At 48.8% G+C, this 70,981-nt stretch overlaps 1 protein-coding gene across 2 annotated transcripts; it reads left to right on the top strand.

Moving 5' to 3' along the window:
- The first annotated feature begins 16,264 nt into the window (after positions 1-16,264).
- Positions 16,265-66,041, top strand: Ctnnbip1 (catenin beta interacting protein 1). Of its 2 annotated transcripts, XM_057783466.1 has the most exons (5): positions 16,265-16,475; positions 38,707-38,791; positions 44,353-44,473; positions 45,058-45,148; positions 63,733-66,041. In XM_057783466.1, exons 3-5 carry the CDS (start codon positions 44,378-44,380, stop codon positions 63,789-63,791), a joined length of 246 nt encoding a protein of 81 aa, XP_057639449.1. In that variant the 5' UTR covers positions 16,265-16,475; positions 38,707-38,791; positions 44,353-44,377; the 3' UTR covers positions 63,792-66,041. The 2 variants fall into 2 exon arrangements, with proteins under 2 accessions (XP_057639449.1, XP_057639450.1); XM_057783467.1 differs by lacking the exon at positions 38,707-38,791.
- The last annotated feature ends 4,940 nt before the right edge of the window (positions 66,042-70,981 follow it).

Raw genomic sequence — 70,981 nt, 5'->3', positions numbered from 1 at the left:
GCTCAGTGTTTAAAAGTGTATAGCTCTTGCTGAGGACCCAAGTTCAGTTCCTCAGGTGGATCACAAACACAACTAACTCCAGCTCCAGGGGAATCTGAGGCTTCTGGCCTCTGAGTGCCAGCATATACATACCTGTGCACATAATTAACGATAATAAAATATGGGGGCTAGAGAGATCCCTCCCCGGGTAAGAAGGCTGACTGCTCTTTCAGAGGTCCTGAGTTCAGTTCCCAGCAACCACATGGTGGCCCACAACCATCTAATAGGATCTAATGCTGTCTTCTGGCATAGAGGTGTACATGCACAGCATTCATACATAAAGTTAAAGTAAATAAATGAAAAATAATAATAAGCCGGGCAGTGGTGGCACACGCCTTTAATCCCAGCACTCGGGAGGCAGAGGCAGGCGGATCTCTGTGAGTTCGAGGCCAGCCTGGTCTACAAGAGCTAGTTCCAGGACAGGCCCCAAAAGCTACGGAGAAACCCTGTCTCGAAAAATCCAAAAAAAAAAAAAAAAAGAAAAAAGAAAAATAATAATAAAGTCACTCTTTTTTTTTCTTTTTTCTTTTTTTATTATTATTTTTTATTCTTTTTTAATTAAAATTTACACCTGCTCCCCGTTTCCCATTTCCCTCCCCTCCTCCCAAATATTGCCCCCTCCCCCCAGTCCCCTCCCCCTATCCCCACTCCTCTTCTCCTCCCCCCACACCATTCCCCCTCCCTCTCGATACTGAAGAGCAGTCCAAATTCTCTGCCCTGCGGGAAGACGAAGGTCTTCTATCTATGTCCAGGAAGGTGAGCGTCTAAACAGGCTAAGCACCCACAAAGCCAGTTCATGTATTAGGATCGAAACCTAGTGCCAGGTGTCCAGGGAGATGTCCCCAGCTGGTACCTTGGGCAACTAAGGAGAGGGAACCTGAAATGACCCTATCCTATACTGATGAATATCTTGCATATCACCTTAGAACCTTCATCTGGCGATGGATCGAGGTAGAGACAGAGTCTCAATTTGGAGCAACGGTCTGAGCTCTTAAGGTCCAAATGAGGAGCAGAAGGAGGGAGAACATGAACAAGGAAACCAGGACCACAAGGGATGCACCCACCCACTGTGACAGTGGAACTGATTTATTGTGAGCCCACCAAGGCCAGCTGGTCTGGGACTGAATAAGCATGGGTTGAAACTGGACTCTCTGAGCATGGCGGACAATGAAGGCTGATGAGAAGCCAAAAAATAAAGTCACTCTTTAAAGGAGTTTGTGCTTTATTTGAAGTAAAGGCTGCCTGTGGCATTGGCAACATGTGAATCCGTGATTAGAAGGTCACATGGGAACTGAGTATAGAGTGGAATGAATATCAAAAAACAGACTTGGGGCTGCACACCTTTAACCCCAGCACCCAGGAGGAAGAGGCAGGTAGATCTCTCTGTGAGTTCGAGGCCAGCCTGGTCTACAAGAGCTAGTTCCAGGATAGGCTCTAAAGTTACAAAAAGACCCTGTCTCGTAAAACAAAACAAAAAAAAAACAAGAAAATCAAGCAAACAAAAAACAGGCTCAGCAAAAGATACCTGCAAAGGAGACAGTCTTGTTGGCCTCAGAGGCCAGTTAGTTACAGTAATAACGAGAGGTGTCAGAGTGCTACTGAGCTAGAAGTGGACACTACGGTAATACAGTAACAGGAACATCACTGACAGCAAGGAGCCTGGCAGCCTGGGAAGGTTAGACCATGACTGGATTGCCTGTGAGTTTCAGACAACTGACAACAGCCCTAGAATATGAAAATAGCGTCAAGACCGTGCCCCCTCTTTGGTTCTTAACTTTAAAAATGTGTGAAAACTTTTGAAAGCTGCTATTCTAAGTACCACCGGATGTACAGACAGCAAGTAGAGCCTTATAGGATTTGATTGTTGAGTTGAAATTCTCAGCAGAGCATGGTGGTGCGCACCTGGGATCTTGGCTCCAGGAGGTGAGAACAGGAAAATCAGGAGTTCAAGGGCATCTCACAAAGTCAGGAATAGCACAGCTGCTGTAGGAGGATCGTGAGTTCAGGGCTATCTCACGAGCTCAAGGCTCTCGAGGAGCTAGGCGTGCTTACTGCGCAAGCATGAGGACCAGAGTTCAAATTCGTAATGCAAATTCAATTGGTCTTAATAATAAAATCCCAGAGTCAGGTATTAGGGGTGGAAGCTGAGAGATCAGAGAAGCAGAGCTGCCAGCCACTAGACAGACCTTTTTCCTCTATCAGTGCTCAGGCCAAAGGGGCGATCCCATCCTCAGACTGCCTCCTCAGACTGCATCTTCCTCAGACTCACTGCCTCCTCAGACCGCATCCTCAGACTGCATCCTTAGACTCACTGCCTTCTCACACTGCATCCTCACACTGCCTCCTCAGACTGCATCTTCAGGTGACAGCTTCAGACTGTACTGAGCTCCTGTCTCCTCCCGCCTTATATTTCTTTTTCTGTCCTGCCATATCACTGCTGTCTCCACCTCCCTAGTACTGGGATTAAAAGCATGTGATCCCAAGTGCTGGGGCCACCTTTGTGTGAGCTCTATTTCTATTAGACAGACTCAGTCTCACGTAGCCCAGGATGGCCTTAAACTAACAGATCTGTCTGCCCTGTCTCCCAAGTCCTGGGATTAAAAGTGTGTGCCACCATCTCTACCTGGCCTCTAGTGACTTAGCTCTGCACTCTGATCTTCAGGCAAGCTTTATTTGTTAAAACAAAAACAAAATCTCACCACACAAATCCACAGCACCCACACAAAAAGAGGGTGTGCCTACATGAGCCTGTAGCCCCAGTGCTCTGCAGAGCAGATGCCCGAGGATCCCTGAGCTTTGCTAACTGCCAGGCCATGAGAAAAACGTGGTGCTCTAGATTCAGTGAGAGACCCTGCCTCAAGGAAACAGAGTGGAGATTGAGCAGCACACCCAGTGTCCTCCTTTGGCCTGTACGTGGGCACACACGGGTGTGCACCCTACACATAAGTGTGCACACTCCATACATACATACATACAGCACATGCATAGACAAATCTCACCAACATTTCATACCCTTTCTTTGCTATCATAAAAGGAAGCCTGCTGAAGCAATTTTTAAAAATATTTTATTTATTTATTATGTACACAATATTCTGTCTGTGTTTATGCCTGAAGGCTAGAAGAGGGCACCAGATCTCAGTACAGATGGTTGTGAGCCACCATGTGGTTGCTGGGAATTGAACTCAGGACCTTTGGAAGAGAAGGCAATGCTCTTAACCGCTGAGCCATCTCTCCAGCCCCCAGCAATTTTGTTTTTAAATTCTACTTTGTCCACGATGTTTCCAAGCATAACCTAATTTGTCTTTTTTTTTTTTTTTTCTGGCTTTTCGAGACAGGGTTTCTCTGTGGTTTTGGAGCCTGTCCTGGAACTAGCTCTTGTAGATCAGGCTGGTCTCGAATTCACAGAGATCCGTCTGCCTCTGCCTCCCGAGTGCTGGGATTAAAGGCGTGCGTCACCACCGCCTGGCTAATTTGTCATTTTTTAAAGGGAAAAAGCAACAGAAAAAAAAATATTCTTTTGTTAGTATCATGATATATTTCTCTGGGCTCTATAGCTTCTGTTAATTAAAATGATTTAAACAAAAGATCCAATAGTGTAGATTCCATAAAAAAAAAAAATGGCCTGTGTTGGCTCTAATGTTCATTGCTTAAATAATTAATGGTCATTACTACCTGTCATGTAGCACGTGGGAGCAGAGTGAGTAAGCTCAGATCCCCGCATATCTGCTCCGTGCCTGTCCCTTCTGCATACGCGTTTGTGTGAGGCTCTTCATTAGCAGACGTGGGGCATAGAGGTGCACCCTCAGCCGTGATTATTTATCAACTTTTAAAAAGTAGCCTCTGGTTAACCAGCTGGGAGGCAGTCACAACAACGTGTGTCCATGTACTTTACCTAGAATTTGCGTATCTCATTTCATACTTTTAATGTTGCATTCTGAGTGAATTTTATTGGTGCTGTTTCATAGTCACCAGCACTTGTTATTTTTTCACAAGGGGATACCAAATTGCCCCAGAGCCATTTCTTGTTGGAAAAAAATTGTACTGGAACTAGCTCTTACAAACAAGGCTCGCCTGGACCTCATTGAGATTCGCCTGCCTCTGTGTGCTGGGATTAAAGGTATGCACCAACACAGCTAAAAATATGGTTCTTAAAAATGATTTTGGCATTATGTGGTGCCAGGAATCGAACTTTTGACCTTTGGAAGGGCAGACAGCGCTCTTAACTACTGAGCTATCTCTCCAGCTCTTCTTTCTGTAGCCAAAAGAGGGCACAAGACCTCATTGCAGATGGTTGTGAGCCATTATGTGGTTGCCTGGAATTGAATTCACGAGGCTGCAAGGGCAGGAAATGCTCTTAACCACTGAGCCATCTCTCCAACCCCTTTTCCACTCTTTTAACTAAACCGGGTTTACTAGATGTGGTATGTGGATCACATCTGTATTACCCTAACATGTGGAGTACAGGGGTCTCCATGGACCTATTGGCTGTTCGTGTACCTCATAGAGGACGTCTAGGTAAATTTTTTCTCTGGCTTTAAATTGGTTAACCTTTTGCTGGTGTTTGCAGTCCTTTGTATGACTTGGATGTGAGTTCTTCTTCAGGCACATGAACGTGCCAGTATTTTCTTCTTCTAGCCGTCTTGCCTTACTCTCCTTGGGGGTGTCTCTAAAGCATGCTGGCTCATGGTGATTGAGCTGTCAGACTTTAATCTTCTAACACAAAGTTTTGCGTGGTCCAGTCACAACAATGTGTGCCCATGTCCTTTTCCTAGAATTTGCACATCTCATTGCATACTTTTAATGTTGCATTCTGAGTGAATTTTATTGGAGGTGTTGCATAGTCAGCAGCACTTGTCTTTTTCACTTGGGGATAACAAATTGCCCCAGAATCATTTCCTGTTGGAAAAAAATGGCCCCGGCCCCGGCCTCATAGATCTTAGCAGGCAATGCTAGTAACAACTGAGCCATCTCTCCTGCCTTTTCCTTCTGTTGCCAGTAGAAGGCACCAGACCTCATTGCAGATGTTTGTGAGTCATTATGTGGTTGCCAGGAATCGAACTTCTGACCTTTGGGAAGGTCAGGCAATGCTCTTAACCACTGAGCTATCTCTCCAGCTCTTCTTTCTGTAGCCAAAAGAGGGCACAAGACCTCATTCCAGATGGTTGTGAGCCAGTACGTGGTTGCCTGGAATTGAATTCACGAAGTTGCAAGGGCAGGCAATGCTCTTAACCACTGAGGCATCTCTCCAGCCCCTTTTCCCACTTCTTTAACTAAACCAGGTTTACTCGATGTGCTGTGTGGATCACATCTGCCTTCCCCTAACATGTGGAGCACAGGGGTCTCCATGGACCTATTGGCCCTTCTTGTACCTCATAAAGGATCTAGATAATTTTTTTCTCTGGCTTTAAATTGGTTAACCTTTTGCTGGTGTTTGTAGTCCTTTGTATGTCTTGGATGGGAGTTTTTCTTTAGGCACATGAACGTGTCATTATTTTCTTCTTCTACCCATCTTACCTTACTTTCCTTGGTCGTTTATCTGAAGCACGAATACTCATAGTGATGATTCTGTTAGGCTTTAATCTCCTAACACAACGTTTTGCCTGATCCAGTCACAACAACGTGTGTCCCCATGTCCTTTTCCTAGAATTTGCACATCTCATTTCATACTTTTAATGTTGAATTCTGAGTGAATTTTATTGGTGCTGTTTCATAGTCACCAGCACTTGTTTTTTCACGAGGGGATACCAAATTGCCCCAGAACCATTTCTTGTTGGAAAATAATTGTCCTGGAACTAGCTCTTATAAACCAGGCTCGCCTGGCCCTCATTGAGATTCGCCTGCCTCTGAGTGCTGGCATTAAAAGTGTGCACCACCACAGCTAAAAATATTGTTCTTAAAAATGATTTTGCCATTAGTGGTTACCAAGACTTGAACTTCTGACCTTTGGAAGGGCAGACAACGCTCTTAACCACTGAGCTATCTCTCCAGCTCTTCTTCCTGTAGCCAAAAGAGGGCACAAGACCTCATTGCAGATAGCTGTGAGCCATTATGTGGTTGCTTGGAATTGAATTCAGGAGGTTGTAAGAGCAGGCAATGCTCTTAACCACTGAGCCATTTCTCCAGCTGCTTTTTCCACTTCATTAATTAAACCAGGTTTACTCTTGTTTATGTTTTTGTTGCTGTGAAATCACCATGAGCAGGGCAACTTAGAGAAGAGAAAGTCTAGTAGGGGCTGGCTTACTTCCAGAATAGGAAATGTTAAAGGCCAGACCCACTCCTCACCTACTTGCATTAGTCATCTACTTCTACTGCTTCCATTTGATTGATCACACTCCTGAACTCAGCTAGTAGGACAGAGCCCAGCTGTTCTCAACCGCACAGACTGGGAAAAGGTCAGCAACAGACAGACATCCAATTTGGGCTTTAATGTTTTAAAACTAGATTTCATTTCCCACAGAGGTTGTCAGAGTGGGAATTAGGGAGACCCGAGAAGGGTGAAGGGATGAGAGATCACTTTGGCTGACCTCTAGTGGAGTCTACACAACACTGCAGAGAAGGCTGTGATTATTCCTCCAGCTCAGATGCTGCAAGGAGGTAAACTGTTTCTGGCCAGAGTAAATACTCTCACTGGAAACTGAGGAACCCCGCAGAGAGCCTGCAATCAGCAGGAGTGTGCTGCATTCTAATAATATGAAGAATAGAAATTCATCTCTAAATGTGATGTTCTTGAAGGAAAATAAAGAGGCAGAGAATACCCTGTCCTTCACAATTGACCTCCCACTTCTAGGTTTGGGGATACCATGGGAATATTATTTTTTTTTTTTTACTTTTTTTTTTTTTTTTTTGAGACAGGGTTTCTCTGTGGTTTTGGAGCCTGTCCTGGAACTAGCTCTTGTAGACCAGGCTGGTCTCGAACTCACAGAGATCCGCCTGCCTCTGCCTCCCGAGTGCTGGGATTAAAGGCGTGTGCCACCACCGCCCGGCCCATGGGAATATTAGGTGGGGAGATATAACCTAAGGAATGAGATACTTAGACTACACTAGAGATCCCCAGAAGACTAATAATCAAGCATATTGTTGCCTGGACAATTCCTAGTGATTAACTAACTCGATACTCTGAACTTTCTTTCCCTGGCTGTGGTTGGGAGCCTTGCCAAATGAACAAAAATCCAAAGAGTTCAGAGATCCTGAACTTGTAGTTGCCAGGAATCGAACTTCTGACCTTTGGAAGGGTAGCGAATGCTCTTAACCACTGAGCATTCTCTCCAGCTCTTCTTTCTGTAGCCAAAAGAGGGCAAAAGACCTCATTAAAGACTGTTGTGAGCCGTTATGTCGTTGTCTGGAATTGAATTCAGGACGTTGGAGGAGCAGGCAATGCTCTTAAACACTGATCCATCTATCCAGCCCCTTTCTCAACTTCTTTAAACCAGTTTACATGATGTGGTATTCCCCTAACATGTGGAGTACCGGGGTCTCCATGGACCTATTGACCATTTGTGTAACCTCATAGAGGAGGTCTAGATAAATTTTTTCTCTGGCTTTAAATTGGTTAACGTTTTGCTGGTGTTTGTAATCCTTTGTATGTCTTGGATGTGAGTTCTTTTTCAGTTTTGCCTGACCCAGTCACAACAACGTGTGCCCATGTCCTTTTCCTAGAATTTGCACATCTCATTTCATACTTTTAATGTTGCATTCTGAGTGAATTTTATTGGTGCTGTTTCATAGTCACCAGCACTTGTTATTTTTTCACAAGGGGATACCAAATTGCCCCAGAGCCATTTCTTGTTGGAAAAAAATTGTCCTGGAACTAGCTCTTACAAACAAGGCTCGCCTGGACCTCATTGAGATTCACCTGCCTCTGTGTGTTGGGATTAAAGGTATGCACCAACACAGCTAAAAATATGGTTCTTAAAAATGATTTTGGCATTATGTGGTTGCCAGGAATCAAACTTTTGACATTTGGAAGGGCAGACAGTGCTCTTAACCACTGAGCTATCTCTCCATCTCTTCTTTCTGTAGCCAAAAGAGAGCACAAGACCTCATTGCAGATGGTTGTGAGCCATTATGTGGTTGCCTGGAATTGAATTCATGAAGTTGCAAAGGCAGGCAATGCTCTTAACCACTGAGCCAACTCTCCAGCCCCTTTTTCCACTTTTTTAACTAAACCAGGTTTAGTAGATGTGGTATGTGGATCACATCTGCATTACCTTAACATGTGGAGTACTGGGGTCTCCATGGACCTATTGGCCATTCATGTACCTCTCATAGAGGAGATCTAGATAAATTTTTTCTCTGGCGTTAAATTGGTTAACGTTTTGCTGGTGTTTGTAGTCTTTTGTATGTCTTGGATGTGAGTTCTTCTTCAGGCACATGAACATGCCAGTATTTTCTTCTTCTAGCCATCTTGCCTTATTCTCCTTGGTGGTGTCTCTGAAGCACGCTGGCTCATGGTGATGGAGCTGTTAGGCTTTAATCTTCTAACACAAAGTTTTGCCTGATCCAGTACTGCCGACGGGAAGTAACTTCCCGTGGAAATTGTAATGAGGAAACAAGGAGGCTGGGTTTTGGAGAAACAAATTACAAGGTTCGTTTAGGTTGAACAATCTCTGCTGGACAGAATAAAATCTGGCTGTCCTAGTGTGTGAGGTGAGAGGGCAAAGTTAGACCTCAGTTCTATAAATCACAGAGGACTCTAGCAAAAGAAGACTGTGGCACAGGAAGGTGCAGTCTCGAGGAGGCTGACAACTTCTACCATCTTGTGAGGGGGACATGCAGAACAAAGCTACAGATCGTAGCAACAGGCTCTGGGCTTGTTTCTCACACTCTCCTAAACGGTCTATCCCTCACTGTGGCCAGGAAGGAGTTGCTTGTCAGCTGCGGTCCCTTCGGCCTCTAGGGATACTCTGACAGTCCCGCAGCAACTCGGTTAGCTGTGTTCTAGGAGGGAGTCATGGCTGTGTTAGCGCTCACAGAGAGATTTGCCTTTAGGGATTATCTTTTTCTTCAGCCCTTAACTGGACAATAACCAGCGGTCAAACGGTAGTAGATAGACTACATACACAGGCTGAGTGTATGGATCCAAGGTGAGATCTCAGTTGCTCTGTTTTTACAGTAATTAATATGTCTGAAGCTGCGCCTGCAGTCCAATACGGTACATTCTCACAAACATGCAGGTCTACTGAAATACCAGGCTCAGGAATGAGGTGTGATTTCTTTACTCTGACCCCTAACAGGTGTATCAGGGCTTTGTGATGTGGTGGGGAACGTACTTATCAGATGCTGTGGAGACCAACAATGCTCTGGGAGCAGGCTGGCAGCTAGCCAGATGGTCACAGCTGCACCTACCGCACTCAGAATACGAAATATGTATATGCACTCATCTACAAAATGCTTTCATCATTACTTTTAATAATTCCTTATTATCTCCAAAGGAAAATTGGTGGAATTTTTGCCAAGGCACAACTGAGGAGAATGGAACATGACTGCCAGTCTTTGTCCCTTGTGCATTTGGCCTCCAAATATCTGTCCTCTGAAAAGTTAAGAGCCACACCAAATATAAGCAGATCACAGGCATAGGGACCAGAACGAAAGGTACTTGTCTCACGTAAAAAACACAAACCCATGTGTGTGCATGTGTGCGTACATATTCCTTGATGCACATATTAAGGTCAGAGGAGAATTGTTGAGCGTCAGTTTTCAACTTCCAGTTTGTTCAGGGTCTTTTATTCAGCTATGTGTACACCAGACCAGCTGGCTGTGACCTTCCAGGGATTCTCATGTCTCTGCCTCCTTACCAGAGCTCTAGAATTAAACATAAACCAACATGCCTGGCCTTGTATGAGTTCAGGGGATCAGATAATTCTTGCATAGTGATTGCTTTGCCCAGTGAGTCACCTGTCCAGACCTTGTGAGTGTGTGCATGTGTATGTGTTTGCGTGTGTACGTGTGTGTGTAGTTGATTTTCTCTTTCTATGTTTACACGGGTTTAAGATACCAAACGCAGGCAATCAGGCTTGTGAGGCAAGTACTTTTACCCACTGTGTCACATTAGTGGCCCTTTGTTATTATTTCTTTTTTTTTGTTGTTTTTAAGACAGGGTTTCTCTGTGGCTTTGGAGCCTGTCCTGGAACTAGCTCTTGTAGACCAGGCTGGTCTCGAACTCCCAGAGATCCGCCTGCCTCTGCCTCCTGAGTGCTGGGATTAAAGGCGTGCGCCACCACCGCCCGGCAATAAATGTGTAGCCCAGGCTGGCCTCGAACTCGTGATCCTCCTGCCTCTGCCTCCTTCAGCAAATCCTACAGGCGTGCGCCACCACAACCGGCCTTTGTTAGCATTTCTGAGACAGAATCTCACTTCCATAGCCTAGGCTAGCCTTCAGCTCAGTATTCAACTGTGAGGTCTATTCTTGCCTCAGACTCACAGCAATCCTCCTGTTTCAGCTTCCTGAGGTTACAGATGTGAGCTACCATGCGTGGCTTGGTATTATTTGTTAGTTAATAGTTGTTAATTTAGATTTTTTGAAAACTGGTTCATCCCCTCCTTTTGTAATGCTGGGTCCAGCAAATTCAGTGCCTTGTTCATGCTAGGCAAGCATGTCACCACGGAGGTACACCTTCAGCCTATATATTCATTGTTGACATGATGAAAAATACCCGACAAAGCCGGGCGGTGGTGGTGCATGCCTTTAATCCCAGCACTCAGGAGGCAGAGACAGGCGGATCTTTGTGAGTTTGAGGCCAGCCTAGTCTACAAGAGCTAGTTCCAGGCCAGGCTCCGTAGCTACAGAGAAACCCTGTCTCGAAAAACCAAAAAAAAAAAAAAAAAAAAAAAAAAAAAAAAAACCCGACAAAATCAGCTTACAGAAGGGCTTATTTCACTGAACAGTTTGACCGTCTGTTGTGATAGGGAGGCCGTGGGCATGGGAGGCAGCTGCTCAGGTCACAGTCACAGTCAGGAAGCAACAAATGATGCTGGTGCCCAGCTCTCCTTTTTATGAGTCTGGGTCTGCAGCCCATGGGATGGTGCTTTCCACATTTAATCCACCTAGTCCAGATGATACCTTGCAGACATGCCCACAGACTTGTCTCCAGGGTGATCTGAGACCCTGTCACATTGACAATCAATATAAACATCATTGTTGATTATATAAATTGGTTATCTTTATTATCTTATGTTTTTGTTCTGTTTCTGAATCTGTTTTGAGCTGTGTAACTGGTGCCCATCCTGGCACTGAGCTTATGTTCTTCCTGCTTTTGCTTGGCAACTGCCCAACTCTAGATTCTAGTTGCTCTCTTTTCTTCTTCTTCTTCTTCTTCTTCTTCTTCTTCTTCTTCTTCTTCTTCTTCTTCTTCTTCTTCTTCTTCTTCTTCTTCTTCTTCTTCTTCTTCTATTCTATAACCCTGGTTGCCCTTTAACTTGCCAGGAAGACCAAGTTGGCTTTAAACTCACAGAGAAAGATGGTTGTCACCATTATCTTCTCAGCTTTATTTTTGCTGGTGTGTGTGTGTGTGTGTGTCTTTGCACACAGGGGAGGGGGAGCTGGCGTGCCATGCAGCGTGAGTGCACAAGTCAGAGGACCACTCTCCGGGATCTGTTCTCTCCTTCCACCTCTGTGTGAGTTCTAGGGCAGGGGGAGGAAGCGGGACTCAGGTGGTCGAGCTCGCACATGAGCGCCCTTTACCCACTGAGCCATGATGTCTTCCATTCATTACTAATTCTGAAAGTTTAAAGGAAAGACTTCAATTGGTCCACGTTGTGTCGCATGTCTCCCCTACTTCAGGGGGAGGTAAATACTGTAAGGACAGCCTCACAAATGCACCAGAGGGCTCAGGCTAACTTCCCCTGGGAGGGGAGATGGCGTGGGGGCTGTCAGCACTGACAAATGCTCCTGCTTCCTAGGCAGAGGGTGGAGGCAGAGCGAATCTAAAGTCACAGTGCTGCCTAGAAATGCAGATTGCCCAACTCTGAGCCTGTGGGGTAGTTGAGAGACTGACTGTATTGATGAACTTACTGTAATTTTAAACTATAAAAATAATACAGGGGGTTGGAGAGATGGCTCAGTGGTTAGGAGAACTGGTTGCTATTGTAGAGGACCAGAGTTAGGTTCCCAGCACCCACAAGGCAGTTCACACACATTTGTCCTCCAGTTTCAGGAGCTCCAGTGCCCTCTTGTGGACTCTGAGGGCACTGCATGCATGTAGTAATCAGACATACATGCAGGCAAACACATACATAAAACAAAACAAACAAATCTTTAAAAATTACATGTGAAAAATTTGGGAAGAATAAGAAAAGTATCCATTATTTCACACTAGCACATCTTAATCTTCTGCATTCCTTTCCCACCTGCTCCTTAAACATATCTTAAAAAAATATGATCCATCTTGTGTTCACCAGGAATCTTGGAGGGCCCATTGATAAGCTGTATTGGCAAAAGTTTGTTGAAATTTTGCTCCAGGCACAGGATTCTTTGGAGATCTAGTCATGAATAAGACATTTCTGGCCTTGGAGGATTCATAATCTCATAACTACATGTCCCTCAGTCATGACTATAATATAGTCTGTGGAATCAAGAGTAAAGAGTGATGTGGGCATTTCCGAATATAAGAAGAGCATTTTTTTTTTTTTTTTGGTTTTTCGAGACAGGGTTTCTCTGTGGCTTTGGAGTCTGTCTTGGAACTAGCTCTTGTAGACCAGGCTGGTCTCGAACTCACAGAGATCCGCCTGCCTCTGCCTCCCGAGTGCTGGGATTAAAGGCGTGCGCCACCATCGCCCAGCTCAAGAAGAGCATTTTTTAAAATGTTTACTCTGAGAGTTGGGAGCTTGGTCACCGAATCTCCAGTACCCATGTAAAAACTTGTAATCAACTTGCTGAGTAGGCAGAGCCCTGGGGCTTGCCAGTCTAGCCAATCTAGACTTAATTAATTTAAAAAAATTTTAAACAAGTTTGAATGGAAATGCTCTCTATGGGTGGAAAACACTACCTCAGAAGCCATAGGTCTCTAAGCAACAATCCCAGGGTCAGGTATGGGCCTCTCCCTGTTAGCTGCTGGCCAGGGAGCCACAGAGGCTCCGGAACAATGGAGGTCTATTGCATTGGATTGCTCCTGATCACCCACCCATGATACTGAAGACACCAACCACACACTGGAATGTATCACACAGCCAAATCAAGCTGGAATTGAGCCAGCAGCTTTCTCCCTCCTGGACAGCAAAGCGTCATGAGGTGCTGTGCAGGCTGCTGGGTAGAAACACTCAAGAGGCTGGAGTAGTGGCTCAGAGGTTAAGAGCACAAGCTGCTCCTCCTGAGGACCTGAGTTCAATTCCCAGCACCCAGATGGTAGCTCACAACTGTCTGTAACTCCAGTTCTAGGGGATCCAATAGCCTCATAGAGACATACATGCAGGCAAAACTCCAATGCACGTGAAATAAAAATAAACGTCATTAAAAAAAAAATCAAGGAAATCTCATCAAGTGTTCCTCAGCTCCAAATTCTGTGAGAGACACTGACTGACTCAAAACAAAACAAAAACCATACTAGCAGAAGGTAGAAAATAATAGTGGGAGATAGGAGACTTTGACTTTTGACATCCACACATATGTACACACACAAACAATATGTGCACACACACAAACAATATGTGCACGTATAACTGTTTTTTTTTTTTTTTTGGTTTTTTTTCGAAACAGGGTTTCTCTGTGGTTTTGGAGCCTGTCCTGGAACTAGCTCTTATAGACCAGGCTGGTCTCGAACTCACAGAGATCCGCCTGCCTCTGCCTCCCGAGTGCTGGGATTAAAGGCGTGCGCCACCACCGCCCGGCTACGTAAAACTGTTGTATAGCAGTTTCCTCCAAGATTATAACCTGTCTTTGTAGAGAGCTCCTTAAGATACAGGATGTTAAACTGGGGCAGTACTGGGTATATCCTTTTAATCCCAACACTCAGGAGACTGAGACAGGTGGATCTCTGTGAGTTCAAGGCCAGCCTGGTCTACAGAGTAAATTTCAGGACAGCTAGGGCTACATAAAGAAACCCTGTCTCAAACAAAACCAAAACCAACCAAACAAACCAAACAAAAAAAGACACAGACCAGGTGGTGGTGGCTCACACCTTTAATCCCAGCACTTGGGAGGCAGAGGCAAGCAGATCTCTGTGAGTTTATTCTATGGAGCTAGTTCCAGGACAGCTAAGGCTACACAGAGAAAACCTGTCTCGAAAAAACAAAACAAAACAAGACACAGGATGTTAAAGTGGAGTTGAAGCACCTGTATGTTCCAAGGGAAGGTGAAATATTCCATCCCTCAGCTGACCACATTAAGCCCAGGAGGTAAATAATTCAGTGGCTTCAGGAAGTTCCTGAAATTGATCAGATTCACTAGGCTCCTCTCTTCCCAAGCATATATAGGCAGTAAGGCTTGCGGAGCTGCCTAGAAGGGGCATGGGCTGCTGAGCTGCAGGGAAAGACTGTTCTCCAGCCTGTTGAGCTGCCTGCAGATTGTGCAATGTGTCCCAGGTTTCCAGCTTTTGTGAGCTGATACTCACAGGATGATGTGGGTGTGGGTGATACAGCTGCCTTCGAGTCATTTCTGTGCCTGTAACTTCACCCATGCTCCTGGAAGTAACACCAATAAGATTCATTCGGTTTTACCAAGTTGGATTTGGGTAGATGGTTGGCCTGTGGTTAGCCCCCTGTCTGAGAGGAGGAGGTGCTTACTCAAGTATCCTTAAGAATAGTGCCATACAACAACAATACATAAAAGTTTATTATATTTTAATTTTTGTCTTTCTTAACTTTATTTTTAAATAGGAAATGCTTCATAAGTTTGTATGTCTTCTTTGGGCCGGGGTCATGTTAATTCCTATATCATTTCAATTTTAGTATACAACTTTTAATTAATAATTTATGCAGGTGTATACCTGTTTTATGTGCACCATGCGTAGTGCCCATGAACACTAGAAGAGGGTGTTGAATCCCCTAGAACTCGAATTCCAGTCATAGGTGGGCTACCTTATGTGGGTGTTTGACACCAAACCCAAATCCTCTGCAAGATCAGTTAGTGCTCTTAACCACCAATTTTTCCACAGCTAATTTTTATTTTTTCAATTATATGTATATGTGATATATTATATGTATATCAGAGTGTGGTTTTGTACATGTGAATGCAGTGCTCACAGAGGCAAGAAGGGGGCATTGGATCACCTGGAGCTGGAGTTAAGGTGGTTTGTGAGCCATTTGACATAGACACTAGGAATCACACTTGGGTCTTCTGCAAGAGTAATATGTACTCTTAATCATTGAGTCATCTCTCCAGCCCCTCCCAAGGGGAAGGGGGAAATGTACAGAAGAGGGCGGAATAAAGAACAGAAGACACTGGAAGGTGGAGAAGCCGTTAAGGAGAGGCTCTGAACTGACAGCACCCTTTGTAAACGGTGGATCAAAACATTTTAAACCAGGGGCTGAAGAGATAGATGGCTCAGCTGTTAAGAGCACTTGCAGCTTTTGTAGAGGACCAGAGTTCAGTGTCCAGACTCACATGGTTGCTCACAACCATCTGTAACTCCAGTGTCAGGTCAGATATACACACATTACACAAACATGCATGTGAATACACACATAAATCTTTCAAAAAATAAATACTGGAAATGAGACCACACTTAAACATTCTCGTCCCTTTAAAAGGATGTCGGATACCAAAAGCAATTCGTGTTTTGCTTAAAATGTGCTATTACCCTTTTTGACCCTTTCCAGATACAGCAACATTTTTTATCACAGGCCCTGGGCACTACGGGCGACACAGATCCCAGGCTAGGCCACAAATCCAAGAGCGGACCTAAGAGTTTCAAGGCACCACGCCCCTAAATAGTCTGCAACCTCTTCCATTTCAGATTCTTTCGGGGTTCTGGGTCAACTAGCCTCAGCGAAGAGTCTACCCTATGTGACCCCTCGGTGCCCAAAACGCCTGCTCCTCCCCTCGGTTCTCCTTACGGAGTCATCTGCTACCCGCCCACCGGGAGACCCCGCCTCCGAGCAGAGATGCCCAATGAACTGTCTTCCTCGCAGTGAGGCTCCGGACTCCGCCCTCCAGCCAGCCCCGCAGGCAGCGCTAACCAATACCAGGCTCTCTCCCGCCCTCGGGCTCCACCCCTCCAGGCCCCGCCCCCTCGGGTACCGCCCTATAGGGCGTGGCTTTGCCGCGCCTTTGCCGAGCGCGCGGAGCCCAATGCCGCCCCCTCCGCCGGTCCCTCCTCCGGCGGCCTGGCGCCTCCCTCCTTCCCCTCCGCGGTGACTCACGGAGAGGCGGAGGCTGAGGCGGCCGCTCCTGCTGCTGTTGCTGCTGCCGCCGCCGCGGCTGCTGCTCCGGCTGAGCGCGCCCCGGAACAGGCCGCCGCGCTCCGGACCCGCAGCCCCCGGCGCCGCGCGCTCGGGCGGCCCAGGTAAGCGCGAGGCCGAGCCGCGACCGCAGCACGGGGTCGGCGCGGCGCCGGGGCACGGGGGAGCCGCCGGCCCTTTGTCTCCCGGGGAGGGGCCACGGAAGGCACCTTCGACCCCGCCGGGACCCACCGGGCCGGCCCCGCTGGCGCGACGCCCTGGGCCTGGACCCACTGTCCCCACCACGGCCGGCGGTGCTACCTCCCGCCTCAGACCCCCCTGCTACCTTCTTCCCTTTCCCTTGGGGTTCTCCCCCTCCACAGGTGTCCCAGTTGCTCACCCTCTGGGCCCGTGTTCTTGACATCGCCTGTCCACCCTCCTGGTCCCATTGCCCTGTCTCCTCTTTACCTCGCGTACACCCCTCTCCTAGCATCCTGACTCTCCTTGTTTCCCCTACTAAATGCTGCCAAGGTCTCTCCGGCTGCCCAGCCTCCCTTCCTCCCTCTGTAGTTTGAATGCACTGTCCGCTCCCCCAGTGTGGTTTTAGAAGGTATATGTGAGAGACACATGGCTCATGTTCACAGGGTACTTGTGAACATGAACCTGCAGGTTTAACCACTTGGACCTCCAGTCTGCCCTTAACCCCTCCTTTTTGTCACCCCATTAACGATGCACTTCCCTTTCTCATGAGCCTGGAGCTCTGCCTCTTGAGGCCCTGCAGCCCTTGCTTGCTCCTGTGTATGGAACTTGTCTGAGCAGTATCTCTGTCGGGTTAGCTTATGGGAAGGCCCAGGGGTATTGTGCTGGGCACAAATCAACAGTTTTATAAATAATGAGACGTGTGGCTTGCAGCACTTCCTATCTGAGGATCTAACTATGCCCCTATCTGTTAATTACTTTGTCTCCTGTCGCAGATCTCAAGGAAGTGTGCCTAGATAACTGCTGGGTAAACTGAGGCACAGATATGGTATGGGAGCTGGAGGCAAGTCAGTTTTTCTTGAGATTTACTTCTCAAGTGCGTTGGCTTCTGGTTCCCTGCTGCAGCCACTGGGCTCTTGTTCCTGGCTGGGACCCTGTGATAACTGATCTCTTCTGCCATTAAAGTGTTTGGAGATGCCAGAACTTTCTTGGATTCAAAGCAGGACTTTGAATCACAAATAAAGGTGCCAACTGTTAAGTGCCAGTGTGTCATTCATGGCTTCCTGGTAGAGTCAGTGTGGTCCATGTGGACAGAAGTCATTGCTGTGAGATGGAAATTCATTCACGAACTCCATGCTCTGAGACTTACACAATCCTTGTCTTCTGGGAGATGACATTCCAAGAAGGAAAGAGGACAGATAATAAAGAGTAAATAAATATGTGGCTAAAAGTTATTTCAGTGTTAAGTGCTGCGAAGGGGCCAGAGCACTAAGAATCGATGACAGCCTGGATGTGGTGGTGCAGCATTTGGGAGGTGGCAGCAAGGAGATCAGGAGCTCAAGGTCAGCCTGGGCTTCACGAGACCCTCGCAGAGAGAGGGAGGGTATTGGGAGAGAAAGGAAGAACCTGTAGGTTAAAAGAATACATTTTGTAGGTTATAGTATATTATCCAAAGAGTTAGAAGCCATTAGAGTCTGTTAAACAGAAAGGTATTAAGATATGATCTAAGTTTTAAAGGATTGCTCTGGTCTCCATAAAGAGACAGAATTATGGGGTGTGGAGGTGGAGGAAAAGGCACTAGTTGATTGTTGAAATTGCCCAGCTAGAGATGTTGGTGATTTTGCATCTGGGTGATGGTAGGTAGAAGGATGGAACTAGAGCCAGCCCTGTTTGTTCCCTCCACCCCCTCCACACACACACACACACACACACACACACACACACTACTGGGTGCAGGGAGCTGGGGAGCAAACTCTGAAAAACAGAACTACAAGTTCCATGTAGTGTAGAGAACGTCTCCCGATCTGACTTGACTCAAGTTGAGCTCAGCAGATCTCGTTGAGGCTCCGCTGTGGGTCAGGCACTGTGGTAGACACACTCAGGTATGATGTAGCTCCTGTCTTTTGCAGTCTGGTGGACTCATGACTTAGCTCAGAGAGAAGTCACCATAGTACAGCAGTGTGCTCGTGGGATAGGCTACCCCTGTGATGGAAGAGTGCTTGTGGGCTTATAAATTAGAGGTGGAGGAGAGAGAATGCATTGGGCTTTGTTCCGGTATCCAGCTGCAGTGTTTAAATGGAGGCATTAGTGCCCTGCCTCTGTTGTGAAGTGCTGGACAAAGACACTGAAGGGGCTAAGAATGCAGCTCAGTTAGAGGAAATGTGTGAGGCTCTGGGTTTGGTGCCCAGTACTCCCAGATTAAGAAATTTGTCTCTGAGCTGTCTGAGGCCAGGGTCTCCACTGGAATTGTCTTTCAGTGTTTGAGGTCAGTGACCTTTAATCCCAGCCCTTGAGAGGCAAAGACAAGCAAATTTCTGTGAGTTTATAAGGCCAGCCTGTTGTACAGAGTGAGTTCCAGGACAGCCAGGAGCTATCGAGAGACTCCGAAGTTACAAAAAACAAAATCAAAAGATTAAAATTTTAAAAAAGGTGAGGGGAGAAAGAAAAGGAAAAGTAGTAAGTTAGATATTTCATTACAACGAGGGAACACCTGAGTGTCATGAACTTGAGCTATTTAACAGAATTAAACTTGCTCTATGATGCTGTAATTCTATATGTCACAGAGGCCTTTGGAGGGGACACGTGTGGGCAGTGGGGACCTAGGGGCTGGACTCCTTGGAAATCCCGTAGCAGGTTGTGCCTTTCCTTTGGTGCCTGTCATGTCGTCTGTTTCAGCTTCGTGTATACATATGTGTGTCTCGGAGCTGTCTGAGGCCACGGTCTCCGCTGGACTCATCTGTGTCTTTCACAGTGTTCGAGGTCGGTGACCTGCACAGAGTGTAAAGGTTGACGGGCAGCGGTGTTGCCCATGCCTGTGTCTTTTCTCATCAGACTGTGCTTTCTCAGAGCGATCTGGGGAATCCCAGCAGGCTGTCATTGACTGTGCTCACTGGAGAGAGTAGCTCTTCCTAGATAGGGCTATTCTCTGTCCAGCCCTGCCCCCAGAGAACAGCTGCCGAGGGTGCTGACCACAGAGTTATTTAACACCCCACAAATATGAGATGTAGCTCTTAATTAGAGCGCGAACTTTATACCAAGACTCTGGGCTTGGATCTCGGTTCTGCCGTCTTTGACTCTCCAAGCTTCAGAACATTATTAACCTCTCCATGTCTGAGCTTGCCCCGTCTGTAAAGTAGTGCTTTTTCCCTTGTGGAGTTGTTGAAAGGGTTAAATTAGCGAGACCTATTCAGTGCCCAGGATGGCACCTTGTATTTAGTGTTCGCTTCATTGAAATGCTAGCTATTGTTTCACTTTTTAAAGGATTGGGGCTGGGGAAATGGCACAGATGGTAAAGTGTTTGCCATACAAGAATAAAGACTGCAGTTTGGATCCCCAGAACCCACACCAATGCTGGGTGGGTGTGGTGGCCTGCTGTAACTCCCCAGAGTAAGCCTGCTAGCCAGACTAGCCACAGGAGGCTTTGGCCTTGTTTGAGAGACCCTGCCCCAGTGAATGCGCAATCAAAAATAATCCCAGGCATTAACTTTGGGTTACCTCATGCATATGCATACGCACATAAACCTCCACACATGGAAAACATGCATGTACATGCACACCACATACATGAAACTGGAAAGAGAAAGTTAATTAGTTTGGTGTGGGGCGTGTGTGCGTGCACGTACAACACTCAGGAGTTGGTTCTCCCTCTTTTCTGTGGGGTCTGGGGTTGAATTCAGGTCACCAGGCTTCAGGCAAGTGCTTTCACGTGCCGAGCCTCCATCAGCCCTGTTATTCCAGTTTTCTTTCATCGATTTCTTACTTCCTGCGAGAATTTAAGCTCTTCGAGAGCAGAGTTTGTCTTTGCTTATTATTTATGGTTCAATTCAGCAGACGCTCGGTAAATCATTGTTTAGTTGAAGCTGGGCATGATGGCATACACCTTTAATCCCAACACACAGGAGGAAGAGGCAGGAGGATCTTTGTGAGTTTGTGTCTGAGGCCAACTAGGGAGGACCACATAGTTGAGACCGTCTTTCAAAAAAGAAAAGAAGATAAAATAACTGACACCAGACACTACTGTGTTGCAGATGTAGCCAAGATTCATGGTCTAATGAAGTTAGTTTTAAGATCTAGTCATTTCTTTAGTTTTGTTGGAAGCTAGACTTCAGGCCTCCGATGTGCAAGGCGGGGGCTCTCTACTCAACTGCTGCCCAGCCCCACTTGGTGCTTCCTTTACCAATCCTGTTCCTAGTCGGTCAGCTTCGTAGCTCAGTGGTGGCGCACACACTTAGTATGCCTGAAGCCCGCCGTTCTATGTTTAGCAATGAAGAATAAAACAAAAAATAAATAATAAGTGAGCAAAAGACTGTGGGGTGTTGAGCTGGGGCATGATGTCATACCAGGGAGATCAGGAACTCAAGGCTGTCCGCAGCTTTATGTATGAGACTTTGTCCCAAACAAAGAACGTGGGATGTTGAGGGAATAAACCTGGTTATAGCCGACACAAATGAGTGTGAGGGTCTAGCTAGTTCTGAGGGGTGACTTTTGAGTGATGATCTGGTAAGCCAAAGGGACAGCTTTGTAGGCAGCAAAGTAATGGGGGGCTGGAGTGTGGTGAGCAGAGTCAGGGCTGGATGGTGGCTGTGGTAGGAATTTGGGTTTCTCATGGATTCTGTACAGTAAGGACTTGCTGCATGGGACCTTTTCCTGGAGCTCTCAGATGTCTGAATGCATCCTTGGAGAAGAAGCAGGATGCTAGCAAGAACAGTTGGGGTAGGAACCTCTTGTTCTGGCCAACAGAGTCTGATTGAATAACCCTCAGGTAATCTAGGAGTCACAGGCTAGGCTGACCAAGACCTAGAGACTCAACTGAGCTTTCTTTCCTCCTGGAATCTTTAAATCGGCAAGCATTGCCTAGTGCTAAGGCACTGGGTAAGCATGGGCAGCCCTTAGCTCCTTGCCCTCCAGCAGGGGATATTTCATGGGCTCTGGTTTAAGCTATGTAAATTAGTTCTCCCTCCCCCTTTTCTCTGCCCATGTTCCTCCTCCTCTTTTTTTTTTTTTTTTTTTTTTTTTTTTTTTTTTTTTTTGGTTTTTTGAGACAGGGTTTCTCTGTGATTTTGGAGCCTGTCCTGGAACTAGCTCTTGTAGACCAGGCTGGTCTCGAACTCACAGAGATCCGCCTGCCTCTGCCTCCCGAGTGCTGGGCCTCCTCCTCTTTATTATTATTATTATTATTATTTTGCAGTGCTTAAGTCTAATACAGGGTGTTGCACATGTTAAGCAAGTGTTCTCACAGCCCCGAGCTTCTGATATATCATGATTGAATAGGTAGCTTTCCTGTCTCCTCTTTGCTTCTACACTCATGCCAAGTATCAGCAGGCCTGCTGCGGAGTCAGGCACGCTGTCGCCTGTGAGCGCCTGCTGTCTGATCACCTGATGAGAACACAGTGATGTCTAGAAAGCACTGGTCTTCTTTGCCGTGAATGGAGCAGAATTGGAAACTTATTGCAGTCAGAGAGAAGCAGGCAGAGGCACAGCTCACTGGGAACTGAGCTGGCATCTGGCCTGATCCAGCGGCCAGCTCCCAACCTCCCTCAGGCATGCCATTGTCCATTATGAGCGTGATGCTGCATGCCTGCCAACCTTGAGAGGCCAAAGGCGTTAGCAGGGATCAAACTAGTCTCCTGTTGTGTAAGTCACACTCGGGGTCCTGAGGCATTTCATTGACAGAGTCTGAAGCAGCGATTAGTCACACATTGTCTGTGTAGGTGCAGCCTCTAGCTCGTGTAGCAGGGCTTCTTATGAGAGTAAGAATGACGTGTGCTTATTTAGAAGACGAGGAAGTAAGCGGCAGTGACGTTTGTGTCCATTGTCTCATTTGAGCTTCACTATGGTTTTGGAAATGCGTGGTTATTACAACTTATATAACCGGAAGTGGAGGTCTGGAAAGGTTAGCAAGCTTGTTTGTGGTTCAGCTCATCCTAGACAGAGAGCTGGCTCTCTGGCTGTGGCCCTTTTCTCTTGAGGGGGCTAATTAACCTTTCTTTACTCACTTTCCCTGATGGTAAATGGGAATAATAATACTTAGGCTTGAACTTGGTTTATGAGAGAGGGCTGGGCACCAGCTGTGGACTTGCTCAGCTATTAAAGGCCTGTTATGCTCTGGTCCTCCACAAAGCCTTCCTGTGCTTGGAATAACTGCACTAAAACATTGTTCTCCTCCTTTGGAAGTTTCTGAAGGACTGAGGATCACCAATGAGTCTGTTTTTTATAGTTGTGTTCTGTGTAAACTTCTGTAAGAAGTGTGTAAACCGTGCATCATACATGATGGTCATTTGTCATACCCTGATGCCATGTGTGGAGTGGAAAAAGCTGATCCCTAATCTTGTTCTGATGCCATTTGTCATTCAAGCCAAGACCGGAGATGGAGAAGTGTTGTCTTCTACTTGTCCATCTTTCTTCTAATGAGCTGTTACTTTAGTTAATGCATAGTTGGGGACTAGGAACGTAGGTCAGCCAATACAGTGCTTACCTGGCTCGTAGGTGCTGGGACTACTATGGTAGATAGCACAAGTATTACCAAAAGGCTGTCTACTGGAGTTATGTGATCAAAAACATAAGGGTGTTTTGAATTCTCCGAAACAGACCAGGGGTAGAGTTCTCAGATGTGCACAGCAGACCCGGTGCCACATGGGAAGAAGAACAAGAGGAAGAGTTAACAGCCCAGCGCCTTTGTGTCTGGTGACAGATGTGACATTTAGTATCTAATGATAGCCACAAGAACACCTTGGAGGCCAGGGTTAGCCAGACCTTGCTTCCATGGTGGGCATGCTGGTGCATTCCTGTGATCCGAGCACTTAGGAGGCTGAGGCAGAAGGAAGAAGAGGGTAAGGGCAGTCTTGGCTACATAGCTAGTAAGAGACCAGCCTGAGCTGCTGTCAGGTGCTTCCGGGAAGGAAGGGAGTTGCTTCCCCTTACAGGGTACTTTGGTGGTTGGAGGCAGAGGCAGACAGATCTCTGTGAGTTTGAGGCTAGTCTAGTCTATGAAGAGAGTTCTAGGACAGCCAGGTCTGTTCCATAGGGAAATCCTATCTCAAAGAGAAGAAGGGGGTGATGGCCTGGAACTCACTGTGTAGAGCAATCTGAACTTACAAGAGATCCACCTGCCTTTGCCTTTCTGTGTGAGACTGTCGTGTGTATCACCACGCTGTGTGAGACTGTCACGTGTATCGCCACGCTGTGTGAGACTGTCGCATGTATCGCCACGCTGTGTGAGACTGTCGTGTGTATCGCCACGCCACCTGTTATGTTTCAGTAGCCGTTGCCTTTCCTTGATTCTGCAGGATTCTCTTCCTATCAGTCAGGTTCCTCTGCTGCCAACTTCAGACAAGGGCGCATGGTGGTGGGTGAGTTGTGGGGGCCTCTGCTGTGCCCACGGAGTTCATCATGGAGTTTGTGCATGCAGAAACCCTGTTATTGCCCCTGTTTCAGGTCAAATGCGCAGAATGGGGTGGGGGCAAGACTCTTCTTCCCCAAATCTGGCCCAGCACCAGGCCTGCCCATCTCCTCAGAGGTCAAGGTAAGGGAGATCCAGCAGGTTATATGAAAGCACACAGTGTTCCTTCCCCCTCCAGTTTGGTCAGGTGGAGGGAGCAAAGGGCTGGAGAGGTAACTTCCCACATTTGGAGGGAGAGAGGAAGGTAGAAGGCCATTGTGCAGTCTTCCTGGGCTAATGGACTGCCCCGCCCCCAGACTTTGGGGCAGAATCTGTCTGATTAGAAGGTGGGCCCAGCAAGGACACCAGGTCACTCAGTGCCCCTGTACTTCTTCAAGTGAGGTGAGAGCCTGTGGTGATGCTGTGGCAGTCAGAAGAATGTGACCCACTTCTGCTGCCTCTTCTGTGTAGGGAGCTGGGCCGTAGGCTTTGAGACAGGCTCCAATTAAGCCTTTCTCGGGCCAGCGAGTCACCTAAGTGTCTAACCACATGTTTCCTGCTGCTGGATCCTGTGGTCCTTGTCCCTAAACTGAGCAAGCAAATGAGCTTACCGCCTGTTATTCTGCAACCTTGGACTCCACCAGTGGGGTTTCCTGTGGAGATCAGGGTCCTTCATGGATCAAACACCTCTCACTGTGTGGTCCCACCCCTGTTCTTCCTGCTAAATCATGAGGCCAATCATGAACCAGTTTCCAAGGAGATGGTTAGCCCTGCCCATACCTAAGTCTCAGCATGCTGCCCTAGGCAGCCCAGCTTCCCAGAGACCCATCCCAGCCATCTCCCTGTCTCTGCCCCATTGAGGACTGGGAAATAAGACCCACTTCTAGTTTCTATCAGATGGCAAGTATTTAATGCCCTTTTGATTGTTATGTGTCTTGTGTGTTAAGTGGGGGCTGCTGATATAAACACACAAAGGTATGAATACTGCTAGTATAAAACCTGGTAAATCTGTCCTCTGATTGGTGCCCTTTTCTTTTCTTTCTTTTTTTTTTTTTTTTTTTTTTTTTTTTTTTTTTTTTTTATTTTTGAGACAGAGTTTCTCCATAGCTTTTTGGTTCCTGTCCTGGAACTAGCTCTTGTAGACCAGGCTGGCCTCGAACTCACAGAGATCCGCCTGCCTCTGCCTCCCGAGTGCTGGGATTAAAGGCGTGTGCCACCACCGCCCGGCTGGTGCCATTTTCTTTATGAAGGCCACAAAAGGAGGGAACTGCAAAGGTCAGTCATGGGTAGGTTGTGTGAATCCTTCCCTAACTATGCTTCTCTTGGTTTCTAGACTGAGGAAGAGGGGGCCCTCATCCTGTCTGTCAGTGTTGATGACAGTGCTTGCAGGCTTAGGAACTTGGCCTTCCCCTGGCCAGTCACTGGGACTGGCAGAAGATGGGGTGCAGGTGGTTTTCAGAAGGGTATGGTGGGGCTTTCAGGCAAACAGTTGGCTGTGAGGCATTCCTCCATCCCTCCTCCCCATTTCCACTTCTTTCTCAGCTTAGCCTGCTGCAGCTTGAGACAGAACTCACTGGGGTGCAGACAGCTAATGCTGAGCTGGGATTACCTCCTCCTGGGGAGATGCTGCGACTGCCACCTGATAGGCCTCAGGCTGTCCATTCTCGTTGCACTTTGGGTAGTGACCAGTTACACTCACTCCTTGATCTCTGCAAAGCAAGGACTTCTGAGGCCTCTCAGTACTATGGATGCTATCAGACACTGTCTGGGACCTGCAGGCCCACTCAGATGCAGTGTGCTCATTTATCTTGATCGTTGGACCCTGGGTCGTTCCTCTTTTTTTTTTTTTTGAGACAAGGTTTCTCTGTGGCTTTGGAGCCTGTCCTGGAACTAGCTCTTGTAGACCAGGCTGGCCTCGAACTCACAGAGATCCGCCTGCCTCTGCCTCCCAAGTGCTGGGAAAAGATCTATTTTTTTAATTCTGTGTGTATGAGTGTTTTCCCCCGTGTATGCATGTATACCATGTGTGGACCTGGTACCCAAGAAGGCAGAGCAGGGCACTGGATCCTCTGGAACTGGAGTTACAGATGATTTTTAGCTGTCATTTGGAGGCTGAGACCTCCAATCAGTGCTCTTATCTGCCGAGCCATCTCATAGGAGGAGGACAGATCCTCTGGCATTCTATACACGCAGGCTTTTGTTGTGAAACGTGACAGTCTTTGTTGAGTGACTTTAATTTAAAACCAGGAATGTTTGCCGGTTTCGCCAGGGACTTCTACTCCCTTTTGAGGCTTGGTGGTTTGGGGAATGAGGGGTGTCACTACATGTGGGTGGTATGGCTTTAGCTCCTGAGCTAGATTACCAGGGTGTGTCCAGTTCTGCGTAGATCCACTCTACTCAGGATTGGCAGTAGGGACAGTTCCTTGGAAGCCTCCTGCCAGTCCCTGTGGCTTCCAGTCTTGTTTCTGATCACTTTCCTGAGCTTGCTTTCCCTTGGAAGCCCTGGTGTAAGCCCCATCCTAGCCCCGTTTTGCTGTCACAGGAGCTAGCTCCTTGGAGCATGCACTGCCTGGTCGCTCCTCACTTGAGCCGTGGCCAGCACTGCCCATGCCTTCAGGATGGACGAGGCCTTGTGACCCCTCTTCAGTGTTCTTGGTACCATGTCCCAGTTATTGAAGAAACACCTGGGAGATCCTGAGGGCATCTGTGTTGGGAACAGCCTGTCAGCAGCTGGGGAGGAAGGAAACTAAGTCCTCAGCAGCCAATGAAGGGAAGGTTCCTCCTTCCTTGGATTATGTCCTGTTCCGAGGTAGCTGGGGACGGAGGAAAGGGAAGCTTGCTGGCTGTGGCTCAGCAGAAGTGTTCCCCAGAGGCCTTCAGCTGCATTATTAGGAATGTGAGAACTGAAGTAGGTACCTATGTCTTAACACAAATTCCCACGTTCCTGTGTGCTAAGATTCCGTTCATTGGAAAGAGGCAGAGACCCTACAACTTAGGGTGGTCACTAGGAGTCAGCCCAGGTCGTCACCCTGAGGTTCTAAGCTGGGCCTGAGAATACAGATCTGTCATTCCCAAAGCAGGGCAAAGAAATAGGGTGGCTCATAGGCCAAGCCTGCTGCCTCTGGGGACACAAGTAATGATAATGAGCCCTCATGCCACAGGCCAACCTATTGATTTAACGTTCTAGCCCCAATGGTAGAAGGCTTGGGGCTCCCTGGGCCATTGGAGGTGGCTTGGGAGGCCAAGGCAGAAGACCTGTGGAAAGATGTTTCTATTTGTTCGATTGATTATTTTATGTATATAAATGTATGTCTGTGCACCGTGTGCATGCCTGGTGCCCACAGAGGCCAGAAGAGGGCATCAGATCCTCTCGGTTGGAGTTAGAGATGGAAGTAAGCTGCCTGTGCATTCTGGGAATTGAACCCACATCCTTTGGGAGAGCAGTCAGTAATTTTAAACACTGAGCCAGGGAGGTTATTCCTGAAGCAGTAGGCTGCTCTAGGTTAGTCTGGGAGAGAGACCCTGTGGTCCTGTGAGGCTTAGGCTGGCTACCCAGGCCTGCTTTTGAGGTGGGCTTGGCCCATAATGGTGAAGACCACTGAGTAGGTCTATGGCTCAGCGAGGAGACTGTATACAGGTCACAAAGAAACTGGAATGGCCTTTCCGTGTAAATACACAACACCATCCTAGTTTCCTCCTGAAATGGGGTTCTCTGGCAGTGCAAGAGGTGTTGTACACTCTGGGGAGCTGTTTATAAATAGGCCAGGACCCCAGACTCTGTGTCACCCGCCCCTCTGGGGCTTGACAGGCTGATGATCCTGGGACAGGTTAGATTAGAGGAAGATCCGAGCCGGATCCTGTAGGCGAGCTGGTTCCTGACTTAAGGTCTCGGACCATGACTTGGCTGGGTTTCAGTGTGCCAGCTGTTCTCTAGGGAGGGGGAAAAAAAGAACTATGCCTTTCTTCCCTTCATCTCTGTCTCCTCCTGTGCAGAAAAGAGACCTCTCTGGTTGTCGGTCAAACCTCTGGAGCCTAGGGACAGAGCTCAGAAGCTGAAGTGTTGGGAGCAGTCAAGAAGCTTCCTTAGCTCAACATCCTGTTCCTGTGTGCTTTGTTCTCTGCTGACATACCAGGGCCTGATGCCTTGCTCTGGACAGTGGCATATAGTCTCTCTGTTACGGATTTTTTGTGAGTTCTATCTAATGGGAGGTGTGAGTCCATTGTAATGCATTTCTGAAAACAAGGCCCTGGGCCAGCCTTAAACTGCCCCCTCTTACCCTCAGCCACACTCCGGGCGCAGTGACCTGAGTAGATGGAGGTACAGGCAGAAGTGTAGACACGCACTGTGACATGGGCAGAGAACAGTCGTGGGTTGGTGTTACGGATCAGGGCGGGAAGGAAGAATGTTTGAGGCTGAGGAAATAGATGCAAAGGCCCGGAGTATGTAGAACAGGGTGTGATTGGCAACTGTGATGTGGCCATCAGACGGTTTTTCTTGGCCTTGATTCCTGGCTCTGATATAGTACAGTTGTGCCTGGTGTCCTTAGGGCCACCTGCAGACACTAAATTCTGCAGATGCTCAACTCCATTGTGTAAAATGATGTGTTTTCACACCACTTGTGCACATCTTCCAATATACTTTATACTTTGGTTTTTTTTTTTTTGGTTTTCTGAGACAGGGTTTCTCTGGTTTTGGAGCCTGTCCTGGAACTAGCTCTTGTAGACCAGGCTGGTCTCGAACTCACAGAGATCCACCTGCCTCTGCCTCCCGAGTGCTGGGATTAAAGGCGTGCGCCACCACCGCCCAGCTATACTTTGTTTTTTAAGGTAGTCTTATAGTTCAGAGTGGCTTCAGACTCCATTAGTCCCCAAGGATGATCTTGAATTTCTGATCTTCCTGGCTTCACCTCCTAAATTCTGGGATTATACGTGTGTGCACAGTTGGGCAATGGTGGCTCATGCCTTTAATCCCAGAACTCAGGAGGCAGATGCAGGAGGATCTCTGTGAGTTTAAGACCAACATGGTCTACAGAGTGAGTTTTAGGACAGATCCAAAACTACACAGAGAAACCCTGTATTGAAAACCACACTCAGTTTTGTGTGATGTTGGGGATCCAGCTTAGGTCCTCCGTAGCTAGGTAAGCACTCTGAACTGAGCTACACCCCATGCCCTCCAGGATTCTTTATTTTTCTGATTTATTTATTTGCTAGGCTTGGTGTCACATTCTAGCACCAAGAGAGAAAGAGGCAGGCTGATCTCTGTGAATTTGAGTTCAACCTGGTCTATGTAGTGAGACCCTGTCTCAAAAAAAAAAAAACCTTACATATAAAGACGCTCGCCTTAAAAAAAAAAAAAAAAAAAAAAAAAAAAAAAAAAGACGCTCGCCTTTAATCCCAGCAGTCAGGAGGCAGAGGCCAATAGATTTCTGAGTTTAAGACTGACCTGATTGTGCTGGAGAGATGGCTCAGTGGTTAAGAGCATTGACTGTTCTTTCAGAGGACCTGAGTTCAATTCCCAGCAACTACATGGTGTCTCACAATCATCTGTGATGAGATCTGGCGCCCTCTTCTGGCCTGCAGGCATACATGGAGGCAGAATGTTATATACATAATAAAAAAATTAATTAAAAAAAAAAAAAAAAGACTGGCCTATTCTACTAAGTGAGTTCCAGGACAGCTTTCAGAGAAACGGTGTCTCAAAAAGCAAAACCTTCCATGGGCTGGCTCAGAAGTTTAGAATGATTGCTATTGTTGTAGAGGACCCAAATTTGGTTCACAACCACCTCTAACTCCAGCTCTAGGGCATCTGATGCCCTCTTCTGGTCTTCACAGGCATCTATCTGCATATGCATGTGCTTATACCTACATACAGACACACATCAATAAAAATAATTTTTTTGTGTGATGATGGGGCTAGAAAGATGATGGCTCAGTGCTTAAGAGTGTACTGCTTTTGCGGAAGACCTAAGTTCAGTTCCCAGCACCCGTGTGATGCAACTCACAGCCATCTGAAACTCCAGCTCAGGGGACCTGAAGCCTTAGCATCCTTGGTCGCTGCACTCATATGCACATATCCATATATAGCACCCATAATTAAAATAAAGTGAAAATTTTTGAAAAACAAAATGTTCCTAGCTGGAAACAGTGGTACACGCCTTTAATCCCAGCACTCAGGAGGCAGAGGCAGGTGCATCTCTGTTAGTTTGAAGCCAGTCTGGTCTACAGAGTGAGTTCCAGACCAGCCAGCCAGGACTACGTAGTGAAACCCTATCTCTAAACAAACAACAAATGAATATATAAACAATGAAAGTCTTGTAGGGTTGGAGATGTAGCTCAGAGGTGTGAATGTGTGCATGTGTGAATCTGTGTTCCAGGGCAAGAAAAATTATCTTTAGACGGTGCCAAATGTCTCCTGGGAAGTGAAATTGCTCCCGTGAGAGCCACAATGTAGAGGGAATAATGGTGAGCCTGGATCTGTCCCGCCCCTGCTATGGACAGGATGAAAGGGGCCCTTTTGGCTTCTTTGTAGCCTGTTGGTCTTGGGAAATCTGTCTCCAGGTGGGACCCGGAGCCCTTTTGTTTTATGTGATGGTGGCCTTTGGAACCTTCACTGAGCCAGGCTCACTGCACAAAAGGGAAGAATCACACACATCTCCAGGGCTCTCATGGACTTTCCGGCCTCCCCATCCTGCTGTGCTGTGGCATTTCTCCTGTGACAGGTTGGAGTACTAGTTAGATTCAGTACAGTCAGAGCCTTCACTGAAGGACGGTCATGAGGGCTGTGCTCCTAGATTATCCTGAAGCCCTGTGAGTGGCGCTGCTGTGACTGGAACAGGCGGTAGCTTGGCTCAGAAGGGAAAACATGTAGTTAGAGTTAGACTGCATCACCCCTGCATGGCTTCACAGCTGTTTCCTACTTGATGAAGCCTCATGCTCTGGGACTAAGGCGGGCCATCCTGGATGTGACTGAAGCCATGCCTTTGGAGAGCCACTGCGTCCTCCCCCTTGCCCAGAAACAAGCAAGAGTTAGTTGATGCCTCGGAGCTTGTGCTTCTTAGGAACCAGACGAATGGGTCTGGAGAGATGGCCCAGAGCTTAAGAGCACAGACTGCTCTTTCAGAGGACCCAGGTTTGGTTCCCAGAACCCACGTGGTGGCTCACAACTGTCTGTGACTCCAGTTCCAGGGGTCCTGGCCTCTGAGAGTACTATACACTCTTGTGCACAGTCGTAGATCCAGGGGAAACATCCATGTACATAAAAATAAAGAGATAACCCCCCCAGGCAACTCCCCGGGTATTTCCCGATGTAACCACAGTATAATCATTCCACTCCACATGAATAGCCCTGACCCAGTATTCTCACATGATCTCCAGTTGCCCAGTAATGTCCTCTGTAGCTCTGCCCTCTGCTTGTAGGATGCAGCTCAAAGCAGGGACTCAAATCCAGGCTCTGCTTTGGAGTCCTTTGTGGCCTTGGGCGGATTGCTTAGCTTCTCCCGATCCTCAGTTGCCTCACCCATAAAATGGAAATAATTTCTACCTTGCAGGCTTGTGAAGACTAAATTTAACTAAGACAATGTGTAGAACATGACTGGTTCCATTCCTGGCACTTGAAAAATGCCACAGCAGCAGTCGTAATTACCATTGTTCTGCAGCATGGCCTGGCTTCATACAGCAGGAAGGAACTGGAGGCAGGTTTGAATTTGGGTTGGTATCCTTGGGACAAATTCCTAATCCCAAACTCATTTCCCAAGAATGGCCCTGCGCCCTGCAAACTGCGTAACTTGCCTGAGCCGTCATCAGGAGCCAAGTTGTTACAGGTTAATTGCTGAGGATGGAGCAGGTGGAATTTTTCTGTGGTGCCCATGTTTATTAGGTCCCTAGAGGACCTGAGGTGCTGCCCTGTGTGGGATTCCAACAGAAGCCATAACTCAGCCCTCCTCCCCCTCCCTGACCCAGAACACATTTTTACTGATTACCAGGAGGGTGACAGAGGAGCCCACATGACCTGGGTTCAAATCCTGATTCAGGCTCAAAAAGCTGGGCAGTCCTGTGCAAATCATCATGGTGCAGTTTACAGGGTTGGTGGTGGTAGAGATGGTGTGGATTATTTGCAGAGCCAGGGGAAGTGCTTTGCCCGCACCCTGTTTAATAAAATGTTCCCAGCAGACATGGTTTTGATTGTCACGCCTGCAGAGGAGGTACCGGCATCTGGTAGGTAGAGGATGCTGGTGGTCATCCTACAGCACACAGGGCAGCCTACGATGAGGACTCAGCCTGTTAACCGTCCTCAGGGTGATGCCCAGAGACCCCTGTGAAAGATCCCCAGTGATTGGGGTATAAGGGGTAGGAGGGAGTCCCCTCTAGATCCTCACCCCTCTCATTCCTGTGAACCAGCTGGGGCCTGGTGGTCAGATTCAGTAGGAAAATGGAAAGAAAAAAGCTTGGAGATTTTAAGCATGTAGATTTTTAAAATTTTATGTGTATTTATTTGTGTGTACTGTGTATGGAAGCAGAAGACAGCCTATAGAGTTCTCTCCCACTAATATAAGTTATATATATATATGTGTGTGTGTGTATATATAATATATATAGTTTAATTTTACTTATTTAACTTGTATTTAATTTATATTTTATTATATATTTATTTTGAAATTATATAATTCTATTTAATTTTTATTTAAATATATATTTAATGTATGACGCTATAGGCGTGTTCTGCTGTGGTGACCCCGCTCCTCAGCCTCTTTAAAGAGAACTTTTTATCTTAGAACAGTCTCACTAAGTCTGGCCTTGACTCACTCTGTAGCCTAATCGGGCCTTGAAATTACAGTCCTCTGCCTCAGCCTCCCAAGGCCTACAGGCCGGCAGTGGTGTGACACTGACTTCCTGTTTGCTGCTGTCATCCTCATCCCTCAGGTCAGAGTCTGAGAAGGCTGTCTCTGTAAGAGCCCCAGTGTGCACCTTCACGCTCCCCCCACAGAATGTGGGTCCTGAGGTCTGTCAGCACAGTGGGTCCCCAACCTGGGGACTTCCTGTCACCATCCTCCTCTGAGACTCCTGCAGCACCTCTGCCTTCCCCCATGCACGCATCGATGGAGTAAATGCACACGTTTTCCCAAGGCCACTCGCTGTTGTCAGGGACCGGGTGTGTCTTCAAGTTCCAGCGTCCTGCCCTGGTGCCTGGCAGTCAGTCACAAAGCCCTACACTGGCCTGACACAAAGTTTTCATGTTCCTACTTTTGTTGGCCCCTTCCCTGCCTGTTTGGGCTCACTGGTGTTGGTTAGGTAATATTTGGGGTGCCTCTTTGCCTCGGCATTGCTCTGTTCCCTGCCCCTGTGTATCACATAGTTAGAGGGTAGAAGGCTGGAGGAGGCCACTGTGACTCAGTTCCTTTTCACCTGTAGGAGGACAAGGGCTGGGTTCCTCTGGCAGCAGACTCTGAACTGATGAGCAGTGACCTTGGCTGGATAACCAGAGATCTTGTCCTCTCATGCACCTTTGACTGGAGGTTGTGTGGGGGGACAGGGGCGTTGTACAGCCAGTCTGTCTCCCATTTAGTTCCTGACCTGCGGTGGAGGCAGAGGGTGCTGGTACTGTAGCAGTCAGGGCCTGCATTTCCATTCCGCAGACTCCAAAGTGGTCATTTCCTTTTCCTCTGGTCCCCAGCCCCAAAGGCTGCATCTGCTTGGGAGAAAACCTGAGCTTGGGAGCTGACCTCTGCCTTCCTGTTTCAGGCTTTGCCTGGGATGATTCCCAGAGAACACTTAGACACTGGAGTCATCCTAGCCCACAGCCCCAGCAGTGCTCGCTCGTGCGCTCTGTGTGTGTGTTCGCAGGTGGGATCTGTGCAGGCTTAGCACAAGGAATTGATGCCTGTAGGTGGTCCTCCTTTTCCTGTCTGTGCCTCCTTCCCAGGTTTCTCTGTGCTCTGCTTTCTTCTGTCTTTGTGCTGTGATCTTTGTACCCTTTTTCATGTGTAGACCCCTCTCTTCTTCCCTTGCTTGCTTGATTTAGTCAGTTCATTTACATATGTGTTTTTTTGTTGTTGTTATTTTGGTTTTTTGGTTTTTTTTTTTTTTAGACAAGTTCTCAAGTAGCCTGGACTGGTCTGGTCTCAGGTCCCTAAATAACTGAGGATGACTTTGGACTCTTGCCTCCATCTCCCAAGTCCTGGACTTCTAGACTTGTACCACCAAGCCTGACTCCCTTGTTCTTTTGGACTATGTGGATGTGGCTTGAGAATCACCCCCAAACACACTGTTAGCTGGCCCCACCTCAAGAGGCAAAAGGAAGATTAAGAGTAGTTCCAGACAAGACCCAGGCCAGTCTCCAGCAAATAGTACAGTGGCCACCTAACAGAAGTGGACCCATACAGGCACAAGGACAAATAGGACTGTCTCTGCCCTGCTCCTGAAGCGGGACAGAGAGGTGGCTGTCAGCACCAGTGCTGAGTTTGGGGGTGGGGGACTGCTCAGAGCCATAAACCCACGAAGAAGCCAAGGAGTGCCCCTGAGGAGAGGAGAGGTTAGCACTCTCCCACATGCAGTAGGTGCTGGCTAGCAACTGCCCTTACTGTGCACTGTCTGCCGCAGCTGGGGCCAGAGGGGCTTCTCTGTGATGGCTGGGTTAGTGACAGGTGAACAGTGGGGCCTGACTGAGGCAAAGTGGGTAGAGGGCTCGCAGCAGAGCTGTCCTCGCTTGCTCGTCATGCACGCTTGGGCTTCACCTAGGCCACTTAGCTCGGTCACCCTAGACCAGGGCTTGATGCTCTGGCAAGCTGGGTTTGGTTTAGGAAAGCCCAGACACCTTGGGCCTCAGGTTTCTCCTGCTGTTCTGGGTGTTCTGCAGCAGCCCAGGCCTTCCTGTGTTATCACCTGTATGGACTCACAAGGCTTCTCTCCCAGAGCCCCGTGCTTGCCTAGTACTGCTCGGGAGGTCCTGGTGCCTCCACTCTGGTCCCAGGCATCTTTGGAGATGTTCACTGTGTGCTTACTCTACACGAAGGAAGAGTCTGCGTCATCTCTCTGTAGGCTTCTCAGTCCTGCTTGTCCAGCTTGTCCTCTGGGCTGTCACTGGGGCCCAGGTAGTCTCCTCACAGCAGTTCAAACAAGCCAAGCTCCAGGAAGCATGTCCCCAGGATGCCTTATATTTCTTTGTGTTCTTTGTCACCCTGTCAGAGAAGCGTTGTTGATGTGGGATTTCCTGTGTATGCTGTGATGTTTTATTACCATTGGTTAATAAAGAATCTGCTTTGGGCCTATGGCAGGGCAGAATAGAGCAAGGCAAAAATTCCAAACAGAGATAGAGGAAAAAAGAAGGCGGAGTCAGGGAGACGCCATGTAGCCATCCAAGGAGACAGACACCAGACAGAACCTTACCTCCAGGACATTAGCCTCAAGGTAAAATACAAAATAGCAATGGGCTAATTTAAGATGTAAGAGTTAGTTAATAAGAAGTGTCAAGCAGTGTTTTAGTTAGTATAGTTTCTGTGTGATTATTTCAGGTCTGGGTAGCCAGGAAACAAACGAACAGTCTCTGTTCACATATTGTCCCGAGTATGACTTGCATGGTGTCTGTCTCCCCTCATCGCAGGTCGATCTTCCTATGTATTCTCAGTGCCTGCTGTCGAGAAGATAGATGCCAGTGGTTGTTAGTGCCTGTGTCTGCACCTTCCTCTTTCTCTTCCAGCTAAGTCCTATTCATCTATCAAGACCCCGGTCCTGTGCTTACACACACACACACACACACACACACACACACTTGCTCTGCTACTCTCTGCTTTGAATTAAGGCCTTGGGTCTTTCCTCCTCCTGCCTCTGAGCTCCTGGAGTAAGGGAGGCAATCCATGGTACAATCTGTAACCTTTGTTTGGCATTCTAGAAATGTTTGTGTTTTAACCTATCTTTGTGGCTCATCACAGTATCTTTATTTGTGCTATTGGCCGTGTGTAATGTGATTTCCTCAGCCATTTGGCTATCTCTGGCAAAGAGGCCCCTGTGTTAATGTCCCTTTTCTGTATCCCCACAGCCTGAGCACAGAACAGAGCATAGTGTGCCTAGAACATTTTGATTACCTCGAGTCCAGGTAGTGGTCTGTATAAGACTGTGGGGCCCTTGGCATGTTGGGAAACCCCTTTCATTTTGGACCAGCCATATAATTTATGAGGCCCAATGATGGACTCTTTATTTAAAATAAATATTACAGAGATTGCAAAGATGACTCTGGTTAAGAGCACTAACTACTCTTCCAGAGGTTCAATTCCCAGCACCCACAGGGTACCTCACAACTGTCTGTGACTCCAGTTCCAGGGGATCTGGCATCCTTAACACAGACATGCATGGTTCATAAAATACATTATTACAAATTTCAAAATGGGTTTGGGGGTGTATAATTCAGTGATAGAGTTTTGGCTTAGTATGCATGGGGCCCTGGGTTTGATCCCAGCACAATCAATCAATCAATCAATCAATCAATCAATCAATCAATCATTAGATGACTCACAGACAAGAAAATCATAAAGAGCTCCCAAACATGTGTAAGTATCTTGGTGATATGTGTCTGTATTCCTAGTACTTTAGGCAGTAAGATCTAGTAAGCCAGCCTGGACTATATGAGAACCTATCTATAAGAAGGATAAAGCTGAGTGTGGTGGTGCACACCTTTAATTCCAGCTCTTGGGAGGCAGAGGCAGGTAGATCTGTGAGTTCGAGGCCAGCCTGGTCTACAGAGCAAGTTTCAGGACAGCTATACAGAGAAGGCCAAGGCTACACAGAGAAATATTGTCTGGAGAAAAAAGAAAAAGGAGGAGAAGGAGTATGTAGCTTGTTAGAGTGCTTGCCTAGCATATATGAAGCACGGGTTCAATCCCCAGCATTGAAAAAAAGGAAAAACAGGAAGGAAGAAAGAAAGAAAATGACAGAATTCCAAAGCAGTGGTAGCAGAGTGGTAAGGCCTAGCCACCCTGCAGCCCCAGTGCAGGAAGCAGCCGGCATCCCATGGCTACCCTGTGAGGCACACAACTCAAGCCCTTCTGACATACTGTGGAATGAACCACATGGGTGGTGAGCAGCCTTGGGTTACACTGCTGGTCAGCGACAGCTGGATGGAAACAAGCCAGCTCCTGGAGCTTCGCTAGGTGTCTGGTGCTGCACAGGGCCATGGCACCATGAGCCTTAGTTTCTCTCTTTGTAGTCTGGGACCATTGGCCTGACAAACAGGCTAGCTGGCTGGGAGGCCCTCCCCTCTGATGCCTTCACTTAAAGCCACACAGTTGCCCTCCCCTCCTCGGAAGGTCCTGCGCCCCGTGGACAGGAGGGATAATTAGTGGTCTCTGCAGTTGAAGAAATGAAAGCCCCTCAGAAGTAGGAGGAGGTTCTCCTTTCATCTCTTTCTGAAGGAATGTGAGGGCTTGGGTGGAAAGTTCCCCAGGGTTCCTTGGTATTTCAGAGCTTTGATATCTGGGGGAAGAAGAGAGCAATTAATTGCTATAAATGGCCTATTCCTATAGGGCTGCTCAGATAGTGGGTGGGGATGTCGGGCAGAATGCTGGCACTTCCATCCCAGCCGTCCTCTAGATGGAGGGACCCACACGGCAGACTCAGAGGCTCTGAGCGGTCTTGCAGTTCTACTGTGTGGGGCTGGGGAGATGACTCAATGGGTAAAAACAGTTACACTGTAGACTTGAGGACCTGAGTTTGAATTCCCAGCACCATATTAAAAAAATGGCCATGTGCTTGTAACCCATTAGGGGTGGGGGTAGGCAGAGATAGGCAGATCCTAAAAAATTGCCAGCTAGCCCGCCAGCCTCATGGTAAGCTTCAGGTTAAGTTTGAGTCCCTGTCTCAGAGGAATGAAGCCAAGAGTAAGGGGGGAAACATGCTACATCTTCCTGTCACCTCCACATGCGTGTTCAGAGGTGTGTGCGCACACACACCCCCATGCACTCACACTGTGTTTGCGAAGATCCCCTTGTAGAAGCTTGCCACCCTTAGCCTCTTAGCAGCTTTGACTACAAAAAGGGGATAAGGAGATATTCCCAGGTTGCCTTGGTCCCTCCTGCATCAGCCTCAGAAGCCATTGCCCTCAGGCTTGGCAGGGCTGAGCAGAGCTGAGACTTGGAGGCTACTCAAGGCTTGGTGAGATACAGAAGCTCACAAGCCCTCAATGCCCTGAAGTGGTTGTCACGGGCCCCTTCAGTAGGTCACACTGCCTCCAGGTTAGTTAGCACATATTAGCCAGGTGATGAGATTGGTGGGGAAAGGCAGAGATGTTCCTGGGGCATAGACTTGCAGCCAGGCCAGTCAGAGTATAAGCCTCGGTCTTGCTGCAGATACCAGCTACACACACAGGTGGACACAGCTAGAACACACAGGAGGCAGAAGATGAGGACCTGGCCTTGTTGTCTGAGGTGTTTGGTGGGTGGGAGGTCATCTCGTGCAGATGCAAGGACTTGCCCATCACTGTCACAGTGAGTCACTCTGGTCCCATGTCTCTAGACAGGGTGACTGGCCCAGAGAAGGAGGTATGTGTTGTGTTAGCGGGCAGACCGGTCTGAGCCAGAAATGACAGGCCTGGTGCGCACTCAGCACCCTGTCTTAGGTGTTGGAGCAGGCTCCCTGGGCTTGCCTGACACACAGGTATTTCTGGACTATGACAGAGGCCATGGCCACGTGCCAGCACTTCTCTTCCCTCCGCGTGGGGGTGTGCACCAGGTCTTGCTGCAGCAGCCTCTGGGCCCTTCTGGCTCCTCCCATGACCGTGTTCTATGTTTCCACAGGGCGGCACCTTCTTATTTCTTCTCAGTCGCAGCCCTCCCCTTAGAGTTGAGCATCAGTTTGCCTGAAGTTCATTTCCAGAAGCAGGTAAGGACCTGGGGGGAAGGCTCTGTTGTGTGGCCATGGAACAGTGCTGCTGTGGAGGGAGATGGGGGAAGCCTTGACACACCAGATTCACCCATCTCTCTGCCTTCCTCCATGGTCCCATACGATACTTGTTTCTTCCAATATGAGGGTTCTTTTTCTTTCCTGTTTTTTTTCCTTGCACTGCTGGGCATTGAACGCGGGCCTTGTGTATAGTAACCGTGCTGCATTGCTGAGATGCCCTACTTGATGTGTGCATTCTTACTGCCAGTGTCACCATGCTGCTGATTTATCAGGCTAAGATTGAGCAGACTCTGGATTTAAATATTTTATTATTGTGTCCCATATGGGGGGCAAAGGCAGAGGGCAATGCCAATGCCCACTTGAGGTTGGTTCTCTGTTCACCTATGCATGAGTTCTTGGAATAGACTTGTGTAGCAAGTGTGTTTACCTGCTGAGCTATCTTGATTGCCCTGGGTTAATATTTTCTGTAAACTCTATAAGCTACATGCTGTGTTTTTTATCTGATATAAACCCTATGAAAACATGGATGCATGTAAAAGTCGCAGAGGTGTTTCCTTACTGTGGTGCATTGTGGATGGCACTCAGGCCTTGTGCATGCTACCACTGAGCCGCATCCCAACTCCCTTCTCCATGTGTCCGTCTGTGTTGTCTGTTTGTGTTTTGGAAACAGGGTTTGCTGTAGCCCAGGCTGGCAGTAGCTGAGGATGACTTTGGAAGTCCTGATCCCTCACCTTCTGCATCCCAAGCAATGGGATTGTAGGCGTGTGCCACTATGCATAGCTCCTTTAAAAAAAAAATTGTTCCTATGCTTTAAAAATTTTGACCCAGGCTGGACAGTAATGGCATATACCTTTAATCCCAGCTCTCAGGAGAAAGAGACAGACAGATCTCTGTAAGTTCAGCCTGATCTACAGAACGAGTTCCAGGACAGGCTTTGTACAGAGAAACTCTGTCTTGAAAACAAAACAAAACAAAATTTAACACAGGCATGGTAGCAGGCATAGGCTTTTAATTCCAGCAGTTGGAAGGCAGAGGCAGGCAGATTTCTGGGAGTTCAAGGCCAGCCTAGTTTAAATAGTGAGTTCCGGGATAGAGCTATATATATAGAGAGAGACCCTGTCTCAAAAAATAAAACAAAACAATTTTTGACATGTGTTCTCATTTTATAGCCCAGGCTGACTTGAAACTCACTGCATAGCCCAAAGTAGCTCTAAGCCTGAGGGCAAGCTCCATGCCTCAGCCTCCCGAGTAGTGGGATTCCCCGCTGAGTCTCCATGCCCAGCTCTCATGGCATGTGTGTGCGTCCTGGTACTCAGTGTGTAGACCAGGCTGTGACATCCTCTTGCTTCCCATGCTGAGATTACAGGTGAGAGGCGCCACACCTGGTTTCCTATGATATTTTAACATGGACAAAGTGAAAGGCAAATACTGCAGTCCACAGGGCAGCGACCCTTGACACCCAGCAGGACCCGTGCTGTGGTCTGGCACAGCTTGAGTTTGAGTTTTCTAAGCAGATGCAAGACCCCATTGTTATAAGTGCGAGTGTGCAAACAGCATTAGCTTCAGGTTTATAAATAAAAATGTACTCAGGGCCACTCAAGCAGGTCAAAGGGAAGTCAGTTGTCAGGCTCTTATCAGCTCTGATAGAGACCCACGTGGGCAGCGCTAGCCTCCCAGCCTCCGGCCTGCGTGTCACATTCTTGGCCTCTCCTGCTCTGGCTCCTACTTCTGAAGTGCCATGAGTTGGTCCATGTAAGCCTACAGAGGTCTGGTGGGAATGTGACATCACTGTCCTTGATGTCTCCCACACCTCGGTGCCCATCTCGGCTCGTGACCTCAGTTCTCTCCCCGTGTGGGTCTTGCACAGTAGTTGGGAACCAGCCATGCTTCCTGCAGCAGGGGGCAGTCTCAGAACCATCAGCTGTCCACGCGTGCAGTGTCTGCGGTGCGTGGTGACCCTTAGTATTTGTGTTTATTCTGTCATGGGATTTTCTGACATGGCACCACTTCATACACGGCTTGTGGTTTATCACCACATGATACAAAACCCACCTCTCTCCCCCTGCTCATTTGCATGACTGACAGCTACCTGTTGTTTCTTTCCATTTTCCTTTTCAGTTCTCTGACTCCTGAGAAATCTTCTTAGTGCAAGGGAAGCACTGCCCTATTTTTAGGGCTGGGATGTGTGTAGGAATAGCTGAAACCACTCCTACGATGCATCATTATTTTTGATTCTTAGGTCTGAGCTTGGATAAATAATTAGTATCTAAATTAATCGCAGTTTGAGCTTATGTAATTTAAGCATATTTTAATGGAGACCAGTTCTTGATCCCTACAGGGGAAATAGGAATCCTCCAGTGACATTAATGTCACTTGACAGAATTGTGTTGAAAATTTAATAACATATTCGCCTGGATAGGCAGCAATACTCTTACGGCACACCAGCAGCCATTTGTCTGGGATGATTATGACTTATTCTCTTCAATTATTAATTTTCCTCACATTGACACCCTTACAGGGAATTAGGACAGAATTACATCAGTTAGGACGCTTTCTGGAGCGTTTGGCCTGGAATGTGAAGGGCAGGGACCTGTGCTCCACTTTCTATCCCAGAGCCAGCCCTGGGCGTTCCTTCCCAGAAGGCAGCAAGACAGGGTCAGCAAAGCAGAGCTTTAGCAGCACCAGTGGGTAGAAAGTCCTTGCCACCTAATCCTTGCGCCAGAGTTCAGTCCCTAGGAGAGAACTGAGTCCTGAAGGTCACCCCCTCTGCCCTCCACATGTGTGCCATGGTGAGCACACAAACATGCAAATCAATCAATAAATAGGTGTAAGCAGAATACTAGATTACAAAAATTTTTCAAAATGCTAAGTCGGATTCTCATTAAGTTTAGGAAGCAGCTTGTTCCAGGCAAGTGTGTTAAAATAAGAATGACCTGACCCCAAAGACCCCGTTAAGCCTTGCTGCTGCAGACCCTAAGGCTCACAGGAGGACTGCAGCAGCAAGGAGGATGGGATCTGCCTATCTCCGGGTGTGCAGGGGTAAAGCTGTGGGACAGAGTCTGTAAGGCAGACGCTGTGTGAAACGGCTGCACAATGGCGGTCCTCCAGTGAGCACTGACGTGGCAGCACTAGCCAGACCCTGTCCTGTAGGAGCAGCCCACCGTGACCAGAGTGTGGTTTGTAAGCACTTCCCACCGGAGTGACTGTCAGGAATTTCCGTGTTGCCAAGACACCCAGAAACCTTGGTGTATGACGGCACCTTGTGGCCGGTTCCTTGAATGCCATGCATCCTTCATAGGGGATGGCCTTCTGAAAACTAGCCCTTGGGCATGGGAGCTCTGACTCCCAGTGTGAAGGCTCCATGAAATACTTCTGATATTTGCTGGAGGTCACAGTGGCTCAGGCCATATTATGTACTTTGGGAGGGGGAGTTCTTTGGGAAAGTAAAATTTGGTTGCAGGACTCTGGGTTAGTACTTAAATCTCTCTCTTTTTTTTTTTTTTTTTTTTTAGTACTTAAATCTCTTAATACAATGACATTGGTTCCAAATTGGTGTATATATATACAGTAGAAAGGGGGTGTCCGAGACACTAAAGACTGCTCCCCTGTTCCATTCAGCCAGGTGGGCAGTACTTATGAAGAGCCTGCTGGGATCCAGGCTCTAGGAGGACAGGGCAGGCAGAGCAGACAGCAGGGAAAGGAAGAGACAATAAACAGATGGTCCAACAAGATGCTCAGAAAACTAGGACGGTGAGACAGGGCTGTGTGACAAGAGATGGAGGCACAGAACTGACCCCTGGAGAATTACCTTGAAGCCAACATGAGGACAGTTCTGGGCCCAGGGAATGGATACCCAGTGCAGAGGCTGACCAGCAGAGGAGCAGGGAGAGCTGGGCTACAGGGGGGAAAAGATCACACTTGGCCTCGCAGGCAGCCAGCCAGGACTAGGAAATGTACTTTCAGGTAGAGCTAGGCAGGGTAGGGAGTGGGATTTCTCTTGACATATATATATACACACACACACACACACACATACATACATATACATATACATATACATATATATATGTATATATATATATATATATCGACTCTGTAGGGGAAAGGACAATAGAAGATGTGAGTGGGCTATGAGGCCAAGGCCATAGTAGCCCAGATGGAGATACCAGGAAGGAGATGGAGCCACAACATCGATACTCAAGGTCCAGGCAGGGATCATCCCTGTGCAGTTCATCCCAGAGCTGCAGTGCTGGTGCATGAGCTAGAGGGGTGGAGATCCTTGCTTCCGGCTGGGCTCTGCCAGAAGTGTGGGCCATCCACAGGATGGTGTGTGCCCTGGAGACTGTTCTCAAAGCTACTGTGCCTCTTCCTAGTCCCTGCTTGTTATTGGACCCTTTTCTGAGCCCAGGGTGAGTTGAAAGGGAGCAGACCACAGAAGTAAGGAGCTAGGTTCTAGGGCTCCAAGGGTGGATACGAAGACTCTGGAAGTATCCTGTGCTGTGTTGGATATGCAGACATAACGTCAGCCCTAGCTGGCCAGGTTTTTAACCTGTTGTGTGGGCTTGCAGGGCGAGGGCCCCATTAGGCTTTTGAGCAGCTGATGAGTAGATACTCAGGAGCTGTTGCCCAGGCTCTGGCACATTCCCGGGTGCGCCCTTGGCATGGAGTATTGCCTTGTCCAGCATGTCCCTGTCTAAGATTCATGGGCCACTGGGAGTAGATGGTGTAAGGAGTGTCCTTAGCCTGCCAGCCGGGTTCCCTGTTCCCCGAGTGCAGCTCCTTGGTAGCAGGGCTGCTGAGGCTCCACCCCACCAGCTGCTGCGTTATTTCTGACTTGTCCAGGAGTTCAAGTGTGTAACCCAAACCCCTAGATCCTGTCTCCTCTCCCCCAGCTCCTTCTGCTGGAGGAGGCTCCGGGCTTCTCTTTCTGGGGCTGGCTGTAGCTCAGGCCAGAGACACCTGGACACAGCCGCTGGCCTTTACAGCTGTCTTCAGGAGCTACCTCTAACAGGTGGGTGGGTTTGTGGGGGTGGCAGTAGCAGCCCTATCAGTGCCTCTGCTCCATAGCCCTGGACCAGCCACCCCCATAGAGGGAGTCCTCGGTGCCTTGCCCAGGAGTTGGCCTCTTGAGTTTGGTAGGGGCTTTTGCACAGGGTGCCGTCGCTGCTGTGGGTGCTGTCATTGATCTCACAGTTTCCTGTGCCAAAGGCCCCAGCTAGTCGCCTCTGACCAATTCCTTTTACTTCTCACTCATGTTGTCTGTGTTGAAAACCTAGAAGTCTTGGAACTTCATGCCTCATTTCCCCTGTGGCTCATAGGAGAAACCGTGGCTGTCCCCTGCAGCCTATTCTCTAGAATGAGTGCTCCTCAGCCGTGCTGCCTGGGCCTCGGTCAGGAGGTGGTCTGGACCCCCCGCCTCTTCTGTGACTTCCGTGCTGTCGGGAGGGGGCCCCTACTGGGGAGGTGACTGAAGAAAGGTGTCAGTATTAGAATGATCTCATCCTGGCATTTTCTCTGTAATGCTGCCCCTCTCCTTGCAGGAGTCCCCAGAGCTGGACCAGGGGGATGAACCGCGAGGGAGCACCCGGTAAGAGCCCGGAGGAGATGTACATTCAACAGAAGGTCCGCGTGCTGCTCATGCTGAGGAAGATGGGGTCAAATGTGAGTGCCTGTAGGGTGTCAAGCATCTGGGTGCCTGCCGCCCTGAAGGAGGGACAAGGCAGCAGGGGCCAGTTCAGGCTCCCCTACACAGAGCCCTGCATGTCCAGTGTTGGGGGACATGCTAAGAGAGAACCTTTCCACTTCATTGTTGATTTTCAGCCAGGGACTATGGGGATTTTAATCTTCCTTTCTGACCCTCAGTGACCTCAGAGAGGCTTCTCTCCTGGGAGCAAGTGAGGAGCACCTGGGCAGGGTGGCAACGGAGGAGGGCAGTAGACAAACACGTGCAGGGACGTGTTTGAAAAGAAATGGGAGGATTTGGAATGGCTGGTCGGCTGGCCAGGGCCTGGCTTTCATACCTGCTCTCTACCAGAAGAGACAGAGATCTAGAGTCAAAGTGGCAGGACATGTGAACTTCAGGGACCTGGTTTTCAGGGTGGAAGCCGGGAGGGATTGCTGGGAGACTGGCGGCCACCCCAGGAATGGAGGGCAAGGAGCACGAAGGGAGGTACTAGTGGGATCAGGTAGGGTGTCTTTGGGAACCAGGTACGTGCTCCCCTCACCACAGCACTCTCACCCTGCAGCTGACCGCCAGCGAGGAAGAATTCCTGCGCACCTACGCGGGGGTCGTGAGCAGCCAGCTCAGCCGGCTGCCACAGCACTCCATCGACCAGGGTGAGTCAAGGGCCAGGCGCCAGTCAAGCCCTCCCCAGTGCACTTAGCAGTGGGTCTTCACAGAGCTGAATGGGTGATCTGGGAGTCTAGGCAAGAGAATCGAGGCCGTTGTTTCCCCTCATCCACAGACAGCCTCCCCTCTGTCCCATCCCCATCCTCAGGTGGGAATCATGGTAGATCCCTTCCCAGGCCTGGAGGAAGGAGATAGTCATGTCTGGGAGCCTGTGTAACTTCAGAGGGTCTGAGCCCTGCCCTCTCCTCGTTCAGGGGCAGGGAGCTGCTCTGTGTATTCTTTTTTTTTTTTTAATATTTATTTATTATGTATACAATATTCTGTTTGCGTGTACGCCTGCAGGCCAGAAGAGGGCACTAGACCCCATTACAGATGGTTGTGAGCCACCATGTGGTTGCTGGGAATTGAACTCAGGACCTTTGGAAGAGCAGGCAATGCTCCTAACCACTGAGCCATCTCTCCAGCCCCCTGCTCTGTGTATTCTTGACAGCATTGTCCCTGTGTGGCACCGCTGTGCAGTGACTGGCCAGCCTGGCACCAGCAGGAAGGGATAGCTCAAGGGGCCTGATGTCTTCATATAACCAAGGGAGTTCTGAGGATCCTCATGGTCCAAAGTCCCACGAGTGTTTATTGAGCAGCAGGGGCTATGCCCAGGGACCGGCGCACACCATTTGACAGTCGCCAGCTGTTGCTCGTGTGACTTCCATTTGACAGGCAATGGTTTGGAAGCAGAACTCATTGCCTTTGGCCACACAGAGGTGCCCAGGAGTCAAACCTGCTCCTCGCTGACGAGGCTGCTGGGCAGCTCCCTTGGCTGCTTCTGGAGGCTCTCCCTGTCTGAAAGCTCGGCCTGACACTGTAGCACAGCGTTCTGAGCAGCATCTCCTCGCGCTCCTTCTCTGTCGTTCTCACGCTTCGTTGGGATTTTGGCTACAGGATACCTGAGTGACCCATGGCAAGTCCAGGCAGGGGCAGCCACCAGAGCAGAGTGTGCTTGCTGTGCTGAGGCTGCTTGCAGGGGAAGCAGGTCCAGCACATTGGGCTGCCTGGCTATCTATCCTACATGTTGTGGGCTCGGCCCTGATACAGGGTCTGCTTCCCTAGCGCTGGTGCTGGATGTAGCCCAGTCAGCTCGCCAGAAATCTCCAGGGGACCTCTGCTAACTCAGAGCGGTGTGGGACTATGTGTGTCTCATACTCAGCCTGCCCAGGCGTGCCTGCCTGCTCAAGTGTGCTGCGTGCTCACCAGCACCAAGGCCAAGTGTGTATGTAGTCTGTCCTACCTTTCCACTGTCTCTTGGAGGAGTCCTTTGCTCTGCCATCGCTGGTCTGTGTTTTCCTCTCCTAGCTCCAAAGCCAGAAAACTTCAGACGTCTGAGTTCCCAGGGTCTTCCTTTCCTCCCATATGATCCTGAGTCTCTGAGTCTCTGTACAAATGTCCCTAGTGGGGAAGAGACAATAAGCAGACGCTCCAACAAGACGCTCAGAAAACTAGGGCAGTGAGACAGGGCTGGGTGACAAGAGGTGGAGGCACGAAAAAGTAAAGAAGCTGTGGGACCATGTCAGAATAGGCAGCACCCAGCACATGTACCCTGCCACATACATTCAATCATGTATGCATATAGAAAAGACGTTGGGATACATCCTGAACTGTTAGTAGGAAAAAAATGGTTTATGTGGTATTGAGGAGCAGCCCTGGGGCCTCACACATGCTAAACTGTGCCGTACCCTTGGCCTGCACCCACTTGATAGAACATACTGACTGGATATAGGTTTTCATAACGGATTTTCACTTTCCAAGTTGTTAGCAAGTTTTCTAAAATATTTTTTGTATGTTGTGCATGAATCCTTGTGTAATAAGAAGTGAAGGATATATTTTGTGGTGCCAGGGATCAAACCCAGGGCCTTGCACATGCTGGGTAAGGACTAAACTATTGAGTTCTAGCCACTTGCTCTTAAGAAGCCACATTGGCCCAGAGAGATGGCTCAGCAGTTAGAATAAGTACCTGAGTTCAATTCCCAGCACCCATATCAGATAACTCACAACTGCCTGTAACTCCAGTGTAATCTAATGTCTCTGGCCTCCATAGGCACCTGCACTCACATGCACAGACCCACACATACACATAATTAATAATAATAAGACAAATACTTTTTAAAGTTACATTATTTAGTCTGACATGTTGTACACTTTAATCCTGGTCAGAGTTCAAGGCCAGCCCGGGATATATGAGACTATTTTAATAAACCATATATATACATATATATGAAAGCTCACTTTGCTGAACCAACAGTTGGGGAGACAGTGCAGCCTGCTGTGTTGTTTAAGGAGGTCACAGTTAAGGTTGAGGACTTAGCTCAATGATAGACTGCTTGCCTAGCATCCATGAATCCTTAGGTTCAGTCCCCAGCACCAAGTAAATGAGTGGCACCCCCTGTGAATCCAGCACTTGGGAGGCAAAGGCAGAAGAATCAGTTAAAAGTTGTTGACCACACAGTGAGTTTGAGGTGAGCTCATTCCTCACTGTTGCCCTCGGTGCAAAGCTACTGACTCAGCCATAAGCACCAGGCAGGTGGGTGTGACCATTCATAGACACTCTGGAATCTGGGGCCTCTTGGGTGTGTGGCAGCCGTAGATCCTTTCTTTGCCATGATATGAGTTTCGGATTGAGGATGTAGAGGATCTGTGCTGCTGATGCCGCTGTGAACTGCCCCTACGTCTGCAAGTCACCTCACTGGGAACAAATGCTACTCCGGGAGGCCTAGGGATCTCAGGAGATCAGGAGGAACCCAAACATGGAAGTCTCAAGCCTTCTTTTATTTTCTCTGTTATAAATAAACCACATACAAACACCTATTAATAGAACCCAATCTAGTCTATAGTCTAGGTCAGGAGCTTGTGTTTGTCAGTCCTGTGAGGCTGAGCGGGTTTCCAGTAAAATTCTAACCTACCTACTTCTCCGTTGTCAGAGCCAACCTCAGCTCATGCACCAAGGTGTCCTGCTGTCTCTTTGCCTAGTGGGGGCGGGGGGTGGGGGTGGGAGCAAGCCTGGACCTGGAGGAGTCTGGCATCTTCTGTCCACTAGGTGGCTCTGTTTCTCAGCAGATGGCAGGACTCCACCCTAGGGTTCCCTGAGCTTGAGAAAACTTCATTTGGACTGTCCCTCTACACAGAGGTCCTGAGGCACACCCACCCAAAGGACAGCACTCAGCCTCACCCCTGGGAACCCAGCTACCATCTAGGCTCATACACTCTTGCCCACTGGGGCGGTGGGTGGGGGGTTGGTACCTGAGTAGTTGGTTCTCTACCCACCACAGTCTAGAGAATGGGCAAATGCTGGAAAAGACCCTGGGCCAGAAGACTGCACCTAAGGGCTGATCAAATGGTCTCAGCAGTGGCCTCCCAGTACTAAACAGTGTCCCCCTGCCTCCCCCAGTTCTCAGCCTGCCTGATCCCTATTAAGCAAAGATTACTATGACTGCCTCCTTCCTCTCCTTCATCCTCAATGCTCCCCCTTCCTGTCCTCTCCAGTGCATTGGTGTCTTTAGATTCAGTCCTTTGCCTTACCCCTTTCTCTCTCTCTGCCCTATTTCCCATGACTTCCACAGACCTCAGGTCAATACCTTCCAAATATACCCTTACCCAGCCCCCTCTCCAAATCCCCAGAGCGTCCTCTGACTGTCCTGACACAGCTCCTGCCCTGCATGCTCAGCAGGTCCAACTGGGCCTCCTTTCCAGACCCACTTCTCCACCTGTGTTGTCACCAGGTGCGGGAGCAGAACATGGGCTTGGCTTATTTCTAGCACTGTGGTTGTTCCTAACGACCTTGATTCTCCTGCCTTAATGCTTCCCAGATGGGCCTCAGCCTATCCTTCTTGTTTGACTTCTTGTCTTATGTTTTTGTTGCTGTTGTTTTGTTTTTTAAGATTAATTTATTTTTATTTTTAATGTGTGTACACACTCATACACACACACACCCTCACACACCATATGCCTGCAGTACCCATAGAGACCAGAAGAGGGCACTGGATACCCTGAACTGGAGTTAGAGATGATTGTAAGCTGCTATGTGTGCTGGGACTGAATGCAGGTCTTCTGCAGGAGCAGTCTGTGCTCTTAATCTCTGAGCCATCTCTCCAGCCCCAGTTGTCTCAGGCTTTTTGTGTGTTTCCAGATAGGGTCTTGTATGGAATAGGCTGGTGTTGAACATGCTTTGTTGCCGAGAATGATCTTAAACTTTCAAAAATATTTTTCATTTATTTATGTGTGTGTGCCTGCCATGACACACAAGTGGAGATCAGAAGACAATTTTCAGGCATCAGTTTTCTCCTCCTATTATGTGGGATCCAGAGATTGAACTCAGGTTATCAAGCTTAACAGCAGGTGCCTTTCCCTGACGAACCATTATGCCCACCCTGTCTTGAACTTTTGATCATTTTTAGTGCTAGGATTATTGGCATGCTGTGTTGAGGACCAAACCCAGAGATTTGTGCATGCTAGGCAAATACCCTACCAATTGAGCCACTCCCTATCCCTGCTAGCTCAATTATTTTTAAATTAAGCAACAGCTTATTTTATTTTATCTGAAGATTTGTTTATCTATTACATTTACAGTGTTCTGCCTGCATGTATGCCTGGAGACCAGAAGAGGGTACCAGATCTCATTATAGATGGTTGTGAGCTACCATATGGTTGCTGGGAATTGAACTCAGGAAGAACAGTTAATACCCTTAACCTATGAGCCAACTTTCCAGCCCCAGCTTAATTTACTTGTATGTTTTCTTTGTCTGTATATGTGTGCTTGGTGCCTGCAGATGCTAGATCATATGGAGCTGGAGTTATGGTTAATTGTAAATTGCCATGAGGGTGTTGAGAATCAAATCCAGGCATCCTCTACAAGAATGGCAAATGAGGACTGGAGAGATGGCTCAAAGGTTAAGAGCACTGGATGCTCTTGCAGAGGTCCTGAATTCAATTCCCAGCAACCATATGGTGGCTCAGAGCCATCTCATAATGAGATCTGATGTCCTCTTCTGGCAGGCAGGCATACGTGGAGGCAGAATGTTACATACATAATAAATAAATAAATCTTTAAAAAAAAATGGCAAATGATAGCCACTGAGCCATCTCTCCAGCACCTTTCCAACCAAGCTTTTAGAGAGGTCCTCAGTGGCATCTTTTTGGTTTTTCAAGACAAGGTTTCTCTGTGTACTAGCCCTGACTATCCTGGAACCCACTTTGTAGATCAGGCTGGCCTCAAATTCATAGACATCTGCCTGCCTCTGTCTCCTGAGTACTGGAATTAAATGCGTGCACCACCACTGCCTGACTCGTAACTGGCATCTTGATTGATCTTAGTCCCCTGGTCCACTCTTTATTCCTATGGCCAGAGTGACTTTTGAAGGTTTAGAAGGAACAGTACTGAGGAGGTACAGTCTTACACTTGCACGGTACCCTAACCCACACCTTACAATCACAGTGATTGACTGGCATCCTAGACTGCTGTGCTCACCTCTCTGCCTCTGCACTGGCATGCCCAAGAACTCAGCCCTCAACCCCTGCCTCCTGCGGCTTGGCCCAGACCCTCTGCTGACCAGATGCTGAGTTCCTTGAGCTTGGGATTGAGGCTTCCTTCTAAGTGTGCATCTGTGTGGCTGTGTCGACCTCACCAGGCTCTTGGTAACTAAGGTTGAGCACAGTGATCGAGCAGGTTCTAGGAGTCAGAGAGGCTGTCTACTGGTCTCCAAGGATGGCCTAGCAGACGTGACAGCCAGGCATGACTCTGCTTTGAACCAAAGAAAATCAATGCTTCACTAGGCAGCTGGTCCTCCGCAAAGGTCCAGCTGCAGACATAGTAGAGGGTGGGGGACGTGGGGGTTGGAGCTGTCGCTTTTTGAAGCAGGCCACAGAATGCTGAGCTTCCCTGTCGCATCGGTGCTGGCCCACACAGTGTGCATCGATTCTCTTTCCTGGCTCTGAAGGGATGCGTGATCACTGTGGAAATGAGAGAGGAGACGGAGATGAGCTTAGACTCTGCAGACTCTGTTTCCTTTTCTTCATGTTCTTCTTAGCCTCTCATAGCCTTTTACAAGCTAGGCAGTCACTTCTGTCAGCGTTGGCTTCAGAGCATACTGCTTTGATACTCATCTAAGCATACATACATACATACATATATGTATATTTGCAAGATTTTTTTTTTTTACTTCAGGCAATTTCATTGAGCTCTTCAACAATTTCCAAGAAAACGTTTTGGTCGTTGCATAATATGCAGCATCTGTCTATCATAAGTTATTGACCAGTCTCTTCCTGTTGGATCTCATTTCTGCTATTAATCATCATGATGGCAAGCATTCATTAGGCTGTTTTTCCGTGCCAAGTTCCTTGCAAAGAAATACACAAGGGCTCTCCCAGTGAGTGCCGTTAGAACCCTGTCACGTGGGTTTTCTCTGACTGAGAGAGGTAGCTCAAGACCATAGAGTCAGCCAGTGTGGGACTTGAACCCAGGCCCTATAGAAGAGCAGCCTAACCACTGAGTCATCTCTCCAGCCCCCTAGGGATGTTTTATACGATTTGGTTTGGTTTTTTAATATATTGGCCTTGAACTCATGGTGTGCCTTAGCCTCACGCTGGGATTACCACTGAGTGCCACCATACCTGGCAGAATTGTGACTCTTGTGATGTACCTTGGGTGGACTCTTGTCCAGTGTCCCAGGGCTGACATGACTCATTTTGACAAGGAACCTCCTTGTTCTTTCTCTGCCAAGGGAATTCCGGGGGACACTCCTGGTCTGCCTTTGAGAGCTACTGTTTGTCACATTGGCTCCCTGGGCCTGTTATAACTTCTGTCTGAGTCTGCTTTCTCTGAGGGATTTCCAGGAAAGGACTTTGGGCTTTTTCAGGCCTGCTGGCTTTCCCCTGCAGAAACAGAGGCACCTAGTTCAGGGTGCTACTAGAGAGCCTAAAATAATTTCTTGGTCTCATGGTTAAACTGAGAGCTTATGATAGCAATGTTACGGGAAAAACAGCAGGAATTAGGCACTTTGGGAGTGGCCCAGTTCTGCAGTCTCTGCACTTGACCCTTAAAGTGCCCCGAGGCCAAGGATGTCAGCTTGAGCATCTCCATTTTTTTTTTTTTTTAAAGATTTATTATGTATACAACATCCGCCTCCATGTATACCCACACGCCAGAGGAGGGTGCCAGATCTCATTACAGATGGTTGTGAGCCACCATGTGGTTGCTGGGAATTGAACTCAGGACCTCTGGAAGAGCAGACGGTGCTCTAAACCACTAAGCTATCTCTCCAGCCCCCAAGCATCTCCATTTTTCTCTGGAATTTTCTCTGGGATCCCCTGCCCCCACCATTCAGCCTCTGTCTTCTCTCTTCCTTCATGTGCCCTCTCACAGTCCTCCCATGCCCAGCTGGTACCCGACTCTGGCTCCCACTGCCGATGCCAGTCTTTGTCTTGTCCCACAGTAGCAGGACTCTGTGGAGAGAGAGTCTGTGCTTAGTTCACATCACACATTCAGACCCAGAGCTTGCTGGGGTCCTGCACAGATCAAGCCCCATGGAGGCTGAGCAGCTCTGAGTGGCTCCTCCCTGTGGGCAGCAGCTTCTCTGTACCAACCCTGCTATGCTGACCCCCCCACTGCGATTTCTGGCTCTCCCTCCCCAGGCCAGCTCCTTCCAGGCGCCGTCTAGAAGCCCCAGGTGAAAACTGTCAGTGCTGAAATTAGAGTCAGCCCAGGGAAGGTTCATCTGGGACAGGAAGCTCAGCCTCTTGACTTTAATTAACACTTGTGTGAGAATTACCTGTAACCCAGTAACAGGGTTGAGGCAGAAGTCACATGCATTGTACAGAAGTCCACCGGGATCTGGTTTGTAACGCTGGTATTGACAGAGAAAAGGAACCCCAGAGAGGAGTGGAGAATGTGCTGAGATGCGGGCCCTTTAGCAAAGCCGAGAACAAATGCTTGAAAGGCCTTAAAACCCCTGGCATGACTTCCCAACACCCTGCTAAGCGGTGGGTCCCTGTCCTGGGCGGGGCATGGGGGCCACTCTGTCCAGCATTTGGACAGTTCCAGTCACATTAGCCTCTCTTTACTGTAAGCTCAGCACGGTGTCAGATGACAGCTGTCCCCCATGAAGGACAATAGGGTATGTGTATAAATGCCTAAGAGCTTTGAGTGTACAGAAGCCCACCCAGGAAGCTAGAACGCAGGCTCAGCCCCAGTCAATCACAGTACTTTGCCAGAAGAGCCTGGTAATCTGCATTTTAAGCAAAGTGTGGCATGGTGTTGCATATCTGCAATCCTAGCACTCAAGAGTTGATGCCAGCCTGTGCTCCAGAGAAGGAACCTGTGCCCTTCCCTAGATTCAGGGAATCGTATGACAGCTAGATGTGCCTAGCTTTAGAGCCTGTCCTGGAACTTGCTGTATAGACCAGGCTGGCCTCGAACTTACAGAGATCCACCTGCCTCTGCCTCCTGAGTGCTGAGATTAAAGGTGTGCTCCACCACTGCCTGCCTGACTGGATGCTGCATTTTAAACAAAGCTAGATATGATGAAGTTGGGCTATTGCCTGGCTACTATGGAAGCTGAGATAGCAGGGTCACCTGAACTCAAGAATTCCAGAATAGCCTGGGGCAAAGTATCAAAACTCTCTGGGGATGGGAGGATGAGGTTGAAGGAACAGAGCAAGCAGCAACAAGGAAACGGCTCCAGGGTGATTCTGACGCTCTGCTGCAGGGTCTAATCTGAGAATATGCAAGGTCTATAGTGAGAACCTGGTCATCCCTGAGCCCTGGGGACACAGGCCCATGTGTCCTTTCATTCTTTTGCTGTGGACACTCTGACCGAAAGCATCCTAGGAGAGGAAAGGATCTATTTCACCTTACAGACCAGTCCGCATTGAGGGATGTCAAGCAGGAACTCAAGACACACAGCGTTTCTTCTAACCAAGGACCTCCCTCACAGCCATGGAGGCACAGCAGACACCTCGCTTCCTTCTACAGCTCATGCCTAGGGAATGCTGCCTCATACAGTGGGCTGGGCTCTCCTAGATCAGTTAACAATAAAAGTCTCCCAGAGGCCTGCCCACAGGCTACTCCGACCTGCACAATCCTTGTTTGAGACTCCCCTCTGGGTTAACTCTTGAAGCCAACTAGGACACCTCTGGGACATAATCACATTTTCTGGTCTGGAAGAACCTATGTTTGGGGGAGATACTGGAAAAATTTATTTGGGGAGAAGAAACACCTCGCCTGGAAACTCTAAAGGTCGTGTGTGTGTGTGTGTGTGTGTGTGTGTGTGTGTGTGTGTGTGTTGCAGGCTCAGTGGGGTGGGAGGGTAGTTGTGGGTGCAGGGTCCCAGGGGATGCAGCTGGAATTTGTCACCACCGATGTCCCTGGACATTATTCCCGGTGTGTTAGTGAGGACACAGGTGCCATTTACCTTCACAGATGAATGAACTGAGCTTGACTGCACAGGGACCTCCCTGACATCCACAGGTAGTCAGAGTTAAGGTCGGGCCCAGGTCCCAGGAAACAGCGGAAGCTGGGAAGGGCCTGTAGTTGTCTCCTGTACTCTTTATTGGCCTGTTTTAGGAAGCCACCCATGACATCTCTGGCTTTGGAACCCAGTAGGCACCACAGAGCCTAGTGCTGCTCCTGCTGCTAAGCCATTGGTGAATCAGAACCCACTGTTCCCATAGCAACCCAAGTGTGGCACTACCTTGGGTAAAAAGCCTCCCCTGGGAGCTTTGGGCTATCAAAGCGGAGGTGTATAGAACACCTGGCTCATAGCCTTGGGATGCTAAAAACAGCACATGCTGCCCAGTGGGTGTTGGTTTATGTGGGAGGAAGCCCCGTGCAGGAGGAGCACCAGCCTTGCTCCCCTCAGAACTTCTTCCCTTTGGTGGCCCTTTGGGGCCAGTTTTTCCAGATAGCAATTCCCCAGAACTAGTAGCTGAGGCCTTGCAGTCTTGGGTGCTTGCTGACATTCAAGATAATGAACTCATGGCCTGAGGAGGTGCTGCACCCAACCCAGGCAGTCAGGGAAGGGGCTAGAGCATTCAGAGTGGGAATCACACTGTATTCCTGGGGTCACTTGCTCCATCATGAATGAGTGCTGTGTGTGCTGAAAATGTCTCACTGAGCCTGGAGTTCACAAGGCTCAGCAGGGGTACTCCCTGGGAATTTAGAGGCACTCATCAAAGTGCCCTACATTGATGATGACTCACAAAGGGGGTTCCCTCTATAGCTTTGGGAATTTGGAGTCTCTGCAGCCATAGGGTTGCAATTTTTTAGCTTTTCAAACAGCTGATTTAAAAAAAATGATTTATTTTATATGTATGAATGTTTTGCCTGCATCTATATCTGTGTACCATATGGATACGTGGTATCAACAGAGGTCAGAAGAGGGCATTGGATCTCCTGGAACTAGAATTACAAACAGTTGTGACCTGCCAAATGCTGGGAACCAAACCTGAGTCCTCTGCAAGGGCAGCGAGTGTAACCACTGAGCCATCTCTCCAGCCCCAACAGACTGTGTGCGTGCGTGCGTGTAGGTCAGAGGGGAGCTTTCAGGGTTGTTCTGCTCCACATTGTTTAGGTAGGGGTTCTCTGGTTGTTTCTGCTGTGCTTCATACTCTAGGCAGCCTGGTCCCCGAGCTTCTGGGCAGTTTTCCTGGCTCATCTCACATAGGCATGCTGGGATTACAGAAGCGTACATTCTGAGCCTTCACAAGACTCTAAGGATTTAATTTAAGTTGGCATGTTGTCAGCTTCCACCTTTTTTTTTTTTTGTCAGAGTCTCTGAGTTTACCAATTGGCTAGACTTGCTGGTTAATGAGCTCCAAGGATCCTCATGTCTCTATAACCTAGCATGAAGGTTTCAGACACTCACAGAATATGTATATATACATGTACATATACATACAAAGAATATACATATACATATTCTTATGTATACCCAACTGAACCATGCCCTCCCTCAGCCCCGAGGTCTCTAATCTGTACTTTGGCTAGGTAGCTATAGGGTTCCATAGAAACACAGGAGATAATGGGGGTACCTGGCCCCAGATGCCTGCAGCTGGAGTAGTCCTAGGACACCTATGCCAGTAAGGGGTGCTGTAGTTTCAGTGACCTTAAAGATGGCAGAGCCAAGGTCCCTATCCCCAGGGCTCAAGCTGTCATGAAAGTTGGGCTTTGAGGAGCTCAAAATTAGGTCATATGGTATCCAGCTGTGGCTGGTGCTGCTCATATGAGTCCCCCTTTCCCAGTGCCATCCACGTGGGGCTGTGCCCATCCTGGACTGCGAAGTTCTTGGGGCTTGCAGGAGACTTACAAGTTCAAGGTCAGCCTGGGCAACATATCAAGACCCTATCTTAAATTACAACAGAAGGACAGCAAGGATGATGCTTGTCCACCTTCAGGAGCCCTTCTCCCCAAACCACACTGTCCCTGCGGTCATCTGTTTTGGGTGTGAGTGCTGGCTTGAGACAGAGCCTTGCTTTCAACACGGCTGGTGTGAATTCATTTCCAGCTCACAAACAGCAGTGACCCCATTGTCTGACCCCACCCCCGGACTAGGGCCAGCTTCCCTGTTTCTGTGCTTCTGCATACTTGCCATTTTTCCCTCCCCAGTCACTTGACTAGCTCCATTAAAAGGCCAGAGCTGGCATTGGACGTGGGTTGGAAGGACCAGCGGGTGCCTGCCCCACCCTATGCAGAGAGCTGAGCCTTAGCCCTGCTTTCTAGATGGATGAGCCATATGAGTAGAGGCAGAGAGCAGGGAGGACGGTTGACATTTGAGTTCCGTGTTGAGTTCCCTAAGGCTTTGTTGGTGTTTTCTTTTTTTTTTTTTATTTATTTATTTATTATGAGTACAATATTCTGTTTGTGTATATGCCTACAGGCCAGAAGAGGGCACCAGACCTCATTACAGATGGTTGTGAGCCACCATGTGGTTGCTGGGAATTGAACTCAGGACCTTTGGAAGAGCAGGCAATGCTCTTAACCACTGAGCCATCTCTCCAGCCCCTTTGTTGGTGTTTTCTAACCCTGGGTCTTGGTTCCCTTCTCATAGTAACACAGACAGATTGGTCCAGGCTTTGTCTGAGGCTTGGCATTCCTCAGTGCTCTGGACAACTAGAGACAGTTGTTTCGCTTCTCCTAGAGAAATAACAAGGTGCTCTGTGTAGAAAAGGCAAGGGCTCCAGACCCTGGGCCTCAGATTCACCCAGCTGCATCATGTCTCTGAACAAGGGGTTTTCCCAGGTGATCAGAATATGACTGAGAACAAGGCTAGTTCACACAGCGTGTACACCATGGCTAGTCCCTGGTCACACAGCATGTCCACCATGGCTAGTCCCTGGTCACACAGCATGTACACCATGGCTAGTCCCTGGTCACACAGCATGTACACCATGGCTAGTCCCCGAGAATACAGCATGTACACCATGGCTAGTCCCTGGTCACACAGCGTGTACACCATGGCTAGTCCCTGGTCACACAGCGTGTACACCATGGCTAGTCCCTGGTCACACAGCGTGTACACCATGGCTAGTCCCTGGTCACACAGCGTGTACACCATGGCTAGTCCCCGAGAATACAGCATGTACACCATGGCTAGTCCCTGGTTACATAGCGTGTACACCATGGCTAGTCCCTGGTCACACAGCATGTCCACCATGGCTAGTCCCTGGTCACACAGCGTGTACACCATGGCTAGTCCCTGGTCACACAGCATGTACACCATGGCTAGTCCCTGGTCACACAGCGTGTCCACCATGGCTAGTCCCTGGTCACACAGCGTGTCCACCATGGCTAGTCCCTGGTCACACAGCATGTACACCATGGCTAGTCTCCAAGAATACAGCGTGTCCACCATGGGGAACAGATTAATGGCATTGGAGGCATACCCCAGTTGTAGACTGCTTGCCTAGCATTCCTGAGGCCTTGTCTTGATCCCTGTGCCTCACAAAGCTGGATGTGAGATATCACCTGTCATCTCAGCACTTGGGAACTAGTAGGAGGGTCAGAAGGTGAACCTCATCCTTGCCTACACAGTGAGTTCAAGGTTATCCTGGGCTTCAGGAGAACATGTTTCATCTCTCTCACACATGCACTGCTATGGTGCTGAGAATGCTGAAGATGACCACAGCTGCCTGGGCAATAAGACCCTAGGCACTGTTTCAGAATGGCCGTCAGAAAGGGTGTGAGGTTGTACGGGGGGCTCCAAGGCCTCTGCTTTCCTATCACTTGCTAGTTAGTGTCTGTCTCTCATCCTGCCTATCCTGTCCACATGTGTGGGGCAGCACCTCCTGGGAACTGTGGCATGTGTTTCCAGAGTGGTGCAGAGCTGCTCTCAGGAGCTTGCTGGCCTTGCCTGTAACCCCAGCACTCAGAAGGGATACGAGTGTGAGTTTGAGGCCAGCCTGGGCTAGCTACCTAATAAGGCCCTATCTCCTAGAAGACTGAGTTCAACTGGAGATATAGCTCGGTGGTGATCGAGCCCCCTGCTTCTTGTGCCCTGGATTTGTTTAATCCATCGCCGAAAAGGGGCGGGGTAAGTGATGTGAGTAATAGATTTCAACTTCTTGTTGTTTTGTTTTACCAAGACAGGCTTTCTCTGTGTAGCCCTGGCTGTCCTGGAATTCTCTCTGTAGACTACTCTGGCCTCAAACTGATAGAGATATGCCTGCCTCTGCCTCTAGTACTGGGGTTAAAGGCTTGTGCCACCACTGTCAGGTAACTTCAACTTTTTTTAAATTTTGAGTAGTTAGAGTATAAGGCCTGAGTTCTGTCCCCAGGCCCCACATGGTGGAAGGAGAGAACGGACTCCTGCCATGTCCTCCAACCTCCGTGTGCCCTGTAGCACACACATCCTCACCCACCCGACCTCCATGTGCCCTGTAGCACACATACATCCTCACCCACCCGACCTCCGTGTGCCCTGTAGCACACACACGTCCTCACCCACCCGACCTCCGTGTGCCCTGTAGCACACACATCCTCACCCACCCGACCTCCGTGTGCCCTGTAGCACACACACGTCCTCACCCACACAGAAAATGAGGACATGTAATAAAAATTGCCCCTAAGTGTTGTAGTATTGTTGATGGATGATACTATCAGTGAAATTATTTTCTTTTTTAATAATTTTATTTATTTTTTATTTTATATGCATTGTTGTTTTGCTTGCATGTAGATCTGTGTGAGGGTATTGGGTTCCCTGTAACTGGGGTTGCAGACAATTGTGAGCTGCCCTGTGGGAATTAAACCTGGGTCCTCTGCAAGAGCAGTCAGTGCTCTTAACCACTAAGCCATCTCTCTAACCCCCAGAATTATTTTCTTAGTTTCATTTTCAGATTACTCATTGCTAATGTATGCAAATAGAATTTACCTGTTCGTTTGATTTTGTTTTTTGAGACCAGGTTTTTGTGTGTAGCTCAGGCTGTCCTGGAACTCGCTCTGTACATCAGCCTGGCCTCAAACTCACAGAGACCCTCCTGCCTCTGCCTCCCGAGTGCTGGGATTAAAAGTATGCCCCACCCTGCTAGTTTGTAGCTTTTCAGTAAGTAGAAATTACAGAGCATTTTCTACTTATAAGATTATTATATCCACAAATAGAAAGTTTCCTCCCTTTTTCTAATGTGTATACTTTTTATATAGTTAGTTGTTTTTGCCTAACTGCCCAGGAGCGAAACTTCAGAACTACCTAGAGAAGCCAGGTGAGGTGGCAAATGCCTGAAACGTCAGCACTGGGGAGGCTGAAGCAAGAGGCTTGTCAGTCAGCCGCAAGTCTGGGCTACATGAGACCTGCTCTCAAATATCCAAAACAAATAAAAATCAATTTGAGTAAAAATTTTGAGGACAGACAGGCTTTTTCTTCTTCCCGTCTTGCTGGGGTGAGTTTTAGCCATGCAGTATGGTGACAGCTGTGGTTCTTGTGGGTGCCCTTTACCTGGGTAGAGAAGTCCCCTGTTTCCTCTTCAATGCATCTTTGTCATGGAAGGATGCTGGATTCTGTTAGGTTCATTTTCTGTGTAAAGGTGATGGTGTGGGCTGTGCCCTTTAGTCTGTTGGTAGACCATATTACATCACGCGAGTTTCAGATGTTAAACCAGCCCTGCTTTCCTAGAATAATTTGGTATAGCTATATGATCCATTTTTATGTGTTGTTCTATAAATTTTGCTAGTGTTTATTAAGCAGTTTTTTCCATATTCATAGGAGGTCCACATCTGTGGTTCGTGTGTGTGTGTGTGTGTGTGTGTGTGTGTGTGTGTGTGATGTACTGTCCAGTCTCGGTATTCTTATTTAATTTGTTAAAGAAGACATTCAGGAGTGTAGCTCTCCCTGCCTGGGCTTACCTGTATCTGGTGGGAAGCAATGAACAGAAGCTCTGAGCCCAAGTTCTGACTTTAGGTATCAGTGGGAAAGATGGGAAAGATTTTTATACCAGTAAAATAGGCTGCTGGCCTGGGGATAGAGGATAGCACTGGCAGGACAGTGAAGAGGGTACCCGTGGGCTGTGTTCCTCTTCTGGCTCAGGAACTGAGCCGCTCTAACTGAATGATCCACTGTGACAGAGAGGCTGAAGGATGCTCTGGAAGAACTTCGGCCGCCCTCTCTTTGGCTCCAGAGGAAGGAGGTCCTGGTGGTCAGCCAGTGCTTCAAAGACAGGAGATGGTGTGGGATGGGCAGCACCTCTGAGCTGCCGCAGCCCCAGCCACAGAGCAGAGGCTCGGAATGAGGCCTGTGGATTCTCAGGCAGGGAGGACATGGCCAGCTGGCATGTGGGAGGGTAAAACTCTTACAAAGCTTGCTCTGGGTGTCTTCTTACATACTTACCAGAGTGACTATGTGACCTTAAGAAGGTCATTGTCCTAGCTAGAGTTTCTGCTGTTGTCGTTGGAACACCATAACCAAAGTGTCTCGGGGAGGAAAGGGGTTGACCTCATTCGCAGTTCCATGCCACTGTTCACCCATTGCCAGGCAGTGAGGGCAGAGCTGATGCAAAGGCTGTGGATGGGTCCTGCTCACTAACTTGCTCCCCGTGGCTTGCTCAGCCTGCTTTCTTATAGAACTCAGGACCCCCAGCCCAGGGATGGCCCCACCCACAATGGGCTATGTCCTCCCCTGTAGCGAGCTGCGTGAAGCCACATCTGATAATCAGCTCCTAATTATGGCTAAGACCTGACTTATGCTATTATCACGCAATGATTGTCAGCTGCTTGCATATGCGTGGACCTATGAGCAGTGCCCACCTGGCAATCCAGGATTGGTAGCCCATGCCTACTTAAGGGCTGGGAGAGGTTTGCCCGAGGAGAGAGGGGGGCGGGGAGGGGAGGGAAGGGAGAGAGAGAGATATAATTGTAAAAAGGTCCTGAATAAAACTGCTTAGCAAGAAGAGCTCCGGTGTTGCGTCCTTCTTGCTGAACGAGGTGGGGCGCAACACTCCCCATCAATCAGCCGTATCTTATGGAGGTATTTTCTCAATTGAGGTTCCTTCCTCTCCAATGACTTCAGCTTGTATCAGGTTGACATAAGACAGCCAGTACAGTTACTGTCTTCATAGCACAGGATATATACCCAACGAGCAGTGGCAGAGTTCAGTGATCAGGATTTGAGCTTCTCTGAGGAGCTGGTGGCCCACTCCCTCTGCACACCCACCATTCCCTCCTGGGGGCCCAGTGCTGGTTTTGTGCCTGCAGCTCACTGCAGAAGCCCAGGGTCCCTTCAAGAAAGCCTACAAGACAGAAGAGAAAGAGAGTGGGCTGTCACCATTCACTGCCACAGAAGCATCTTCTGCCGACACTGGCAGTCTTGCTCCGACCCCCTCATACCCTCAGAAAAACCAGCATCTGTAGGTGCCCAGCTCAGCTGCCATGCGGAGTATGATGTAATCCCGGAGTCTGTGGTTGCTAGGACAGTCCTGCCTGCACTGACAGTGTGTGGTCCCGGGACTGGAGCGAGAACAGAATGTTTCCAAGAAAACAGAAAGGATTCATAGGGCATCTCAAGCAAAGGTGTCTCTTCCCAAGAAGCCAGATATCTGCTCCTTTCTGGGGGCTTGTCTTCTCAGGAATGCTGCTAAGTACAGACTCCCAGAGGCAGAAATGGTGGGTGGATGACAGATTAAGTTGCTTTAGCGCCTCTGCTGATGTGAAGGCGGGCCTTCCGGATGTCATGTGTTCTTATGGGCTACCCTTCTGCAGCAGCACCTGAGGTGCCTCCTGGCTCCTCCCGGCAGCAAGGTGTGCAGGAAGCACTCCCTGGTGGTGTGGTCAAGGAGAGCCATCTTTATGTTGACTTTAGTCCAAGTGACAGAAGCCCTATTGCACCCCACCCCCATCCAACCCAATCCTCGGAGGCCTTTCCTGTCCCTGCTGTTCCCATCTGCCTCTTCCAGGGAGATTGCCTCCAATATCACAGCAGGGAAGTATGCCAGAAAGGCCACCGGCGGCCTGACTGTCACAGTTTAGAGCAACATGCTGGATCACTGGTTAGAAAAGGCAGACAGGTAGTGTGGGATGCAAGGACAGAGAGGCACAGGCAGCTCGCAGGTTAGCTTGTCCAGCTCCTTCCCTCCTCCCCTTGCCTCTTTTGGCCAAGTGTCAGAGCCTGTCGTAGGGAAAACAAGACAAAGGAAGTGGTGGTACATAGCTTTAATCCCAGCACTCAGGAAGCAGAGACTGGTGGAACTTTGTGAGTTCAAGGCCCGTCTGGTCTACAAAGTGAATTCTAGGACAGTCAGGACTGTTAACACAGAAAAACCTTGTCTCAGAAAACCAATGTGTGTGTGTGCATTTTGTTTTATGTCTAAGAGCATTTTGCCTGTGTATATGTATATGGTGCTCATGGAGGTCAGAAGAGAGTATTAGATCCCCTGGAACTGGAATTACAGATAGTTGTGAGCCAGTGTGCACATGCTAGCCACTGATCTTGGGTCCTCTGCAAGGGCAACAAGTGCTCTCAACCTCGGAGCTATCTCTCCAGCTCCAAGATCTAAACCTGAAAGGTAGAAAAGTTTCCCAAGAAAATCTTACCTCCCACCCTAATGGTCCAGGACCAATGACCTGTCTCCTGACTTAGCCATGTGGCCTTGAATAAGCCTCTGGACCATACCCCATAGCCTCACAGCAGGGTGGGATCACTGGCAGGTCCCCAGCTTGGCTACAGGAGACAGGAAAGGGCTGGATTTCATTAGAAGCACTTCTCCTCTCTTTCCCTCTTTTATTTAGGTTGTCTTATACCCCAGGCTGGCCCTGAACTAACTGTGTAGCCAAGGAGGACCGTGAACTTCTGATGCCCTTGCCTTCACCTCCTGAATACTGGGATCAATAACATCACCCAGTTCATGTGGTGCTGGGGACTAAACCCAGGGGCTTTGTATACAAGACAGGCTCCCTGCCAACTGAAGCATGTCCCCAGCGCTTTGCGGCCCTCTGTACTGCTTTGCCAGGGCTGGGAAGATAGAGGAGGGATGCTCCACGGTGAGCACAGCCTTCTGCCCTGTCCTGACACCAGAAGTCATCGATGGGCAACTCTTGTTCCTTGGTTTGCAGGTGCGGAGGACGTGGTGATGGCATTTTCCAGGTCAGAGACGGAAGACCGGAGGCAGTAGCTGAAAACCCCTTGGGATACCCTGAAAGCCACAGAGGGCCACAAGATCTGTGGGGCTCCTTTCCCAGTTGAGTGGTAGCAAACCACCTTCCGCTTCCATCCCTCTGCTCCCCTCCCCACCCTACCCCCCCACCTTCCCCACCCTAGCCACTCGGCAGGGCTGGCATCAGGAAGATGCCAGCGGTGATTTGTGATTGGCTTGAAGGGATGGACTGTGATTGGCTGCAGGAAGAAACCTTTTTATTTTTAAATCTTGACCAACGGAAACCTTTTATTTTTATTTCTGACTCTTTATTTTTTAAAAAATTTGCGCCTCGGTATCTGGCTTCCCCGGAAGCTCTCCGAGCTCTGGTGCTTTATTTAGGTCATTTTTTTAGGATTGTGAAGAGGCCCAATTGGCTGCTTAAACTGGAAAAAGATTGTGATTGGCTGTCTTGTGGGAAATGGTCTTTTCTTTGATTGGCTGCAGGTGTTCTGCTCATATTACCAACTTCCTCTCTTCTGAATGCAGAAAACAGGGTTTGGGCATATTGTTATATTTGACTTGAAAAAAGAAAAGAAAGAAACCAAATGAGCTTCGCAATGTTTATTACACAAAGGTCTTGCTGCTGCCTCCATGTATTGGGTCCGTATTTGAATTTGATTGGCAGTCAATATGTGGATTTGGTTTCCCATTGGCTCACCCCTGACTCCCTGCTCCCATTGCCATGGGCTTACTTCCACTCTGCTGCTTATTTGAGGCCTGAGGGTACACCTGGAGCTTGTGTGCTTTATTGACCACACATGCCTCCCCTAGCAAAAGGACTCCAGGGACCATGAGCCAGGTCCACAGCTGGAAGGAGCAGTTGTCCTGAGCCCGCAGCCCAGAGCTCAGTCAGGGCTTACCAGGAGGCAGAATTTATATACTCAGTTCTAAGAGCTGGCAGGCAGCCAGTTTCCCGGGGGGTGGGGAATGAATCCTGCAGACCTTCCCCCCCACCCCCCACCCCCGCCAGCCCATGCTAACCAAGCACGTTAACACTGACTGGCAGCGCCATCCTCTTTGCAGCCTCCTGTGTCTCACTTCCTTGGGACTTAGCATCACCAGATCCTGAAGAAGAGGGGTCTTTACCCGGGCAGATACCCCAGTTTCACTCTCAGACCCCCAGAGACCTTCACTCCAAGCACCAACCTAACTAGGCTTCCCAGGGTCCCTTGCGGGGGTGGAAGGTAGGTCTGAGGTAGCAGGTGTGCTCTGGCTAACCCGAGCCCCCACTGCACAGTACCTGTCCATGTCAGCCTCAAAGGGATCGTAACGTGGCTTGTTTATGAGATGCCCACGAGGAAGACCAGCTAGGCCGCCAGTAAGTGGGCCCCACAGGCTAGCCCTCTGGGACACATTTTACAGCAGCTCCTGAGGAGGGTCTGGGTCATCATCCCACCCACCCTTACCCCTACCCCGCCTTTTCTGGGAAGTAGAGGAATGGTAAGTGCCTGGAGCATCTTGGTGCCAGGGAGTGTACAGGAGCCAACACGTCTTGAGACCAAAGCCGTGGGGGACCTCACTGTTGGTGGATAGTTTGCACTGACCAGCCTTGTTCCGAGAGGAGAATTCAAATGTCATAGCTAAGGCCCATATCCTCCAGCACATGGTCCCTGTCACTGACAGTAGCATGCCAAGGCCATTGAGTTCCAGGGGGCAAGGCCAGTGGAGAATCAGCTACGCCGATGCCAGCCTGACCAGCAAGGTCTGAGGGTAGTGCTCCTGGAGAGGAGCCGTGTGCGCAGGCACAGTGAGAGTTCATGGACAGGCAGATGCTCACACTCTGCCAGTTGAGCCGGCCTGGAGATGCTGCTGAGCCCCTGGGCAGAGATGGGGTTCTTCAGTCCTGCTCACTCGGGAGAGTGTGTAAAGTAGGGTGCCGCCACCGTCAGTTGGCTCTTGCCACTCCCTCAGAGCCGAGCCCTGGCAGTGGCATATGCTCACTCTTCCAGCACTGATTGGACTCCCCCGCTGAGGAAGTGCAAGTGTCCTGTGACTTCTTACTCCAACAGAAAGTCTGTCTACTGGAGAAAAACAGAACAATAAAGATTTTCAGGGGCTGGAGAGATGGCTCAGTGGTTAAGAGCAATGCCTGCTCTTCCAAAGGTCATGAGTTCAATTCCCAGCAACCACATGGTGGCTCACAACCATCTGTAATGGGGTTTGGTGCCCTCTTCTGGCCTGCAGACACAGACAGACAGAATACTGTATACATAATAAATAAATAAATATTTAAAAAAAAAAAGATTTTCATAGCTCGATGGGTGAGATGAGCTGGTTTCTCTCTCAAAGCTGCCATTGCCGGGGCGCTTCCCAGGAGCGTGGGGAGGAGGGAGGGCAGTGTGAAGCTTCCTATGTTTATAGCCTGGGCTGGGAATGTAACTCAGTCAACAGCTGGTCGTGCGTGAAGCCCCGGGTTGATCCTTAGCATCATACAGACGGGTTGTGTGTCACAGACCTGTAATCCCAGGAATCCTGAGGCTGAGGCAGGAGGATTGAGGTGGGTTCCAGTTCAGCCTGGGCTACAATGATGCTCTGTCTCAAGAAAAGGGAAAAAAACGAGCTGGGCATATTCCCACATCTCTCATTCTCAGCTCTAGTGAGGAGGAAGTAGAACTAGGAGTTCACAGTCAGCTGTGGCTGTATAGTTAGTCCTGGGCAGTCTGGACCGCATGAGACCTCACCTCAGAAGGGGAGGGGACGTGGTGCTCGGGCACATTTAATTTCAGCACTTGGGCCTCTGATGGAGGAGAACCGAGTAGGAAGCTGAAGGCCAACCTGGGCTGCATGAGTCTCTGGCTCAAACAACAGATCGGCACTCAGTGTTTCAAAGGGTTTTCACCTCTAACTCATCTGACCGTGGAGATTCCCCATATGCTCCTGAATTGTCCCACTGAGGTCCGTGAGCTTCAGGGACCTATCCGTTTCATGCTCACTCTGGGTAGCCCATCAGAGTGTGGTGACAGACTCTGCTCCCATCATCCCAGCAGAAGTGTGTGGGAGACAGAAGGAAGAATCCTGTGTGGTCCATGCTGGCCTCGACCTCACTGTGTAGCTGGAGAGGACCCTTAATTCCTGACCTTCTGGGGGCTGGAGAGATGGCTCAGAGGTTAAGGACACTGTCTGTTCTTCCAGAGGTCTTGAGTTCAATTCCCAGGAACCACATGGTGGCTCACAGCCATCTAAAATGAGATCCGGTGCCCTCTTCTGGCACGCAGGCATACATGGAGGCAGATCACTGTATTGTATATGTAATAAATAAAATCTTTAAAAAAAAAAAAAAAGAAAGAAAAATTCCTGACCTTCTGCCTCTACTTTGCAAATGCTGGGATTTCACATGTGTGCCACTCCATTTAGGGAAATGTACTATTTAGCCATCTTCCCAGTTTGGGGAATGGAAATCATTTCTGCTTCAAGAGGTTTTGCCTTGGAAACACTTCCTGAACATGTCCATCTCTATACTCCCCTTAGGTCCTCCCCCCCCCCCACACACACTATCTACATAGCTCATTGCTTCCATTCCTTTTCAAATCCTTTGCTTGAAGGGCTGGAGAGATGGCATAGTGGTCGACATTGGCTCCTCCAGAGGACCTGTACAGTTCCCAGCATCCGCCATCAAACTCTACTGTCCAGAGCTCCAGGTCCTGGGGATTCGGTACCTCACGTGCATATATCCACACACACATAATGTAAAACAAATATATTTAAAAAAAAATTTCTCTGGACTCTTGATGCTGTGAGGTTTGGGGGGTTTGTTTTGTTTTGCTTTGTTTTTAGACAGAGTCTCACTGTAGCTCTGGTTGACCTGAACTCCCTCTGTAGACCACACTGGCCTCAAACAGAGATCCCCTTGCCTCTGCCTCCCGAGTGCTGGGATTAATGAATGGTGTGTGCCATCACACCCAGTGCTTTGGGGGTTTTAGACAACATTGAATCTTGGTATTGAGCTGAGAGTGTGTATTCCCAGCCACTGAGGAAGCTGAAGTAGGAAAATCACTTAAGCCCAGGGGTTTAAAGGCAAAATAACTACCTCAAAACAAAGCCCACCTTTGTGTTGAAAGACAAATTTTTTTAAAAAAGATTTATTATGTATATAGGTTTCTTCCTTCATGTATCCTGCAGTACAGAAGAGGACACCAGATCTTATTACAGATGGTTGTGAGCCACCATGTGGTTGCTGGGAATTGAACTCAGGACCTCTGGAAGAGCAGCCAGTGCTCTATTCCTCTGAGCCATCTCTCCAGCCACTGAAAGACAAGTTTTGAAGTCCGCAGCCTATGTTGTGGCCAGGCTCATCTCAGGAAAGCATCCAACATTAGATTGATCACCTGCTGGATTTGGGGCTCACCTCCCCACAAGTGAGCCCCTTCCCTCTGGAAGTGACTTGTGGTTATACTCACATCCACTTGGTCTTTCCTTCTCTATGATTCCTTGTCTGTACACAATTCCTTATCTGCATGGCACACTGAGTTAGCCAAACTTACACGAAATGCCTATTCAAAGGGTCAGGCAAAAGAAAGAAAGATGTGTGTAGAATCTACCCTCTCCCTGCAGTTCTAAGCCCCAGGGCAAACCTTGTACTCTATCTAGTTAATTGCTCCGAGGGAGGGGCTGGCTGGCTGGCTCCGGTCCAGCCCTCTTAGCCGAGCTGGGGTGGAGCTGGAAGTCATTCACCTTGCTCTGTCTGAGCACACTGAGTCTGTAGAAGGAAGTAGGTCACTAAAATGACGGACACTCAGCCCTGAAGAGAAAGAGTCCCCGGGGCCCCTGGCCGCACACAGCAGGACCCTCAGGGATCTGCCTTCCTGGTCGCAGATGCTTGCCGCTGATAATGAGCTTGGAGGGCGGGGCTGGGATAAAGATGCAGTGGGGTGTGCAAATACAGCCTGGGGGCGGGGCTCGGGAGCTGGAGGGCAAGTGTTCCCATTCCCAGGGTAGGAGAAGCAGTGAAAGAAGTGTTTCTCTGTTCCCTTAGGTAAGTAAGCAGCTGTAGCATCCAGGCTCCTCTCAGCCTTTAAACAGGATCCTTTGTCTGAGAGAAATCCTTCCCTTCTGTGGTCCAGCTGAGGGAGGCAGGAGCCAACTTCCTAGACCCCAAGGGACCTCAGCACTACCCTACACCTTTCCCACAAATCCTACACCTTTCCCACAAGATGAACTAGGCTCAGATTAGTCAGGAGAGCCCCATCTAGAAACCATTTACCCTCTCTGAGGTCCTTTAGAATAATGTGATATTCTGGGAGACAGCTGGGTGGTTAGGAAGAGAAGCCAGTGAAATAAATGTCCTTTAAAAAAGTCGCTGGGCAGTGGTGGCGCACACCTTTAATCCCAACCCTGGGGAGGCAGAGGCAGGTGGATCTCTGTGAGTTCGAGGCCAGCCTGGTCTACAGATGAGTTCTAGAACAGCCAGAGCTACATAGAGAAACCCTGTCAAGAAACAAAAAACAAAACAGGGTCTCATATATCCCAGGCTAGCCTCACAATATGGCCTTGAATTTCTGATCCTCCTACCTCAACTTCCTGAGTATTGGGCTTACAAGTGTGGGCCAGGTTTATGCAGTTCTGGATATAAATCCAGTGTCACGCATGCTAGGCGAGCACTCTGCCAGTTAAATTACATTCTCAGTCCTCGCAAGTATCTTTAATATCAACTAGGGTCTTGTCTCCTCCACCTGGACAACCTAGATACTTTCCAGAAAGCCAGTTTCACCTTTCCTGCCTCTGGGCCTCTTCCTAAGGCTCTGGGGAAGAAATGTCTGTTTACACATCTATAGGAGCCCCACCAGCCCCACCCACCCTGCACAGCCCTGGGAGGTAACATCAGACCCAGGGCCTTCTAGAATTTCCACTTCCTAGCCTTGCGTCCAGCAGAAGAAGGTGAACATTTACAAACATCATTCATTCCTTTGTACACGTGCTGTAACTTAAGTGTGGCCCTTAATCCCTAAATTCATATTTCCATGGTATCTGGGCAGAAGTCATTGGGGCCAGATGATGTCACAGGGTGGGACCCCGTGGTGACACTGGTGCCTTTACTGGAGGAAGAGACCTGTGCGGGCTTACTCTGCATCCCCAAGTGCTCCTGTCCACTGTGCCACAGTGCAGCACCAAAGCCTCCACTAGACACCCACGCCACGCCTCCAAAGCCAGGAGCCAAATAAGCTTCTTTACAGCTTGCCTAGTCTCAGACATCTTGATGCAGTAACAGAAAACAGTCCCAGACATCGGGCATCTGCCACGTCCCCGTCTTGATAGCACAGCTGATAACTATTAGATGTTAATGGGCGGTGTGTAGCGCTGTGCACGTGCTAGCTCGAGGAGTGGGTGACGTCATCGTATTCCTGGTCTGCCCCTGGTCTGCCATCTTCTCTCTGCTTTCTTTCCTACCACACCATGCAGACATGGCTATTCAGTGCTAAGCTAAGCTGGTTTTTCTAGAAACTTCACTTCCACTCTTGGACTTAGAACATTGTTTGCTCCCACGGAATACATCTTTATGTCTGGATGAAAAAATAAACACATACAAAAAGGAAGAACATCACTGCTCCTAGGTATGGTGGAAGACAGTTTGCTGTAGATTAAAGGGCGAACATAGCCAGAGGCAGAGACATCTGGGAGAGTCCAGAGTGGATATGACCCTGAGCCATGTGAGGGAAAGGGGAGGAAAGAGAGGAAAACCAGGTGTAGCAACCAAGTGGGCCAAAGGCAAAAGGGGAGGGTAACCAAAATGAAGAGTCTCTGAGCAGCCCAGCCCCTGGGCCGGAGAGTTCAGGGTAGAGGGCGGGTCTGCCTGTAACAGGTAGGAACTGAGGGATGCTGGAGAACCTGGCTGGCAGCAGCATCCACTTCAATATGTTAAATAGTCACCTCCATTTGTCCCAGGGTTTGAGACCTAACAATGTCCACATGGCCAGGGTCTGGGGAAAGATGGTTTAGAGCGAGAGCTCTGGAGGCCAACAGGCCTGAAAGCCGTGTGACTGAGGAGCACCCGTCCCACGAGGCTGCTGCAGAGGAGTAATGACAGCATGTAGGACATGCTCAGCAGTGTGACCCGTGCACCGTGGGTGGTCAGGACATACAGTCACCATGAAGTCACCCTGGCGGGTGTCCTTTGCCCCCACCTGCTCAGAAGTCATACAGAAGACAGTCTTATCTACAGTACTTGGGGA

The sequence above is a fragment of the Chionomys nivalis genome, chromosome 11 (genome assembly GCF_950005125.1).
Source record: "Chionomys nivalis chromosome 11, mChiNiv1.1, whole genome shotgun sequence".
NCBI classification, from domain to species: Eukaryota; Metazoa; Chordata; class Mammalia; order Rodentia; family Cricetidae; genus Chionomys; species Chionomys nivalis.
The sequence above is the reverse complement of the archived record's forward strand: the minus strand, read 5'-3'. Positions and strand labels throughout refer to the sequence as shown.

What these genes read in the sequence shown, in the direction of transcription:
- Ctnnbip1 (XM_057783467.1), top strand. Translation starts at nt 44,378, where the DNA reads ATGAACCGCGAGGGAGCACCCGGTAAGAGCCCGGAGGAGATGTACATT. An exon ending in TGAGGAAGATGGGGTCAAAT is followed by an intron (nt 44,474 to 45,057) that starts GTGAGTGCCTGT and finishes CTCACCCTGCAG; the next exon opens with CTGACCGCCAGCGAGGAAGA. An exon ending in ACAGCACTCCATCGACCAGG is followed by an intron (nt 45,149 to 63,732) that starts GTGAGTCAAGGG and finishes CTTGGTTTGCAG; the next exon opens with GTGCGGAGGACGTGGTGATG.